Source organism: Archocentrus centrarchus, unplaced genomic scaffold (genome assembly GCF_007364275.1).
Source record: "Archocentrus centrarchus isolate MPI-CPG fArcCen1 unplaced genomic scaffold, fArcCen1 scaffold_45_ctg1, whole genome shotgun sequence".
In the NCBI taxonomy this organism is placed as follows: Eukaryota; Metazoa; Chordata; class Actinopteri; order Cichliformes; family Cichlidae; genus Archocentrus; species Archocentrus centrarchus.
The window spans coordinates 1,497,523-1,558,470 of record NW_022060271.1 but is presented as its reverse complement, the minus strand read 5'-3'; the positions used below and the strand labels follow the sequence as shown (position 1 = coordinate 1,558,470).

The 60,948-nt window shown below is 45.5% G+C and overlaps 4 protein-coding genes and 1 pseudogene across 8 annotated transcripts; 1 reads left to right on the top strand and 4 right to left on the bottom strand.

Annotated features, from left to right (window-relative positions):
* Positions 1–638: 638 nt before the first annotated feature.
* On the top strand, positions 639–4,389 carry LOC115777191 (C-type lectin domain family 10 member A-like; annotated as a pseudogene).
* A 1,422-nt stretch (positions 4,390–5,811) lies between these two features.
* On the bottom strand, positions 5,812–16,878 carry LOC115777188 (RPA-related protein RADX). Of its 5 annotated transcripts, none has more exons than XM_030725021.1 (19): positions 16,802–16,878; positions 15,932–16,043; positions 15,666–15,843; positions 15,479–15,588; positions 14,951–15,094; positions 14,589–14,755; positions 14,186–14,342; positions 13,765–13,873; positions 13,350–13,441; positions 13,126–13,251; positions 12,957–13,049; positions 12,692–12,865; positions 12,403–12,527; positions 10,868–11,118; positions 10,716–10,796; positions 10,516–10,559; positions 8,582–8,848; positions 8,355–8,504; positions 5,812–7,139 (listed from the first exon to the last, which is right to left on the bottom strand). In XM_030725021.1, exons 1-19 carry the CDS (start codon positions 16,862–16,864, stop codon positions 7,015–7,017), a joined length of 2,568 nt encoding a protein of 855 aa, XP_030580881.1. In that variant the 5' UTR covers positions 16,865–16,878; the 3' UTR covers positions 5,812–7,014. The 5 variants fall into 5 exon arrangements, 4 of the variants coding, with proteins under 4 accessions (XP_030580881.1, XP_030580883.1, XP_030580882.1 ...); XM_030725023.1 differs by having other exon boundaries at positions 10,752–10,796; XM_030725022.1 differs by having other exon boundaries at positions 10,716–10,793.
* An 846-nt stretch (positions 16,879–17,724) lies between these two features.
* ift46 (intraflagellar transport 46 homolog (Chlamydomonas)) lies at positions 17,725–21,523 on the bottom strand. Its single transcript, XM_030725026.1, has 6 exons — positions 21,429–21,523; positions 21,096–21,239; positions 20,074–20,375; positions 18,714–18,807; positions 18,505–18,636; positions 17,725–18,418 (listed from the first exon to the last, which is right to left on the bottom strand). Exons 2-6 carry the CDS (start codon positions 21,222–21,224, stop codon positions 18,065–18,067), a joined length of 1,011 nt encoding a protein of 336 aa, XP_030580886.1. The 5' UTR covers positions 21,225–21,239; positions 21,429–21,523; the 3' UTR covers positions 17,725–18,064.
* Positions 21,524–25,990: 4,467 nt separating this feature from the next.
* On the bottom strand, positions 25,991–29,489 carry LOC115777192 (zinc finger protein 239-like). Its single transcript, XM_030725028.1, has 2 exons — positions 29,409–29,489; positions 25,991–26,772 (listed from the first exon to the last, which is right to left on the bottom strand). The coding sequence occupies exons 1-2, from the start codon at positions 29,472–29,474 to the stop codon at positions 26,023–26,025; spliced, it is 816 nt and encodes a 271-aa protein (XP_030580888.1). The 5' UTR covers positions 29,475–29,489; the 3' UTR covers positions 25,991–26,022.
* Positions 29,490–47,456: 17,967 nt separating this feature from the next.
* On the bottom strand, positions 47,457–48,628 carry LOC115777190 (P2Y purinoceptor 14-like). Its single transcript, XM_030725027.1, has 3 exons — positions 48,524–48,628; positions 48,171–48,433; positions 47,457–48,093 (listed from the first exon to the last, which is right to left on the bottom strand). The coding sequence occupies exons 1-3, from the start codon at positions 48,626–48,628 to the stop codon at positions 47,457–47,459; spliced, it is 1,005 nt and encodes a 334-aa protein (XP_030580887.1).
* Positions 48,629–60,948: the final 12,320 nt, after the last annotated feature.

Genomic DNA, 60,948 nt, shown 5'->3' with positions numbered 1-60,948 from the left:
AGCTGCACTGAGGTCCAACAGGACAAGAACAGAGATGAGTCCACTGTCAGAGGCTCTAAGAAGATCATTGGTAACCTTCACTAATGCTGTTTCTGTACTGTGATGAATTCTGAAACCTGACTGAAACTCTTCAAATAAACTGTTCCTCTGCAGATGATCAGTGAGCTGTTTTACAACTACTCTTTCAAGAATCTTTGAGAGAAAAGGAAGGTTGGAGATTGGCCTATAATTATTTAATAATTAATTTATTGCCACTTACAAATATTTACATTTTCATCTTTCAGGGCTTTTTCATTTTTAAATTTTGTTTTGCTTTATTATATTTTGCTGCTTTGACCTACACACGTTTTTATAGTTTCGTCTTCTGTGTTCAACATATTGAGTTTGCATGTCATGAAATATGCTGTATAAATAAAATGGTCTTTTTGTTTAGTTTTTAGTCTCCATATTTACCTCCATGCTATTTTCAGATGTTTCCAAAGCCTCAGTTTGCCCTCCTTTCAGTCCAAGTTCAGTTTTTTGTAGTTGTTGATGTAGGTTATCTCAGTGTACACATCAGCACACTCTCTCACACACACACACACACACACACACACAGGTGGTGTTTTTCAGTGCAAAGTGCAGCTCGTGGCCAATGACCTGCAGCTGTTTGTTCTTTGGGAGCAGGACGAAGGGAGACGCGCCATTTCGCCCAGAGACAGACAGAGAGACCAGAATCGCCATGACGACTGAATACCATGACGATGTGGAGGAAGACAGCAGCACCTTCTGGAACAAAGGTACCTGTGTGTATGTACACCTGTCCGCCTGTGCCTGCTGTAAAATGGTAACCTCGTGCCTTTTCTGTCTTCCAGAGCCTCGTCCCACGGCTTTCTCCAGCGTCTCCAGGTTCAGACGCTGGCTGCTTCCCGCTCTGACAGTTACACTCCTCGTGATTCTGATCATAGCTCTGGGAGCCAGCAGTGAGTACACTCAGGAAACAACAGGGGCCTTAATGTCACTGCTTATCTAAAGGGACACATGTACAAATGTTCCCTCTGGTCTGTAGTGACGCTTATCCTCCTGGATCTTTCTAAGCGTGAGTAATTGTTATGTAGGAACTATTTTCTGTCTCTCGTCTACATCCACCAACCAGGACCCTGATAATTTTCCATCGGAGGGACTTTTCCTCTCAGGAACGTTGTTCTCACTGAGCTGACAGATACTATCAGACTGCTTTTCCTCTGCAGTGAAGACCAACACCATTCAAAGTAGTGTGTCAGAGTAAGATGCTAGGCTAATGCTCCCCCAGAAAACAGATATTAATCTAAAGAGTTTGACTTCAGCTTTTCCAGTATTAGATCATTGTTATCTGTTAATGAGTTACATAAGGTTTTCTAACCTCAGTAACTGCAGTAGTAACTGCATCAGTCAGAGACTCCAGCTGATTCAGGACGCCGCTGGCACCAAGAAATAGAGAGATTCTAAATTCACAGTGATCACTTTTAAAACATTGCTTCAAAGTACTGAAGGACTTATTAGCCCTTCTGGGCCTGGACTTTTACTGAGATGAGTGAATGCATCACTACTGGTTATCCCAAGGTCTCCAACCATCATCCAACCATACGTGTAGGCAGGCATCCAACCATACATGGATGCATCCATCGGTTCCTTTGGGAAAAAAGTGTATTTTCTTTATATTTTTGGTAAGTGGTTGCTGGAAGTTGGACCCTTGTCCTTTGAAAGAACTTTGGAAAACCTGGAGAACAACTGCTCAAGAACACTTTAACACCCCCCCCCCCCCCCCCAAAAACAAAAAAAAACAAACAAAAAAAAAAAACAAACAAAAAAAAAACCCAACTTGCCTTATGGAAGAACCATATAAAGAAATGAGGGCTAGCTTAAGACTTTTGCACAACACTGCACACTGCAACACTTTAATCAAAAGTGACTAAATCGACTAAAGAAGAAGAAAAATGTTTCAAAGTAAAATTGAGTTACTGGTGAGAACATAGACATGGCTCCTGGAGAAGCAAGATTAAATATTCCTTAAAAAACAAAATGACTGCGCGTGATTTTGTTTTTGCGTGTCTGTTTACAGACACGTCAACATGGAACCGGCTGTGGGCTGCAGAGAAAAGTGTTTCTAATCTGACTGAATCACTGAAGGACGCGCAGCAGCTCACCAAAGGTAGCTCAGCTGTACTCACACAGGGGTGTAAAATACCAGCTGATGGCTTTTTCTTCTTCTTCACTGGTTCATTTGCTCCTCTTCTGCTCCAGATGCAGCTAAAGAAGTTTTGTCACTGAAGTTTGCTGTGGAGAACAACAAGGACCAGCTGACATCAGGTGAAAACTCTGCAGAGCAACACTTCACGTTAACACAACTGATCGTAGCTGGTTTTTAACACTGGGTATACCTCTGTGTGTGTGTGTACTCCTTCAGTATCAGAGGCACTGAAGCAGCTTGCAGCTCTGGATACCATCCGCAGGACAGTCGCTGAGCTCAAATGTTCCCTTGAAAACTTGATCAACAATGGTACACATCTAATACACTGAGAAATTACCCTCTAATCTCATCTTAACTGAAAAAAATCATCACTTTATATAACATCCAGTTTGAAAACCTTCCAAAAGATGTTCCAATTCACTTGGTAAAAATGTGCTAAATGAGTACTTTTGTCTATACAGTGTATGCTGCTTATGTGAAAATCAAACTGAGTCCCACAACTGAAAGATTGTCTAGTATATTCTAGAAATTCCTCTTTTTCAGAAGGTCCTCGCTATCTGAAAATGTCTCTGATTCATAAAATGTGAAAGGCTGTCTGTGTGTGTGTCTCAGCCTCGACAGCACACGGCTGCTGTCCTCTGAACTGGAATTCTTTCAGCACCAGCTGCTACTTATTCAGCACTATAGCCTTATCGTGGCACGATGCCAGAGACTGGTGCAACGGACACGAATCCCACCTGGTCATCCTCCTCACCGACGAGGAGTGGGTGAGTCGCCCGTCCCTTTCCCACGTCAGTTTGCACTGAAGCTAAATCTCAGCACAATACAGTTTAAGCACGCTGTAAGCTGGAGACCACCTGCTCTGCACTGAATGCACAAACACAGACACGTGTGACTAAAGAGGAGACACGGGAAAGTTTGAATTTCCTGCCTGTCTGTGTTTCTGGAACAGAATTTCGTGACCCAGCGTTCCACGGGCAGCTTCTACTGGGTGGGCCTGACTGATGAGAGGAATGATCAGTGGGAGTGGGTCAACCAGACGCCCTACATCATGAACCGGAGGTAAGCTGTTACCTTAAAGAAACGCTGATATTCTTGCAAAAAAGGAAGAAAAAAAAAAGGGCTGTGTGCTTTGTTGCTAACAGCAAAAATGTTCCATATTAGAATAAGTGTATCAACCATTTCACACAGTCACACAGAGGCCGTTCATTAATCCATAAAATGGGTTTTCACAACTGTGTGACAGACCAGTGGCGTTCACCTCCATCATCACTGGTTTTAACGTACATCGAAGCACACTGGGTGACATCTTCACAACGTGCCGCCTCATCATCAGCTCCTCTTACTGCTGCCTTCTGGAAGGCTCCACAGGACCTTCATACTCCACACCTCCAGGCTTCCCAAAAGCCATCAATGAACTATGCAGTATTATGTACTTTATTTTACAATGCCTGACATAATTCTCTCATATCATATCCATGTGCTGTAACATGGAGACATCAAGATCAGTCTATTTATACAATGCCTGACTTGATACTTTGTCATCACTGAACAGAGGTGTGTGTGTTGTATGTGTGCAGGAATCAGTGTAACTACATGCTTGCACAATGGTGTGAGGATGTATAACTGTTGTGTGTACTGTTATCTTGTGTGATGTGCAGGTGTGGTAATGTAACAAGCCATTATTTGTATCGACTGACTCACCGTTGGAGCTGGCCTCAAGTGGACACTAGAGGAACTGCATCTTTATGTTATTTAATGCTGACTCCATTTGTCAGCAGGGAGGTTGCAGTTCACCTTGAGACTCATTTTATACGTTTGTTTTTTTGTAGGCGGTGGAAACCTGGGCAGCCTGACAGCTGGACCCATCACGGTCTTGGTCCCGGGGACGAAGACTGCGCTCACCTTCACCATGATGGACGCCTCAATGACCTGCACTGCTCCACCAAAATGCGCTTCATCTGTCAGAGGCACAGCACGCAGAGCTAAACAGCAGCAGTGCTCAGATTTACTGTCGGCTGACACCATCAAACTGTCTGATCCGAGCTATCAGAATGCTTCTTCTTTGCTGTGCTGAGCGAAGGTCGATTAGTTCTTGTTTCAAAATCCTGATGTACCTGATGCTCCTGAACTCTGCTGCTGTCCAAAAATCTAATAAACACATCACTGAGTTCATGAAACTATTCTTCATTAGCCTAAATTAAAAAGGGTTTGGGAGTTTATTCAATAAGTTCTTTAAAATGAGTTCCTGAGAAAGTTCTAAAATTCCTTAAAAAAGTTTGAGTTTAAATTTGTTAAAGTTCAGGTTTCTTAAATAAGGTCTCAAGTTCCTTAAAAATTCATTAACTCAAGCTACTTAAAAAGTCCTTAAAACAGTTTTCGTGTTCAAGTAACTTAAAAAGATAATGAGCTTCTCAAAAAAGTGTTTAAGTGCTTTAAAAAGTTTAAGAATCCATTAACTAAGTTTAACTCAAGCTCCTTAAAAAAAGTATTCAACATCACGTGCCATGAAATATTCAGTTTCTGGGAAAAAGTTCGAGTTTCTTAAAAAAGTTCTTAAGTTAATTTAAAAAAGTTCATAATCTCAAGTCACTCAGAAAAGTTCAAGAGTGCCTTAAAAATTTTTCAAGTACAATGAAATGTTACAGGCTTTCTTAAATAAGCTCATAAAGTGCTGTAAAAGGTTTTCAGGCTCCTTAAAAAAACTCAACTTCCTTAAAAGATTTTGAGTTCAAGACAGTTTCTTATTTAAGTTCAAGTGGCTCAAAAAAAGTTCTGAAAGTCCAAAAAGCTCAAATGGTAAATGGACTAGCTCTTATATAGTGCTTTTCTACTCAGTCAGAGCACTCAAAGCGCTTAAAGAGTTCAGAGCTCAAGAGTTCCTTAAATAAGTTTGAGTTGCTATAATTTTTTCATTTCCTTAAAAAACTCCTTAAAGTTCCTTAAAAAGGTCTCAAGTAACTTTAAAAAGTTCTGTGGTTTAAGCTACTTAGAAAGATTTTCTTAATTTTTAAAGTCCTTCAAGTTCAGCAGTTCCCTAAATAAGTTCCTATAAAGTGTTCCTTAAAAAATTCTTAATTTGCTTTCCCATTCATCCATTTTCTTCTGCTTTACCTTTGTTTGGGTGGAGGCTTATAGGGCGACCCTGGATACTCCCTGTCTATCACAGGCCTAACACAGAGAGACAGACACCCATTCACACCTGTGGGCAATTTAGAATCACCAGTTAACCTGACCCCACATCTGTGGACTGTGGGAGTTAACCAGAGTACCTGAAAGAAACCCAGGGAGAAGATTAAAATCACACAGGAAGGCCTCAGCCAGGTGGTGGATTCAAACCCAGGACCTTCTTATTGTGAGGCAGCAGTACTATTATCATTATTTTTTTTTTTTATTGAAATATGTTCTCAAGTTGATTTTGACTTCCTAAAACTCCAAGCTGTTTAAAAGGCTCAAGAATTTCTTGAATAAGCTCCTTGAGAAACTCGGTGGATGGAGCTCCTTAATAAACGTACTCCGTGTTGCCCAACTGGTGAAATGGTTTAAACATTCACAACTTCATGAAGGCAAAACACTGGTTTTTACTACCTCCTCCCTTTATTTCTTCTGCTATGAATGAATACAGCTGTTCATTGTGTCCCAGCTCGCCTCCATCAGATGTCCTCATGCGGTTAACCGACATTATGAGTAAAACCACAAAAGTGACCTTTTTGACAAGTAATCTGTGATTATAGGTTTGTAATTTCTAATTAATTTCAGTTTCAATACAGTTTTCAGCTGAGGTTTTTAATTATTATTATTATTATTATTATAATAAGGAATGTGTTTGTCAGGGCTACATTTAGGAATACCAGAATATTTATTACACTTTGAGAAGGCAGGTAACTCATAGATGCAGACGTCTCAAATCTGCGAAAATCAAATTGTGAAACAGAACTACACATGATGGTTATCCAGAGATGTAGATCTTCAGTGGGCCATCATGGCCTTGGAGATCACATCAGCGGGACAATGCAGCCATTAAAACATTCAGGTGAGAGGAAATTTTATTGGGACTTAAATACTTCTGCCTCAAGTATAAAAACCTTACCAAAGCACATTCAGTGAACAACGGCGAGCTTTCTGCAAACTACATATTAAATGTTAACATGCTGCGCATCACGGAAGACTAAAACAATCACAATTAAGTTAATGAGGACGGCACTTTCTGGCACTAAATATCGTTTAAAGTGTAAACGGTTCATTTTTAGGGCACAAAAACAAACAGTGAAATTTCACAGTAAAAAGCAGCAGCTGTGGGAAGCAAAGAAAATCAGCTCTTCTCTCTTTTTATAGCTTTAAGAAGCTTCAATAAGTTCAAGTTTAAAATATCAGAGGGAAGAATATATCTGAACAGTAGAGGGCGCTGGAGATCATTTTACACTGTAAATACAACACGGTCCAAACTGAACCAACACACACGTTAGTGTGTTCTTCACAATAAAAGCACAACCAGGTGTAGAAACAACCCTAAACAATAATACTTTGACCCTCCTGTGCACACTACTACTACACATACTACTAACATTACTCTAAGTTATGAGTACTATTACAAAGAGTTACTACAACTCCCAGCGTCCCACTGGCTCACTGTAAATAAAAACCCAGCAAAGAACAAACAGAAGTGCAATAAAAATGTCTAAATTTGTCAGTGGAGAGATTACAGTGTAGTTAAAATGAGTGTTAAAACTACAACTCCCAATAAAGTGTGTAATACTCATAAATACTACAGAATTTAAGTATGTAATCACAGCTCTGGTCAGGCATCAGCTGGTCAGCTGAAAGGCTCGGCTCAGGACCAGTTCGGTTAAGGCTCCGCCCAGGTGACACGCCTCCAGGACGCACACCAGCCTCTGATTGGTCAGCTGGGACGCCATGGCGATAAGGTCACCTGAGAGACAAAGAGAAGTAGATGTATTTTCTGTGTGTGGGAGAGTACGACTCTTTTATGCATAAGGGGGTCATTTCTGTTTATGAGGACACTTTTACACTGGTGGGACGCTCTGCTCTGAATAAGGAGGACGTTGTTTTATGAGGACACTTTTACACTGGTGGGACGCTCTGTGCTCTGAATAAGGAGGATGTTGTTTTATGAGGACACTTTTACACTGGTGGGACGCTCTGTGCTCTGAATAAGGAGGACGTTGTTTTATGAGGACACTTTTACACTGGTGGGACGCTCTGTGCTCTGAATAAGGAGGACGTTGTTTTATGAGGACACTTTTACACTGGTGGGACGCTCTGTGCTCTGAATAAGGAGGACGTTGTTTTATGAGGACACTTTTACACTGGTGGGACGCTCTGTGCTCTGAATAAGGAGGACGTTGTTTTATGAGGACACTTTTACACTGGTGGGACGCTCTGTGCTCTGAATAAGGAGGACGTTGTTTTATGAGGACACTTTTACACTGGTGGGACGCTCTGTGCTCTGAATAAGGAGGACGTTGTTTTATGAGGACACTTTTACACTGGTGGGACGCTCTGTGCTCTGAATAAGGAGGACGTTGTTTTATGAAGACACTTTTACACTGGTGGGACGCTCTGTGCTCTGAATAAGGAGGACGTTGCTTTATGAGGACACTTTTACACTGGTGGGACGCTCTGTGCTCTGAATAAGGAGGACGTTGTTTTATGAAGACACTTTTACACTGGTGGGACGCTCTGTGCTCTGAATAAGGAGGACGTTGTTTTATGAGGACACTTTTACACTGGTGGGACGCTCTGCTCTGAATAAGGAGGACGTTGTTTTATGAGGACACTTTTACACTGGTGGGACGCTCTGTGCTCTGAATAAGGAGGACGTTGTTTTATGAAGACACTTTTACACTGGTGGGACGCTCTGTGCTCTGAATAAGGAGGACGTTGTTTTATGAGGACACTTTTACACTGGTGGGACGCTCTGTGCTCTGAATAAGGAGGACGTTGTTTTATGAAGACACTTTTACACTGGTGGGACGCTCTGTGCTCTGAATAAGGAGGACGTTGCTTTATGAGGACATTCTACACTGAAGTGATTTGTGCACTGAGGACATTTATGCACAGGGAGGACGTTTCAGCTGGACTTTGCTTTACGAGGACATTTTTGGTGCATCAGGACATCACTGACCTGGTGAGGGTGGAGGTGTGTGTGAAGAGAAGGCTCCATGTGATAAGATGGAGGTCCAGGTGTTGGAGTGAGGAAGGAGGAGAGGAGAGGTGGAGGAAGACGAGGCATGAGGGAGGAAGATGGTGTCGATGAGCACTCCGTCTGACAGAGCTGAGGGACAGAGAGGTTCGTTTAGGTGAACATTTGACCACCGTTCACAGACTGTGACCACGGTTACCAGGGCTAACCTCGCAGTCTCAGGTTGTAGTAGTCCTCGAGGGTGGAGTCAAACCTCCCAGGCATCACGCTCCCACCCAGCGCCACCACAGCTGCCTGCTCCTCCCTGCGGGTGTGGTCGTAACGCATCGGCAACGTCTCCACAGCGACGGGCGGGAAGGTCGGTAAGGCGGGGGCCGTGACGAAAGACAAGGCGTCTTCATCGTCCTCGTCCTCATCATTGTTGTCATCAGCGTTTGTGTTTTCTAGGAACTCCATGGAGGCTTCAAAGAGAATCACTGCACACAGAAGAACATCATGCAACATCTGTGAGGAACATCTGAGAACCTTGGTGCCACATGAGGACCGGAGGTTCTCTGCCCGCTGACTATGACCCTGAGCTTCTCACATTTTAGTCACGTGTGAGGACCTTCAGCTGCTTTGGTTCTAATGAGGACTATTTTTTTCTGGTTCTTCTCTGAGTTAGGACCACATCGGTATTTCTTGTCCCCTCTGAGGACCACACGTGATGCACTTCGTGTTTCTTTATTGTCCTTCATGAGGATCATTTTTTTCCTGATCAGACGTGAGAACCTCGGTGTTTCTGGCTGTTTGTCACACTTTTATCTGTCCTGGACCCTGAATGTGGGCTCCACACACCTAATGTAGTTCTAACACACACCTTCTAATGTAGTTCTAACACACACCTTCTAACGTAGTTCTAACACACACCTTCTAATGTAGTTCTAACACACGCCTTCTAATGTAGTTCTAACACACACCTTCTAATGTAGTTCTAACACACGCCTTCTAATGTAGTTCTAACACACGCCTTCTAATGTAGTTCTAACACACCTTCTAATGTAGTTCTAACACACGCCTTCTAATGTAGTTCTAACACACGCCTTCTAATGTAGTTCTAACACACACCTTCTAATGTAGTTCTAACACACGCCTTCTAATGTAGTTCTAACACACACCTTCTAATGTAGTTCTAACACACACCTTCTAATGTAGTTCTAACACACACCTTCTAATGTAGTTCTAACACACGCCTTCTAATGTAGTTCTAACACCTTCTAACACACACCTTCTAACGTAGTTCTAACACACGCCTTCTAATGTAGTTCTAACACACACCTTCTAATGTAGTTCTAACACACACCTTCTAACGTAGTTCTAACACACGCCTTCTAATGTAGTTCTAACACACACCTTCTAATGTAGTTCTAACACACGCCTTCTAATGTAGTTCTAACACACGCCTTCTAATGTAGTTCTAACACACACCTTCTAACGTAGTTCTAACACACGCCTTCTAATGTAGTTCTAACACACACCTTCTAACGTAGTTCTAACACACGCCTTCTAACGTAGTTCTAACACACACCTTCTAATGTAGTTCTAACACACACCTTCTAACGTAGTTCTAACACACACCTTCTAATGTAGTTCTAACACACACCTTCTAACGTAGTTCTAACACACACCTTCTAATGTAGTTCTAACACACGCCTTCTAACGTAGTTCTAACACACGCCTTCTAATGTAGTTCTAACACACGCCTTCTAAGGTAGTTCTAACACACGCCTTCTAATGTAGTTCTAACACACACCTTCTAACGTAGTTCTAACACACGCCTTCTAATGTAGTTCTAACACACTCCTTCTAATGTAGTTCTAACACACGCCTTCTAATGTAGTTCTAACACACGCCTTCTAATGTAGTTCTAACACACGCCTTCTAATGTAGTTCTAACACACACCTTCTAACGTAGTTCTAACACACGCCTTCTAATGTAGTTCTAACACACACCTTCTAACGTAGTTCTAACACACGCCTTCTAACGTAGTTCTAACACACACCTTCTAACGTAGTTCTAACACACGCCTCCTTTAATGATATCTTTGGTCATGCAGAGAACCGCAGCAGCATGTACGTTATGAAAAGCAGAGGTTGGTCGTACCCGTCTTGTTATTCTGTTCGGGCTGCAGGGTGACCCGGGGACTCCTGAAGGGAAACAGGTCATCCTCTTTAGTTTACTCCAACATTCAGAGCTTATGTTACATGCAGAGCTCTGATTAGGCACACACACACTGATCCAGTACATGACTGACACAGTATACAAGTACATACAGTATATGACTGACAGAGTATATGACTGACTGATAGGGTATAGGCGCTGCTTCCCTCAGGACTGACCTCTTGGTCGGCGTTTCCGCCTGCAGCAGCTGCTTCCTCTTCCTGCTGAAACAAAGGCTGTGAGTGAATCGCAGTCAGAGTCGAGTCCAAAGCAAAGCTGGTTTTTAAAGTCTCACCCTGCTCTGTGCTCCGGAGTACGAGGCGTCGACTTACTGACCGCAGAGGACGGAGAGAAAGAGGGGGACGAGGAGGAGGAGGAGGAGAGGGGAGGCCTGAAAGAACGAGGGGTGGAAGGAAGCGGGAGGAGGGAGGAGGAGGAGAGGGAGGGGGAGGGAGAAGGGTAGGGGATGCGAGAAGAGGGCGAAGAGGATGAAGAGGAGGGGCAGAGAGACGAAGCTCGGTCTGTCCAGAACAAGCAGCGATCCTCCTGAGGGAGAGAAGAGGAGGTGTGAGAGCAGGAACAGGAGGAGGTGACGCCTCAAACGTTCACCACAGGTGGGATTATTGTGAGCGCAGCTGCAGCGAGCTCCAGGTGATCGGCTTCCTGAACCTCAGAGGAGGAAAGTGCAGCGTGAGTCTGACGTGTCCATGACTTGTGTTTGTCTTTTTCATGAAGTTAATGCAGGTGCCCTCAAACACCGTGCAGCAGTCTGACCTCATTTCAGCGGATTATTGCATGCTTCACTCACTGTGACCTGATGTGACCCAGGTCAGATGGGCTGCTGCCACTGAGCAGACTCAGCCACCAGCACAGTTCTACCGTTATGGAGATTCATGCGGTGCTCCTTCTCACTGACTCGTATTCATCACCAAACTGTGTGAGGTCTTCGGTTCCAAACCCTCCGTCTGTCCTCGGTGTGATTTGGAAAAAGACCGTAGCATTAGCCCCTCCTCCTCCATCAGCTGCAGATGGAGCTGATGGAGCTGTTCTCCTGGAGGCTGCCAGTGTTCAGCCTGAACATCACCACCTCTGAATACTGGCTCAAGACAATCACACTGATGTTTCGGGCTTTGATGGTGTCGAAGGTCACGAATTTAGGTTCTTTTTTTGTCTCATGTTTGGTCTTGTGTGTTATTTTGTGCATTTTTGTGTGTAACTGGTCTGCTGCTGAACATTGGGCAGGACACTCTTGGAAAAGCTTTTAATCTCAGGAGGAAGCATCGTGGTTAATTAAAGGTTAAATAAAGAGTGACTGCAGGCCCAAACACGTCTTCAGTGTTTGTGCTACTGCAGCTAGCTCCATCTAGTGGCCATTAAAGAGAACGCAGGTTACTTGTCAGACCTGTTGTGCATGAACTGACTTGGTTCCTCTGGACAGCACCCTACCATACACGGACATGTAGAGTCAGTGCACGCTTGTGCACATGTATACATGTAAATACATGTCTTCTAAAATATATCTTATTTTTTACTGCTATTTTTTACTGTAACCCATCTAGTGGCACTGGCACAGTGGGTAGGCGCTCGCCTTGCAGCCAGAAGGTTGCAGGTTCAAGCCCCTGTCCCTGTGCTGCGTTGTGTCCTTGGGCAAGACACTTAAACCACATTGCTTAAAGGTAGCGCCGGTCTCTGGCTGCGTGACTGCAGATGCTCGTCTCTGGAACAATCATTTCGTTGTGCGCACAATGACAATGAGTTGAATCTAACATCTAAAGTTTTTTGAAACTATAAATAAAAACATAAATGCGTGTGCGCAGGTTAAGCTGTCACCTCTCCTCTGCAGCTGTAAGTAACCATGGTGACTGTAGCCTGGATACAGAAGGTGTGTCGCTCCCTGTAACTGAGTCGCTCCACCTCCCTCTGAAGCTCCGCCCCTCGCAGGAAACCCAGCTCACCTGTGGAAACAGTGGATTCAGATGATCCTGCAATACGATGACACGCAGCTCCAACCGTCAGAGAAATGCACTTCACACACACACACACACACACACACACACACACACACACACACACACACACACACACACACACACACACACACACACACACACAGCATCACCTCTCCTGTCCTTCATGTATGTTTCCAAGGAGACGGGAGGAGGCGGGTAGATGAAGAAACCTCCAATCAGAGCCCTCCTCAGCACCTCTTCATCGTCCTGGCTCTTCAGCCACTGCAGGAACTGTCGCACTGGGCGGAGCTTCCGGTAACTCATCTCTGAGTGGTGGCCCAGTCCTACCAGTCGACCAATCGAGAGAGAGAACAGAGTTAAGACACACACAGATCACCACCAGGTGGAGTGGGAGGGAGAAATGCTGCATGTTACCTGTGCAGTACACCTGTGTGTATGTGGTATTCGTCAGGTAGCTGTGATCTGAAGACCTGATCGTCTTCAGCCGCGTGCACACAATCACAGACACTGCAGACAGGATCTGTCTGTGAGCTTTACCACAGACACACATGCCGATGCTCGTGTGTTAAAGTTACTGACTCACGTGGGTGGAGCCTAAGGTGGGTTTCAGGTTGAGATGTGGAGAAGAGCTTCACCATGATTGGCTGATCGCTCGTCCCGTCCTCTAATCGCAGCCAGCGATACTCCAGAAGCTCCGCCCCTCTGCTGTCTACACGTTCAAATAAAAAGTAAACAGGTAACGTTTTGTGTGCTTACGCAAAACTGAATGTAAATTAGAGTTATGCTATCACCGTGGTAACCCCTCACCCTTGCTCCTGATTCGCTCCGGTCGTCCCGAGAACGTCAGCAGGCCAATGACATCACACAGAGCATCGTTAGGACGGTCCAGGAGCTCCTTACTGACAAACAGAGTCAGTGTGTGCTTGTATTAGCTTTAAACCGTCAAACTTAGGACACCTCTGAACTACGGGGACATTTCTGGTTTACGAGGACGTGTTTGAAAGGTCAAATTTATTTTCAGGGTCAGGGCGAGGGCGAGACACTCAGCTGCAAGGCCCGAGGTTACTGACGGGAGCCAGGAATACATGACTTAAACCAGACGGGAACACAGAGATGCCGCTTTCCTGATTTGTGATCAAAGCCATTTCAAAACTTACTTTGATAAAGAAACCACAGCCTCTAAGGTCCTCACGAGCACTGAAGGACAAGTGTGAGCGCGTACCTGTTGTAGAAGCTGTAGGTGGGCGCGGGGGGCAGACAGTCAGGGGAAACAGAGGATTCTGGGAGAACAGAAATCCGTGCAGCAGGATTTCTGCTGTTCACACTGATCTCTGCACAGAAAGCAGAAGCAGAGGGAACCCTCAGAGCCGCAGGCCTCCGTGTATCTAACATTCAGCTACAGTAAACCTGCTTTTCTAACCTGTGGAAGGACAAAGGTGACAGAAAAGCTGAAATGATACATTAATTATAGACGTCGGTGAATGACAGGTGAGTGAAGCCACAGAGAGGCTGATGGGCACAAAGGCAGAGAATCACCAGGTAATGAGAACAAATGAAACCTGTTATATTAATGTAACATCAAATAAAAGTGTTTTTAGCCCACAGTACCAGCACTGACTAAAAGAAACCCCGTCACTGTGTACCTATGTCATCGAGCTCCGCCTGGTAATGCTGTTTAACTCGATAGCGTCTCAGGCTGATGATGTCACCAGGCTTGAGGCAGCGATACCAGCTGACACACACGCTGTTCCACAACACCACGCACACACTTCCTGTACGGTCGCGCACCTCCAGCACCGCCTGAACAGACACGGGAGAGAAAGGGCGTTCACAAAGCTTGGGGTTCCTCAGGGATCCATCTTGGGTCCTCTGTTATTGACATGATTCGTCCTATTATAATCCTCACAGCTGTTACTCTCTTTGTATTTGTTTAGCTGAACTGTGCAAATGTCTTTAAGTTTAAAACAATCTGACACCAAACATTTATCACAGAAACTCATGAATGAACAAGGACGAGCTGTTTATTTCACTTGCGTGCTCACTGACCTTATAAGGGCACTCACAGTTCCTGTCTGTTTTCCCATAATACATGAGGTGAGACTTGTTGATGATGCGAACAATCAGCTCGCGCTGGATGGTGCCCCGGGTAACGGCCCGGCGACCATACAGGAAAGACTCGCGCAGCTCCGATATGGTCACAGCAGGACGCCGTCCTGTCCACACACACAGTCAATCTGACCGTTAGAAACAAGGTCTCCAACAAGGAACCATCATGAAACCTAATTCAGAGATTATTCAGAAATAATTCAGAGTATTTTCTAAAACTGCTTTTGGCTTCTTGTCGGAGGAACCACAGTCAGGCTGACTTCAGGGCTAGCTTTCCATTAATTAATACTCTGACCGTCTACCTTCCTCTGGCTCTTCGTCCTCTTCCTGATCCGCCGCCTCCTGGTCAGCGAGCGCAGCTTCCCTCCACACCTCTCCACTGTAGTCCACATTGTTCCACAGAGGGAGAAACACGCTCCTGCTGGCTCTCAGAGGAACCAAAGGCCCTGCAGGACCAAACTCTACATCATCACTGTACATCAGCCAACATTCAGTGGCTTTAAAACTGCATGGGACATTTGAATTATTGTTAAACTTCATTTTTTAGGTTCAGTAACTGCAATAAATCATTGGTTCCCAATCGGTGTGACACAGTGGTGTGTCATTATTACTGTAAGTGCAGTGAAGCAGAAGAGCCTTTGATCGACCGCAGAACTGCAGATATTTCCACTGACTCAAATGATGAAGGCGCTGTTCTGCAGTGTTCAGTGTTTGAAAACCACTTTGTTAATGAATAATTATGCTAAATCATTTAAATACTGACCAAGATAATCAGGATAGAGTCACACTCCCCGTGTTCAGGTGAAAGTGAGAAGGTCGTACTCTCTTACCTTCAGGTTCTGAGGATCCAAACCAGGGCAGAGAGTCCCAGTCCACATCTGACCTCCTGACCCCTCCATCTTCATCCTCATCCTTGACCTCCACGCTCACCAGCCTGTAGCTGCAGGAGCATGGACAGGTCAAGAAAGGTCTGACAGCATCATTGTCTCACTCATCCTCTCACCTGTCCTCACTCACCTGTCTCTTTCTCCGGGGGCCGCAGGGCACGCGGTCATGGCAGTGCTGAAGGTGGCGTTCATCACTGCCAGCCCAGGCTGCAGGATATTCCTCTCCACCAGCCGGTTCAGACTGGGATCCAGAGTCACCCGGAGCCGGCACTCTCCATCAGTCAGCGTGGCGTCGTACAAGTCGTCACCTGGAGACATCAAACTGGTAAAAACCCCAAAGAAGTACAGCCATCAGATGGAAATGAACCAAACGTTAAAATTCAAACTGAGACTGACCTTTGAGGACGGCCTGGGGGAAGTAGACCGGGAAGCCCTGGTCTCTGCTGTAACGCTGCAGGTCCACCACATACAGGAACTCCCTGCAGACGACCGCAGAGGACGGAGACGCCTGCAAGACAAACACAAGGGTCAAAAACAACAAAATAAGACAAAAAAATGAATGCAGGTTAATTTTACAAAGACAAGACAAACAGATCACTAACTCGAAAGGACAGAAATAAAATGAATCCACTGTTCATATAAAATAGAGCCAAAGTTTGTAATAACGAGTGGATTCATGTTAAAAATGATACTGTATCAATCATCTGGTTACAGCTCACTGAAGGCAGAGCTAGCTCACCTGCTGCCAAGTCCAATTTAAAAAATATGCTAATTAAAGGTTTTTGTATTTCAAGGCTTAAAGTTAACAGACCTAAAACAACACTGGCCGTTTTCTAAACACATGAGGTTTTAACGTGACTTCGGCATAACTTCCATTCACCTGACGGCCTTCTATTAATTAGAAATGTAGTTTTCAGGCCGCTAAAATCAGACCTGCTCATTTAGGCTAAAAGTTCATAGATATATAAAAGAGTTTGGGCATGTTTTTAAAACGTTACTATCTAATGGTTAATTCGGCATGCCTTTAATAAACTTAGCGGATCTCTTTAATGTGTCATGTCTCCGTGTTTAATGTCCTTCAGCAGAACTAACGCGTCTTCCTGACTGACTGAGCTCCACAAAACTGCGGATCTTTGAACGGAGTCTGCTGGACGTTCAGGCGGCGGCAAAAAGGCGCCATAACGGCGGTTTAAGCAGCTGCGGGAAGCGATCGATCGATCAGAGTGATCAGGGTCATCCCGGCGGCGGTAAGCTGATGGACCAGACCTTGTTGGGACCGGATCGGGACCGCGTCAGGGTCCTGTGGAAGACGCAGCCCGCGCCCGCCATGTTGGAGAGGAAGCCCAAACAATAACAGTGCGGTGCATTGTGGGAAGAAGAGAGGAGACGATTTTTTTTTTTTAATATTTATCACTTTAATTATTAATAACACAAAAGTCAGCATTTTGAAAATTGTGTTAAAAAGCTTCAGTTCCTAGATTTAAATGAATTAAACATTTTACAGCAGATTTAAGCTGAGATTAAAACCTCACAAAGTTCCCAGTCAGAGCACTAAAGCAGCATTTCTAAGGTTAAAGAAGCTCCTACACAGCTGCATGAACTCCAGCTTTAACAGCTGGCTAGCACACAGGTGGAGAGTTCAGCAGGTGGAGCAGGAGACTAAACACCTGAAGAACACTACACACAGACTCGGTTTCAGCCTGTTAACTTTATATTTGAAGCTTTCTAACTTTGACTCCATAAAGCTTCCTTCACATTATGACGTCACCACCTCTGTGTAACAGATGGTTTTGTCAGAAGTCTGTGGACACCTCTGCAGATGTTCTTCAGGGATTTTCAGATGTGAAGATCACTGCGTTCAGTGGACAAAAACAAACACCCACAGCATCCAGTGAGGTGTATCTGAGCGTGTTATCTCTGCATCCACCCTCGACCTCATGTTCACACAGGCTGAGCAGCCCACTCTGCCTGTGGGCCGGGGGAGTAAATGTGTCTGTGTCACCCTGCAGTGGCTGCTGGGAGTTCTCCCAGCCTCAGCTCAGAGCCATCCCTGAGCTATCATCTCTGAATGCTCAGACTGCCTAACATTACATATTTACTGACACCTGACGTGACACTGATATTTAAAGATACATTTCACACAGCAGGAGGAGGATGATCAGAGCCAAACATGGAGGCACAAGTTTAACTTCCAGCAGAAAAAGAAGCTTTTATTGGTATTCTGGGGCAAACTTGAAGAGTTTGAGTCAGACTCTGTAGTTTCTCTGTCCCTGTGAGCACTGAAAGCAAACTTAGTTTAGATAAAGCTTCAAGATGGGAGCTGAGTGAACCCACCTGGAAGACAGACTTTTATTTTGGAGAGCAAACAGAGGGAGTGAAGAACAGGACCAGAACGACAGTTTCTCAGGTATAAAACAAGTTTTAACCTCTAACAGGAGTCAGACACGAGCAGAACATCAGGCACATCTGGAGCCAGTTTTCACTTCTTCAGCAGACTTCAGTGACTCTGCCAGACGTCGTGCTTCCTGTCTACGCTCTGCGTATGAAGTGCTGCGAGTCTCTGAACCCCAGGTAGAGGCTGAAGAGCAGGTGCAGCGACTGGATGCGGTTGTTGTAGACGGGGATGTCGAGCAGGCCGCAGATGATGTCGACGTACTGCGGGAGGTCGCAGTTGAGGCGGGCGGACGGCAGCTGCAGGCGACCCAGCTGCTCCTCCAGCTCGGCCGGCCACTCCTGCATCAGGCTGTCGATGTCGGGCATCGGGCGGCCGTACTGGACGCTGGCCGGAGGCTTGGAGCGGTGCAGGGCGCTGATGCTCTCCACCCAGCTGTCCAACACCCGCGGGCTGCTCTGAGGATTGGCTACACTCGTCACCTTCTTCAGCTGCAGGAGGGAAAAGACAACAGATCACTCCCTGATGGTAACACTGATTCATATGTGTGTGTGTGTGTGTACAGGTGTGTGTGCACCTCAGTGGCTCCGTGCTGCTTGGTCTCCTCCGACAGCCACAGCGACAGCACTGTGGGGTCCGACTGCTTCACGCTGGGCTCGTCCAGAACCAGCAGCCCCAGGTTGTCCGCTTTGCCGTCGGGCCTCGGCACCTGTGGGGTGACACCGTGAGGTCACTCTTAGGTCAGAGGTCATGGTTTCTGTGCTATCAGTATGGGTGTGTTTGAACCTTGAGGAAGGCGTCGATGTCTCCCACCGCAGGGATGAAGTCCGGGATGAACGGCTTCAGGTTGTGGTCCAGCTCGATGGACTCGGGGGTGTAGCTGTGGGACAGAGGACAGAGGGTCGGGGGGGGGGGGGGGGGGGGGGGGGCTTTACTGGAGGGTCTTTAAACTTCTCTAATCAGAAGATGATCATGTGACTCCCACAAAGCCTTTCCTCCTTTATGCCAGGACTTTATTAAAGGAACATTATGCATATTAAAAATGAAACTGCAAGAAACGACAGCTGTGCTGGACTGACCAGGTCAGCCATGAGTAACTTATCAGGGCGGGTTTCTGTGAGCTGCCAGGTGTGATAAAACAGAGATGCACCGAGTTGTTGGCCACTCAGCGGCATCAGACGATTTCCAGCGACCGCCCGGTCAGCCTCCTATATGACCCACTACGAGCCGGTCCACTTCACACACTTGCACCCAGCAGTGCAGGCAGACAGTCACGTGCACACTCGAGACCACACCCACCTACTCACATTTTTGAGTAATTTCTCATGTACATCTACAGCTGAATGTTAATGAAAATGTCTGTGTGACATTTGGGACACGGAGCTTTGACTCTGAAGTGCCTTTTTTTTATACCCTTTGGGAAGAAAATGTATCGAGATCTATATCGTATATTGAACTTCAGCTGAAACATATCGATATTACTTTTGGTCCATATTGCCCAGCCCTAGTGCATCTGTAACTGTATTTAGTGTGTGTGTTTGTGTATTTCATAGAGAACCTGGCAGCAGACAGAAACCTTCCAGATTAACAGTATGAAGTGCTTTGAGACGCCTGCTGTGATTTGAGGGTCATGCAAATGGAGGGAGCTTTCCCAGAGAAACGGGCACCGGGAGACGGTCTTAAAATGCTGGAAAAAGTGTGGAAAATGGGAGCGTCGGCACGTCTGAGTTTGGCATTAAAAGTGAAAAAGAGAGCGCTGCAGTTTCCTAGTTTCCATGTTTATGGGCCCGCTCTGGAAGCAGACTCCCTGCTGCAACAGGGCAGCTCTGACTCCATTCATGCTCACAGAGGTTCTGCACTGAGGCTGGGCTCTTCTCATGGAGGACGCCTTTGATGAAGGGTTTTTATTTATAATAGGACAAAAAGACATTTTTTTTCCTCATCCCTGTCAGTTTTCCTTCACCTGTTTCCTGTTTTTCTGTTTGCTGACACAAGCGCTCCAATCTGCTGCACAGCCGCTCAAAGCCATAAATAAAATCCAGCGTTTTGGTGGGCGGTCTCCAAAGAAAGCCTTCAGCCTCAGCTGCAGTGTAAACTACCACCTATCACCAGGTTCCCGGCCGTATACGGACAGATCCCCGCTCACCGTGTGATGTACTGGAACAGCTCTTTGATATCCGTGCTGACGGGCAGGTTGGCGTAGTCGGCAGGATTGTACAGGCCTTCCGGCGCCTTGTGGGACTTTCCGTCCTCCTCGGATTCATCCTCTTCAGAGTCATCATCGTCGTCATCATCATCGTCATCCTCGTCCTCTTCTTCATCCTCCTCGTCCTCCGCCTGCCTGCCCGCGGGTTCCCTGGGCCTCCCACGGTCCTCATCGAACTCGTCGCTGCTGCTGTGGGCCGACATCAGGCTGCGAACCCTCCTGCTGCTCCTCCTCAGCTCCGCCTAAAGGTGAGGAAGCAAAAGTGGATCGTGTGAACTGAGCCCAGGTGGGGGCGCTGCAGCCAGGCTGACAAAGAGTCAGAGCTCTGTAGAGCCCAGTATTCCTTACACTTTAACTAGTAGTGACTTCATGGATTTCTTTACAAATAACATTTTAGACATTAGAGAAAAAATTATTGATAACCATCATGGGCAGTGTGGTCATAACCAAGAGATTAGAGCATGCCACAGATATTAAAGGTACTGCACTGCAGTGGCTCAAAGCTCCTTTGATCAGCCGGCTCAGCAGTGTCACCAAGTGCTGCTCATACGGCTGACTGCTGGGTTTCCTCTGTATTATTGTAGGGTCTTTACCCACAATACAAAGCGCCTTCAGGCGACTGTTTGTTGTGATTTGGTGCTATATAAATAAAAGTGAACTGAACTGAACTGAGCATGCTGGGAGTTTCATCATGGAGAATAAATCCAGAGTGCAGTGTTCAAAGTTATGATTAAAAAAAAAAGCTCCTGGCTGTTTAAAATGATTCAAAAACGATGCTCGCAGATTAACATCACTAGTTTTAGGTTTTTTTTACATTTGAAAGGTCAGGTTTGATTACCACAGGTCTCCCAGATCATCTGGAGACCTTTCCCATGAGTTTAAGATGTGAAGAAACACCAGCAGGCACCACGATCACCGGTCAAACCGGAGCTCTGTGCCCGGAGCGGGCCTGCGGACGGTACCTGGGTCTGGCTGCGGGGAGTCGGGCTGTACACGCTCGGTATATCCTCGGCGTCCGCCACCTCCAGGCTCTCGTCGTATGGCTGATTCCTCAGCAGCTGGCCTCCTCTCTCCCGGTCACTCCGCTCCATGGGAGCCCGGCGGATCTGCGGACACATTCAGACCTCCATCAGAGCCAGTTTACGGTAGCATTAGCCACCTAGCAGCTAACAAGAAGCGGCACACGGGCGAGTTTAAGCGGAGCAGCCCGCCTCAGACTGCACACACTCGGCCTGCAGAGACTCTGACCTGCCGCAGAGCCGCACTGAAGCCCGCACGTGTGTTAAATGTCTCACCTTTCCTCTGACTTCAACCAAACTCGCTTATCGGCGTCCAGCTGGCCTTTGTGGACTTTTACGTATCCTGGCAACGGGACACGCGGGGCATCATGGGTAGTGTAGTCAGAATGGGAGGAGCTGCATTTTATTATTTTATTAAACTTTGAGTTAAAGATTTACAATAGTTATTCTGTAAACAATATTAACATTACAAAATATACATATACAGCCAAGTCGATAAACACACACACACACACACACACACACACACACACATATATATATATAAAATTGTAAAAGAGTAATAATATGTCATGCTCTCTGAATACAACTTCTGTACTAAAGTATGTTTTCAGATCTACCTGGAAATCTTTCCAAAACAGAGTCACATGCACACAGTGAACAAATACATGTTCTAGTTTCTACCATGTAGTTACAAAAAGAACATTTGTCTGCTGTTCCTGATCTGGGACTGAGAGACTTCCTGATGAAGGTGTTGTTGAACTTTTTGTCCAAGATGAAGACGCCTTCATGTGTGACATTAAAGTTATTAAAAGTAACAGAGTCACACAGATCTGTACTGCATCCTGACAGAGATATGATGCCAGATGACAGAGCATTTATTACCATACTGTGCTCCTTTTGGGAGACAGGAACGCTGTATTTCTGTACAAAATTCCCATTAGAATATAAAAGCCCTTCAGGATTAAACAGCTGTTTCTGAACCAATTTTCAAAGAATAATGATTTTGTTCTGTGTGTGATGTTGACATTGTTCCATATAAAAGCGCAGCAGCAGCAGCATCTGCTTCTTTTCCCATTTCCTTACGACAGTAAGATGGGTGAGGCAGCCTAGGTGGACTCGGGGACAGAGGGAGGACATTTGCTGAATACAACAAGGGTGGAGCAGGAGGAGGAGACCGAGAGGAGGGAGGATCAGTGTGTGGGCCAAGAGCAGCTTATCCAGGGATACAATCAGTCGTGCAGCGGTGAGGAAAGCAGGGTGGAGGGCAGGAACACCAGCCTGTGGAGCATCTGTCACTGAGTGATGCTGAGCAGCAGACGGGGCTGTGTGTCATCAATATTTAATGGGCAGGATGATGATGATGATGATGATGATTTCCTCCAGCTTTATGACATCATCATCTGACCTGGGTCACCTCTCCATGCTGTAAGCCTCCTGTGAAGAATCAGGGTCTGATTTTAGGAATAAAATCATATCTCTTTGCTGTAGCTGAACGGAGGCTCTGCACAAAAAAATTAATGACTGAAACTAACAAATAAACATAAAAATAAATATATAAACTTACCAAAACTTTAAAAAGGGGGGAAAAAAATCACTCTGTTGTTAAAAATCATCATTGTGAGGAATATGCATCACATTCCTGAAATGTGATGTGATGCATGAAAACATCTTTATTATTTGCACACACCACGTCCTGAAAGGGAGCACTGAGCATGCTCAGTAAAGCTCGTTTAGTCCCACTCAGTCACAGTTTGGGTTCTTTGTGAGCAGCGCACCGTTACAGCTGTTACATGGAGGACCTGTAGAGGTCATAGTCACACTTCTGTCTGGAGAACATGACTGAAATCCACTCTAAATAACAGAGTACACACAAACAAGGCTGTCCCAGCTGTTTCTGTGGCTCCAGCCTCTCCAAGTGGAGCTATCTGAGTTTTATTGGATGGTTTCTGTGTACCTGAGAGGGAAAGGCTCCTGTGGTCCTTGGAGATAAAGAGCTCCTTACATTTGTGTCTGTTATTTTAATCCTGTCTGCTTCATGGTAAGTTTAGCTGTGAGTTATTCTCTCTGTCAGGTGCATTTTAGCCTCATTACATTTGGGAGAAAACATTCTGGACACATATCTAACTCACTGCAAACTTCCTTACACTGTAATTATGTTCTGACCTCATTTTGACTCAGTTATCTTGAGTTCAAGCGTTTCCAGGACAGCCGAGAGATATAATCTCTCCAGCGTGTCCTGGGTCTGCCCCGGGGCCTCCTCCTGGTGCCCAGAACACCTCACCCAAGAGGCATCCTAATCAGATGCTTGAACCACCTCAACTGGTTCCTCTGGATGTGGAGGAGCAGCAGCTCTACTCTGAGCACCTCCCAAATGACTGCGTTCTTCACCTTATCTGTAAGAGAGGCCAGCCACCCTTCAGAGGAAGCTCATTTCTGTTGTTTGTGATCTCATTCTTTTGGTCACTACCCAAAGTTTGTGATCATAGGTGAGGGTAGGGAGGCAGGTAGAGCGGTAAATCAACAGCTTAGAATAGAATAGAATGCCTTTATTGTCATTATACAGGATGTACAATGAGATTGGAGGGCCACTCCTGTTCAGTGCCATGTAACAGAAAATCAAACTCTCTAAAATGAAAATAAAAATATTATAAAAATATTATAATCTAGTATAATCAATATGATCAAGAGATATACAGAAAATAAACAATGTGTAAAATATACAAAAAATAGAATGTATAAAAATATATACATACATACCTACATTGGTGCATCTGTACATTGTAAGAAAGTAAATGCGTGTATATATATAATAATGGAGATGATGAATATTGCACTAGTGAATGAATACTGGATATTACACAATATAGGAATGTTAGATATTGTTCAGTATGAATAATATAATATTGCACAGAGATGTGGGTGTTGCACAGTTACGGTGGGTGAGTGTGTGAGTTCAGGGTGGTGACTGCTCTGGCGAAGAAACTGTTCTTGAGTCTGTTTGTTCTTCTGCTCCCTCTTCACCACAGACCAGTGCAGCATCATCATCACTGCAGACACAGGCCCGATCCGTCTGTCGATCTTCCCAAATCACCTGCTAAAGGTTTCAGTGGTGTTCACAGGAGGAAGAGTTTTCTTTGAAGACTCCACGTTAAACTGCGGCAGCATCTTCATTACTGCTCTGTTATCAGTCCTGTTCACTGAGAAAACGCTTGGGCACCCTGAAAGTAGGGGGGGGGGAGCATGCTGGGAAATATCACTTGTACTTCCTGACCTCGCTCTGTTCTTTGTGCTGTTTGGTGCACAGGAAGGAGTCCACCACCAGGGCAGAGCCTGAAAGGTCTGATGGGACAGTCTTTGTGTCTATGAAGGACTGTCAGCACTGTTACTGCATGAGAGTCATTAGAAGAGGCTCATAAACATCCCACTGACCTTTGGCTGCAGCTGCTGATCAGAAACTGCAACGCTGCTATTGATATGATTGATTACTGCTCTGCTTTATTTGTATTCACAGCATAGGCAGCGCTGACATACTGACTGCACTCAGCAGCACCAGGCTGATGTTACCGACCTGAGGCAGCACACTGAAGCGTTGGACGACCCTGATGAAGGTCTTCTGCTGACCGAATCACACAACTCTTCAAGTGTGGCTGGAGCTCCGCCCTCCTCACCTTGCTCTCAGTGCACCTGCCGAGAAAGTGAAGTTCTGCCAACGATGCTGCTGTTTCAGGAGTGTTTTGGCCACCTGGACGTTCATTTTTACCACAGGAGCCAGTTTGAATGTCAGAATCAAACCTTTATTTATTCATCGTATTCCAGGTGGGAATACAAAACATGAGCATCCACAGATTTAAAAATAACTCACACTTACTGTAAACGAGACTGAAACAGTTAACACCAATAAAAACTCAACAGTAAGAAATAAAAAGACTAAAAGACACAGAAATAAGAGAAAAAAAAAAAGATTAAAACCATAAGTGCAGTAAAAATGATCAGAACAAGCTAAAGCCAAAACATCCCAGAGCCTGATGTTATATTATCAATAAATCAGAGATCTTTATCTGTTGAAAAGATCCTAATGACTCAAATGAAGATGAGTCAGTCTGAACTCTTCATGATGATGAATTAAGACTGGTTTATATCAGTCTCAATTCTTAATGCTTTTGTTTCCACAGGGTTGATGGTTTGTGTTTAGTGTTTGAGTTTCTCATGCTTTCCTGGTTTTATGCAAGTATGTATACTAAAATTTAAGATGAAACTCATTTGAAAAACACTAGAACTTTAAAAAAAAAAAAAAAATTGAAGTAAATTTAATAAAATGTTATAAAATTAAAAGCTGCATTTCAGCCAGTGGAGTTGGGTTAGGGTTAGATTTTGGAGCTACTTCAGTCTTCTCCCTAATTCACCACAGTGTGTGGATTCATGTCCTTCCTGACACAACGCACGGGGATTTGTGCGTCCACAAAATACTCTTGAAAGTGTCTGAATGGAAACAGCTTCATTCTTAGCTCGACTGTTTCGAAAAACATTCTGTAAGAAACTGGTTTTAATGACACTTGAATGGGCCAGTATCATGAACGCCTCTTGCTGAGGTTGCATTTCAAGCCCAAGTCTGCTCGGGTCGGAGCGATGTAAATTTCAGAGTGAGCGGGAAAGTCCGTGCAGCTGTCCACATCCTTGTTCTTGTCTGGAGAATTTATGCTAAAATGCATCAACTACACATGCGCTCCGGGCAGCGGACTTCAGAGCAATCTAACAGGAATGAGTCCTTAGCTGTCAGCAGTCTAATCAAGACTCAAGTCTGCCTGTCCTCAGGCACTTAACTTTACCAAGGGGGGGGGTTAAAAGAAAAAAAAAAAAAAGAAAACTTCTATACATCCGGTTGCTTTCCACTCTCAGCTCTAATTTTCATTGCTCTCTTTAACTGTTTCTCTCGCCACCTGTGACCAAGGTTGTGATTATAGAGAAGACTTCGGTCAGTGAACAGCTCCCCACAGCGTTTGCAGGGGTACCCAGTGTGGGAACGCAGATGGCCTTTTAGGTTTGACTGACAAACAAATGTTTTCCCACACGTTTCACACCAGAATGGCCTCTCCCCTGTGTGACTCCGTAGGTGAAGTTGCAGACTGCTATGCTGTGAGAAACATTTTTTGCACTTGTCACACCAGTATGGTTTCTCTCCAGTGTGGCTACGCCGGTGGGATTTCATGCTGTTCAGCTGTGCAAAGGTTTTGCCACACAGGTCACAGCTGTATGGTTTCTCTCCGGTATGAAGTCGCTGATGGGCTCTTAGCGTGCCTGACTCTGTAAACCGTTTCCCACATTCTTCACAAGCATAGGGTTTCTCTCCAGTGTGAATTCGGAGGTGATTTTTCAGTGTGTTTGAAAGGGCAAAGGCTGCTCCACACTGGTCACAGCTGTAGGGTTTCTCTCCGGTGTGGATGCGCTGGTGGATTTCTAGAGCAGCTGAAGTATTGAAAGCTGCGCCGCACTGTTCACAGCTGTGCGGTTTCTCTCCTGTGTGAATTCTGTGGTGAAGCTTTAAGTTGTGTTTTGATTTGAAGGTCTTGCTGCAGTCCTGGCACCGGTGAAGCCCAAGTCCAGTCTTTTCCTTCGGTTTCTGTATACATGAGAGATGGTGTTAGATTCCAGAGAGAAACCATAAAATAAGCATTTGTGTTGCTTTACGTTGCTCTGCATTTACCAAATCTCACATTAGCAGTAGAACAAACACTGAATGACGGAAAACAGAAAACATCAGAATAGAATAAAATCTTTTTCATTTTACCCTCAAGTTGCACAACGAGATTAAAAGTGCAGTCCTTCCAGGTGCCTCAAGAAACAATAATAAAAAGTGTACTAGTTGTTGAGGATTATTTTTTACTCAATGAATAAAATAAATGTTTAAAACGTAAACTCCAGAAAATTAACAGCCATGCTGGTGATATTCGTTAAGCTCTGCACCGTTCCTTTCATCCATGGCTTTCTATACGAAAAAACATAGATATTCTTGTCCACAGTTACAGTGTCAGTGCAGAACTTGATGTAGTCCAGAACAGCTGAGGTGTACTGCTCCAGGTCCTGGTGCTTGAAGACGTCCCAGTCAGTTGTCTCAAAGCAGTCCTGCAGCTGTTGAGAGGCACCTTCAGGCCAGGTCTGAACAGTCTTGGTATTTATTCTTTTCTCTCTCAGTTTTATCAAAATTTCACCTCATTTCAGAACTTTGATTTCCTTTTTGTTCCTAATCGTAATCACTCAGCTGGCTCTCTCACTGAATGTAGTTAGTTGTGTGACAGGGCACTTTCTGATACATAAAGCATGCTCTGCCAGTTAAAAAGCAAAGTAAAAACAAATCAAGAAATCCATAAATTACTGCCTGACCACATGCCTACGTGAGCCAACCACAGCTGCTCCCCCAGCATGAAGTTTCCTGGACTGGTCTGAATGTGTAGCTATGGTAAGAGACAGATATACAACTCAGTTCAAATGTCTGGCACAGCACAAGGAAATACACTTCCAAGTGGATCATGATCCACTCTTTGGAAATACTTGGATTTGGTGAGTGATGTTAAGAACAAGTGGAATCTAAAGAGGGCTGCAGAGTCACGTCAGCACCGCAAAGCGACATAAATAACTGAAAAACACAAACTGCGGTGTAATTAATGCATGAAGGAAAGAAAACAATGCAGTGCTTTCTAACGTGAATCAGCCAAACATCAACTCAGACGTCCATAAAAGCGAGGCTGTGGATCCTGTCAGTGCCTCCATCCAGCACACTGAAATCACCAAGAAACAAGCTGGACATGCAGCGTAGTTTCATTTGGGAGAAAATGCTGTGTAAATAAAACCAGACTGATCGATATTTGCGTAAAATTAACAGAGGATGTGAATACGTGTCTGACAGCTGAGGTTCTTCTTTGGTGCCACAGAACAAAAACCTTCATTTAAAGAGTCCTGAGGGGGAGCTGAACCTTCAGCCTGCTTCTGCTCCCAGAACAAGTAATGAAAGTTACAGCCCGGCTGCAGCTCTGCGCAGAGACGCTGAAGGAGGAAGCACGCTGCCCTGGCCTCTGTACTCCTGCTGGGAACACCCCCCTACTGGGAACAGCAGGGGGGTGTTCCCAGTAGGGGGGTGTTATCAGCCTCCCACCTGATAAGGTGGGAAGCTGGAAATGACTTCTTTCCTGCACTATTCTGCATATTTTACTTAAATTTTACTTATTGCTTATGTATAGTGTATATACACGTTTTTTTAAATAACAAGGTGGTTGTAATAGAAATTTCACTGAACGTACAGTGACAATAAAGCAATCTTGTCTTATCTTATGGTTCCTTTACATGTTTTTGAGTATGATATTTAAATTAAAAGAAAAACATTTGAAATATATCAGTCTGTGTGTAATGAATGAATGAATATATAAGTTTCACTTTTTGAATGGAAGTACTGAAATAAATCAGATTTTTCATCTGTTGTGATCTATTTAAGCAGGTTTTTGGTGTTGGGACTAGAAAGGGAACATTTTGAGCCAATCGCTCCTAATGCACATAGTAATAAAATACTAATAATACGCCACATAATATTAATAAATGGGACAGCCTGTCACATTGGCCTGGGTGACCCAAACCCTGGAAGACTGGAGAACCCCCTAGATTACTGGGAAGGAAAGAAGAGTGTACATCCCACCTCCTTTAAACTGGGGGCTGCTTTTCTCAGTACCTCAGCTTCATCTGTGAAAGGGGGTTTTTGAACCCAACACAATCACGTCACCACTCTTTCCCCAATTTGTTTCCACTTTCCCCTTTGACCCCACCACTGAATCATTAAGACAGACACCATATTAGTTTAGCTTTTATGTATCAGCATCACGAACATCATTTATTCTGCTGGAAGCTTCACACACCGCCACAGCCACTCTGAGCATAATCACTCTGCCTGTTTCACACTGACTGTCCACCTGATGGCGCAGTAGAGCACATGAAGCACTGTGAAGCTTCGGCCAGTGGGATCACTGAATGGAAAGCTTCATCTCACAGCACTAGTAGTGCGTTAGGACACACTGACCTCTGGAGTCAGGATCTATCAATGATATTTGGCTGAAACACAGAGAGCAGGGATCGCTGTGAGGAAACCCGTTAACCCGGTTTGTTCTTAACGGTGGAAACTCACACACCGCATTTAATAAACGCACACGTTCTTTTCCGCATCCAAACCGAGAGCCCGCTTCCTGTAAGCCGGCGGCTCCGCGGCTCACTGACCTGCGCTCCGGTGGGGGCCGAGGAGGCTCCAGCTGCCCGCCGCTCCGAGTCTCGGTTGTTCTCCATTAGTCCGCTCCTCCAGCTGAAGGCCAGCAGCTGTGCGCTCGCTCTGGAGCAGGACACCAGCTGGAGCTTAAATAGCTCCTGCGCGCTCTCGCGAACTCGTCAAAAAGCGCGCGCCTTTCTGACTGGCTGGCTGGATAGACCGCCCCCCTTCCCGCACAGCTGATAATGACGCTGATCTCGCGATATTTGCTCACCTCCAAAAACGGCACGTCACCCGAGAGTCATTAGATACAACCTGCCGAAAAGTCATCATCATCATTATCATCCATCCATCCATCTTCTAACATCATATTCAGGGTTAGGGGGCTGCAGCCTCTCTCAGCTGACACCAGGAGGACAGAGATAGTGGATTCAAACCCAGGACCTGTGGGTGTGAGGCAGCAGGGCTGACCACTGTACCTCATCATAGTTCATATTCCGTATTTTATAAAACACCACTCATAGCTCACTCTTCATGATGCATCATTCTTTTTGTAATTCACAATTGATATTTTTGATATTGATAATATTTCATGCATCAAACAGAAATGGGTCTGATAGATAGATGAGGAGCACAGTGAGCCATTAAACTATGAATGTAAAATTATACACATACAACGGTGATGAAAACAACATGAAGAAAATATAAAATATAAAAATGTAGTTCAAGAAGAGTAACAGGCTGATAGAAGGATGGGGGGCACATACTGAGCCCCAAGTTGCTCTCGGATGTAACTGTGTCTGATGTAACTGTGGGAACATGAATGTTAGATAATAATGTAGAAGGAGGTGCTTGTAATGGGTGAATGTGCTTTGAGTGCTCATTATCAAAGTGCTAATTCAGGAACGAGTCCATCTACTTTCCCGCCTGAGGTGATAAATAAATACTTTGTGTTTTGGTACGTGTTTACGTACCGCCATCAGCTGATGGCGGTACTGTGTGACATCATACATGTGACTGTCACCCCGAGGCTTTCATCACCATCACTGGTGATTTTAACCATGTCAGTGTGGACTCCACTCTGCCAGCCTTCCAGCAGGATGTGGACTGCAGAACAGGGACAGTGGAGCTCTGGACCTCCTGCATTCAAACAGAAGAAACTGGGTTCTTGCTCAGAAACACATCATGTTTCCTTTTTGCTGCCACTTACCCCCCGGACTATAGTGATATCATTCATATGAACGCCCCTGCTCAGCTGGACTCAGTTTATCATGGGGCATCAAGATTCATAACTGGGTGTAAACCCCTAACACACCACTGTCCCTTATATTTACTGGTTAACTGGTCCTCACTGACCTCATGCAGGATGGTTCATTGGTTTCATGTTATCTATAAATCTGTTTCATATTTATCAAACTACATGCTATGTAAACAAAGTAGTCTCAGTCTGCGTTCTCAGAGACTTTTTACCTTCATTCAAAAGCTTTCTCCTTTTCTGCTCCATCTTCATGAACACACTGCAGAAGGAGCTGCAGCGCTCACAAATGATCTCACTGACTTTAAAATACATAGAAACAGTTTTGTTACATCATCACTGGGACCTTGTTCTGGTTTTATGTAAACATTTGGTATTTTACTTACCATTTATTGTATTATTTTATTGTTGTAAATTTATTATGTTTTGGAAACAGGTCTCTCTTTCAAATGAGACACTGAGTCTCACTGGGACCCAGGATGCTTACAAAGCCACTGTCCTCCCCCCACTAGGTAGATCACACCATAACCTGGTCCCGTTAACACCTCAGTACGTCCCTGTGGTTCAAAGACTTCCTGCTGCCACCAAGTCTGTGAGGAGGTGGAGTCAGGAGGCCAGCGAGGCCCTGCAGAACTGCTTTGACACCACAGACTGGGACGTGCTCTGTAAGCCATATGGGGACAATATCAACTGCATCACAGACTGCATAAACTTCTGTGAGGACACCATCATCCCAACCAGAACTGTGCGCTGTTTTCCCAACAACAACAAGCCTGGATCAGCAGTGACCTGAAGCCCCTACTGAATGAAAAGAAGAGGGTCTTCAGGTCTGGGAACAGGGACGAGCTGAGAAGGATACAGCGTGAACTGAAGGCGGGGCTGAGAAGGTGTAAAGATGCATACAGGGATAAGGTGGAGACCAAACTCCAGCTGAATAACATCAAAGAAGTGTGGAGGGGGGGGCGAAGCTGATCACAGGCCTCAATCCAAGAGATCAGCAGCAGCAGGGGGAGGGGGCCAGCCTGGACACGGCCAATGAGATGAATCAGTTTTTCAACAGATTCAGCACCAGACCCCCCGATCTGGGAATTTGAAGGCAAAGTCAACACCTCAAACTTGTTGTTGTGCTCCTCAAACATTCCCGATCCTGTTTTGCTCTGTGGCAGGGAGCATCACCAGGTGGCACGTGTGAAAGTAACATCCACATGGATGGATGGACCAAAGGTTTCCCAGCAGAACAGAGCCCAAAACAGGACATGGCTTCTCATAGTGCATCATGGTGTGAGGTGTTCCCCAGGTAAGCGACACACACCCACCTGTCCATCCACCTGGTGTCAAAGCAAACATGATTCATCTGACCAGGCCGCCTTCTTCCATTGCTGCATGGTCCAGTTGATTTAGTGGGTGGAATGGGTAACCATGGGCACCCTCACTGGTCTGCAGCTATGCAGCCTCATGTGCAGTAAGCCTTTGCTCCCCACGTGCAGCATGAGACTTGGCCAGCGTGGTTCTTCCTGTGGACCACTGCTGACCGAGAACCTCCACAGGAGCTGCAGTTTTGGAGGTGCTCTGACCCAAAGACATCATTGACCTTTGACCTCTTCGTCCTCTCATGTGTTTGAGTTTGCCCAAACAATCTACTCGAGATCCGTAGACTTGAATAAGGCACTGGACTGCATGAAAGTGGCTAACAGCAAGAAAGCCTGTGTGAGAGTGAACCTCAGGGAGTTCATTCATTCAAAACGGATGAAAACGTGATCTCCAGCTGTCTCTGAGGTGAAGCAGCACCAGTGCTGTGGTTCCTCCTCTGAACCTTATCAGCAGTTTGCATCAGCAGCTCAGCCGTCTGTGGAGGTGCTGAGGGGGAGACACACGAGCAGACTTAAAGGCGACCGCTGCATCCTCTGTCCTACTTTCTCTTCAAGACTCAGATGTGTTGTTTACAGATTCATTTCAGTACTGGAGCAGTCAGCTCTTTAGTGGGCTCCGTAACAGCAGAAGACACCACCGTGCATCACAACAGGAAGTGACTGCGTGTGAGAGAGGACCAACACTGCGTGGGCACCGCGTGGCAACAGACCGTAAGAGACGTGCAGAGGAACATGTTTTAGAAACTGACTTCTGTAGTTTTACTGACAGCGACTGGATACGAGGCACCTGTATTATTTCAGCTCAGTTATTAACCCTTTATAAACAAACAGCAAATGCAGGAGACATGAGTCCTTCATCAGACATTAAAACAAGACCCACAACCAAGAAACAATACAATAAAATACAATAAAAAAATTTCATTTGCTCAAGACAGCTCCTTCCTTCCTTCCTTCCTTCCTTCCTTCCTTCCTTCCTTCCTTCCTTCCTTCCTTCCCCCCACAGAACACAAATCCCCATCAGTTCACTTCCTCCAACTCTGAAAAGCTAAACTCAGAGTGAAAGCTCCACACCACAGGGTGTCAGAAAGTGTGTGTGTGTGTGTGTTTGTGTGTGTGTGTGTGTGTGTGTGGTTACAGTTGAGAGTCAATCACAGACAAACTGAGAATACTCTAGAAGAGTGTGAAGTTTACTGTCTGATGGCTCTCAGTGATGACTCGAGCGTTGCTGCTTTTCTGCAGTGCAGAGTTTTGTGCGTGTTTAGTTTCCTGTTTTGACTCCTTTGTGAGTCTCAGTTGAGGTGATTCTGAGTCTGTGATCTTCAAGGTTTTGCTTTCTGATGAGTACCATCTCTCAGTTCAGTCTTCTTCTGTATTTATTTCCTGTTTTACTTTGGTTGGGTTTCTTTCTTCTTCTGACTCCAGACTACAATCAGTGTTCTGGTGGTAAAAGTACACAGCAATGCAGGCACAGCACATACAAATATAAATGCTGACCTTGGTTTGTTGCACAGGCCACATCATAAGATCTACATACATTACAAACGTGGGATGATACGTAAGATGGCGCCGGTGTGTGTGGCTGCTCATCTGTCATTCTCATGTTTGTTTGTGTTTATATTGTTTTTAACCTGTCATTTATGGAACTGAGTCTCTGCTGGTGTATGATCGCCGAACACTACTGGACCTCCAACCTTCGGTCCAGGACATGGTGATATTTGGTGTTGGTGGACAGCAATCCTTGCCCCCGTTTCTGTCGGAGATTCCGAGTCATCTGTGGCGGGTTCCTGCGCTGCCTTCCCGGCGGAGACGTCATCGTCGTCGCGGAAGAAGAAGCGGCCGGCTGGTGAAGCTGAAATTTTACCTGACGCACTCTTCTGCTTCTACCCGATCGGTGCATGGATCGTTTCTAGGATCTCGTGTGCCTCGGCGTTTCCTGGATCCCGTTGATGCCTGTTTGGTGCCCATTGTCGGCTTTGAAGCCCTTCGGCCCCGCCGCCCATGCCCTCTCCGGCTCAACATGCGCCGACAATGTCTCCGAAACCTGAGACCGCTGTGCCGGGTTTCCCGACTTGTTGGAGCCCATGCTCCAGTTCCTGTCAGGATTGGCCTGGTAAATGCCAGGTCGCTGGCGAATAAAACTTTTATTCTTCGGGACTTTTTTAGTTCCCGTAACCTGGATCTTCTGTTTGTGACTGAGACGTGGCTGAGTGTTGGCGAGTCCAGTGCTCTGTCTGAGCTTTTACCAGAGGATTGTTGTTATTTTAACTCACCGCGGGCTTCAGGGAGGGGCGGAGGCACAGCGACTGTTTACAAACAGGACTACAAATGTAAGCAGTGCTTTCTACAGTCGTCATTCTCCAGCTTTGAGTTTACCTCGTTTGAGATGAGGCACATTAACCCGGTTTTCTGCGCTGTGGTTTACCGGCCCCCCAAATACAACAAAAACTTCATAAATGACTTCTCTGATTTTCTAGCAGGGATTATACCTAATTATGAATATGTTCTTATTGTTGGAGATTTTAATATACATGTGTGTTGTCCTGATAAGCCACTGGTAAAGGACTTTTTAAGCCTTCTCGACTCTTTTAACCTGGTACAGGCCGTACCCGGCCCTACACATGAGCACGGACACACACTGGACCTGGTTCTTTCCTGCGGTCTGCCTGTGACTAACCTGGAAATCTGTGACTCTGTATTCTCGGATCATCTGCCTGTGTTATTCACTGCTAGTTTGACACGTACTGCAGTTAAAACTCGCGCTCCTGTTCGGCGCTGTCGGGTTATTAACCCGTCCACTGCCGCTCAGTTTTCTACTGCTTTTTTTCACCTCTGTGGTTCGTTTGACTTTCTCTCCTCTGATACAGAAGAGCTTATTTCTTGGTTCTACTCTTCCTGTCAAACCATCCTGGACTCGGTGGCTCCATTAAAAACCAGGCAGCCAGAGACGGAGACTATGCTGTAGTCACGCGAGACTTTGTGAATCTCGGCAGTATCGTTAATGGCGGCGTGACTCTATCAGCAAACATTTGCGTGATTAGCCTTTTTTTTTTCTCGCCAATTTATAACTAGACAGGCTTAAAACTAAAAAAATATAGGTAGTTTCTTAGCCTAACTTAAATTATTTTCAACAATCTGGAGGACGGTGGAGAGGACCTGGATAGTTTTGCTGCGGTACATCGACGGGTGTTTTGAGCGAGTCGTCATGGGGAAAACAGACAAGACGCCGACTCCCTCCACCAGCAAAGCAACGCCGTCCACAAAAAGAAGCCGCCCAGAAGATTCCCCAGAGGCAACTTCGCCACCCACCACCAATATTGTGGACATTCTGGAGTCCATTAATAACAAATTGTCCAGCTTTGACGCCCGCTTGGCCCTGGTTGAAATCCTTCACAAGGAGTTTCAGGCCCTGCGGGAGTCAGTCGAGTTCAGCCAGCATCAGGTGGAAACACTGGCTGCTGAAAACGCTGTCCTCAGAGAGTCGGTGAATTCCCTCACCGAGGAAACGACCCGGCTCTCAGAAGAAAATAAGAAAATTAAAGAATCGATTATCGAGCTTCAGGCCCGCAGCATGAGAGAAAATCTTGTGTTTTCAGGTATCCCGGAGAAGGCAGAGGAGGACCCGGAGGCTACAGTGAAGGAATTTATCCAAACTCACCTGAAGCTCCCGGAGGACGCCGTGAAGACCATCGCCTTCCATAGAGTCCACCGCCTGGGAGGGAAGCGACCCGGAGCACGCAGACCCAGACCGATCGTGGCCAAATTCGAACACTTCAAAGAAAAAGAGCTGGTGAAGAGCCGCGGCCGGGAGCTGAGAGGGACGGACTTCAGCGTCAACGACCAGTTTCCAAAGGAGATTCTGGAGCGACGCAAGGCCCTATTCCCCATCCGGAAGAAGCTCATGCAGGAAGGCTCCCGGGCTGTCATCGCCGTGGACAAACTGTATGTAAACGGACAGCTTTACCGAGACAAAAACACCACGCCATGGCTCAGCTGATCGATCAGGTGATCTGTGTCCATATTAACGTTCTTTCTGAGTTTTTTTTTCAACTATCTAAACAGTACCATTAAATAGTCTAAATCTGTCTAAGTAGTACCATTAACGCCGACGAGGCAGCATAGTACCGTGATCGTTTGTTTGGTTGTTTGTTCTGTTTTGTTTTCCCCTCATCTAATTTCATTCTTATGTCACTTAGTTCACTTTTTACACGTCTTTTTTCTTTCTGCACTCAGCAATATGTTTACGTCACTTACAATGCTACAGTTTACTACACTAACATACAGCGCAGATGCACACACACCAACATACAGCGCACATACACACGCACACATCAATATAAAGGGCACACGCCAACATACAGAACATATGTACACACACACACACATCCTTAGTGAGCACACAACAGTCCATCAGTTAGTTTAAATATGAGCACACTCAGATTTGTCTCATGGAATGTGCACGGGGCTGGTTCGAGGGAAAAGAGACTAAAAATTTTTAATCGGTTAAAAGACTTAAAAGCAGATGTTGTTTTTCTACAGGAGACACATGTGTCCAAAACATCTGTGCTCACTCTTTCCTCTCCACAGTTCCCTCACACGTACTCAGCCTGCTATAACTCCAAACAAAGAGGTGTAGCTATATTGATTAACAAGAAGATAAACTTTAACATTAGCAACAGTACAATAGACCCTGAAGGTAGATTTATAATACTTAATTTATCTATACAGAATACAGATTTATGTATTGCTAGTATATATGGACCAAATGTTGATGACCCCTCCTTCTTTCATGCTTTGTTCACTTCACTCTCAGATCACTCTGACACCACACTTGTAATAGGAGGAGACTTCAACCTGGTACTTAATGCAGATATTGACAGGCTCAGTACAGCAGCGAGTCAGAGGAACTGGCAGTCTGCAGACATTCTTAAACAGTACATGAAGGATTTTGGACTTTGCGATGCTTGGCGTTCACATCACCCTACTTTGAGAGATTATAGTTATTTCTCACAAGTACACAAATCTCATTCCCGCTTAGATTACTTTTTAGTTAGCAGCTCCATAATGATGGATATCACAGACACTCAGATTCACCCTATCACTATTAGCGATCATGCACCGGTGTCTATGTCTCTGACACAGAAAAGAGTCACACCACCAATCAGGAACTGGAGATTTAATACATCATTACTTAAAGAAGAAGATTTTATTAATTATTTCAAAAAGGAATGGTCAGCATACTTAGAATATAATGATATTCCAGGAATATCACCATGTGTTCTTTGGGAAGCAGGAAAGGCAGTAATGCGGGGCAAAATAATATCTTACTGCTCGCATAGGAAAAATAAAGAAAAAGCACTTGTGTTAGAATTAGAACAAAAAATTAAATCTTTAGAAACTGCTTATGCCGCTTCACCACAAGAACATACAATTATCAGCCTGAGGAAACTGAAACTGGAGCTAAATGAAATAATTGATAAAAGGACACAATTTATGTTGCAGAGGCTGCGTTTGGAAAACTTTGAGCATGGAAATAAATCTGGAAAATTCCTGGCCAAGCAATTAAAACTGAATAAAGAAAAAACAGCTATTTTTTCTATTAAAGACTCGACTGGTATTATTACTCATGACCCACAACAAATAAATAACTCTTTCAGAGACTTCTATGAAGCCTTATATTCACCACAGATTAACCCATCTGATACTGAAATTGAAGAATTTCTTAATAATATAAATCTACCAAAACTAAATGACAGCCAGGCTGCAGCTCTGGATTTACCTCTTTCATTGTCTGAACTTAGTGAAGCCCTACAGCATCTCCCAAATAATAAAGCCCCAGGCCCAGATGGTTTTCCAGCCGAGTTTTATAAAGAATTTTGGTCTGAGCTAGCTCCCATTTTTTTCAGAATGGTAACTCAGATTCAGAATGACCACATCTTATCTCCAACCTTAAACTCTGCTAACATTAGCCTGCTTCTTAAACCAGGCAAAGACCCCACACTCCCATCCAGCTACAGGCCAATCTCTCTCATTAATGTAGATCTTAAAATAATTTGCAAAGCCCTTGCCAAAAGATTAGAAAGTATTACTCCATTTATTGTACATCCAGATCAAACAGGCTTTATCAAGGGTCGGCACTCAGCCAATAATACACGTCGACTGATAAATATAATAGACTATTGTTCTATTAACAAATTAGAGACGACAATCGTGTCTTTAGATGCAGAGAAAGCATTTGATCGGGTAAATTGGAAATTCTTACTAGCAGTTCTGCAAAAATTTGGATTCGGTTCATCCTTTATAAACTGGATCAGAACACTACACAGCTCTCCGAATGCGCGAGTTAGGACAAATGATCTCATTTCACAAAGTTTCAGTCTGCAGAGGGGCACTAGGCAGGGCTGCCCACTCTCTCCCTCTCTTTTTGTAATTTTCATTGAGCCGCTAGCAGCAGCAATCCGTCAAAATGCAAATATTAAAGGGATTCAAACTGAAAATATGGACCATAAACTTAGCCTTTATGCTGATGATGTATTACTTTTCCTTGGGAATTCACAAGGCTCTCTTTTGAAGACTATCACACTGATAGATAAGTTCTCATCTATATCTGATTACTCTATCAATTGGAGTAAATCAACAGTTTTGCCTCTGAATTGTAATTTCCAGAGAACCTCTAGGACCCCACTAAAGTCAGGAAATATTAGATATTTAGGCATAAATTTTTCCGCCAGGCTCTCAGACTTGGTACGATTAAATCATATCCCCTTATTAAAAACAATAGAGGATGATCTCACACGTTGGAACAGTTTACCTATATCACTTATGGGGAGAGTTGCTGCCATTAAAATGATGGTTTTACCAAAAATTAATTATCTATTTTCATTGATCCCTAATAAACCTTCTATTCCTTGGTTCAAGTCACTAGATTCAAACATCTCAAAATTTTTATGGAAAAACAAACCGTCAAGAATAAGCTTAAAAACTTTACAAAAGCCAAAACACAGTGGAGGTCTAGAATTACCAAACTTTTATTACTATTTCTTAAGCAGTAGATTGCAGTATATTTCAAAGTGGATCAAATCCAACTCATTAGACAACCCATGGCTGGATCTAGAACAGGCGTTTTGTGGAAAAATAAAAATCTCAGATTTACCTTTCATTAGTTCCAGTATTAAACATCATAACTGCTATAAAGTCCTTAGTATAAATACCTCTCTGACAGCCTGGTGGGAATTTTTAAAAATAACTAAGTCTTCACTCATCCCCTGTAAACTAACACCCATTTGGAACAATCCAGATATTTGTCAGAAAAAGAAAATGCTGAATTTTCCGTTATGGCGTGATAAGGGTATAAATAACTTAGAACATATTATCCAAGATGGAAATTTTATCACGTTCCAAGAACTTATATCAAAATATAGAATTGGCAACGGTAGATTTCTGGAATATCAACAAGTTAAGTCCGTCCTACAGGGAAGATTTAACCTTAATCAATTGAATCTAGAAATGCCTACTTGGGTAACAGAATTTCTTAACCTCTGTACCCCAAAATTGTTATCAAAATTATATAAATTATTAATAAAAACTGATGATTCAGTTTCCCTCCCAATTACAAAATGGGAGCGTGATCTTTCTGTCAACCTGGATCAAAATTTATGGACAGAAATATGTTTAAATATCTTCAAAATGACTAAAAGACCCCAAATACAACTTGTACAATATAAGATTCTCCATAGAACATACTACACTGGACAAAGGATGTTCCAAATGGGCCTTACACACTCAAACATATGCACCCACTGTACAAGCAATTCAGAGGATAATCATCTACACGCTCTGTGGTCTTGTGTACCAGTTCAGAGATTTTGGCAGAGGATTTGTGAAGATCTATCCACATGGTTTAGCTGTCATATCCCAACTTCCCCCAGACTATGCATCTTAGGTGATGTCAGTGAATTAATTATGGAGTTAAATATATCACACATAGTTCTTACTGCCTTGTGCATCGCTAAGAAGATGATCCTCATGAACTGGAAGACAAAAAATAAACTATGTATTACTCAGTACAGAAATTTATTAGTAGATCATGTTAGTTTAGAGAGAATGTCTGCTTCTTCTAAAAACAAATTGGAGGAATTTGACTCTCTTTGGTTCCCACTGCTCAGCTCCATTACTTAGTGGGGGTGGTGGGCTGCGGGCTCTGCTCCTGATGTGCTTTGTGGGGGGGTGGGGGGGGACTCCGGGGGCCTGGGTAGCTGGTAGCCTCCTGGGGCTGGGGTCCTGGGGCGACCTTCTGGTGATGTCTGTGTGCCTGTCCTGGTTGATGGTGGTGGGGGCTTGGATGGTGCTGCCTTCGGTCCTGGGGTGTGGGCGGGGTGCTTGGGGGGGTGGTGCCGGCCCTCGGTCGGTTGGCTGGTCTTCCCTGTGTGGCTTGGGGGCTGGGGTCTGGGGCCCCGGCACTGGGGCCGCGCCGGCTACCGGTGGGCCCCCCCTGGCGCGGGGGGGGCCTCTGCTGTCCCGGCCGCGCCGCCGGGTGGGGTGGGTTGGCCTGACGTCGGGATGTCCGGTCTACGCTTTTGGGGCCCTGGGGTGCCTGCATTGCAGGGGGGTGGGGTGGGGGATGGGGCCGCGGTGGGGTGGTTGGGGGGGACTGGGCCCTGCATTTCCATGCCCAGGCCAGTATGTCCTGTCGCCTGTTTATGTCTATTGTTGAGTGAATGGGCATCTAGGAGGAGCGGGCCGCCCTCTGCGGTGGGGGCGAGGGCGCCAACCTCGGGTGCTGCAGTGCTCCGGGATGCTGTCACCGCGGCCCCGGGCTCACCTCCCCCTGCCCTGTGCTGGGGTGTGGGAGGTCGGGGTGCCTATTGAGCCAGCGGCCAGCTGGCTCTCTTCTTCCAGGATTTTTCCTGGTCATATGCCCCCCCCCCCCCTCCCCCTCCCCATACACAAACACACACACACACACACACAGAATACACATCACTCACAGATGTAGGATGGAGAGGCCACGTGGAGAGCTGCACCACCACTTGCCTCTCCGTTTTAATTGCACTTTAGTCATTATAACTCACAACACATACACACTTACACCCTGATACACATAGGACCTTTGGGGCAGGCATGTTACTCAGAGGTTGATGAGATGGGCCGCTGAGGTGGCCCCACTCGGATCCTCGTCACTGTCTGTCTCCAAATTTTATTTGCACTTTAGACATGGAGGGTTTTGGGGGGGCAGTGTGGGCAAGCGCTGACGACCAACAGTTGGCGCTTGTGGCATAACTGTCCCCTCAATTTTAACTGCACCCTATACACCTCATTCACTCACAAACATTAACACATAGACCTACAAGTTGGGGAGGAGGAGGGGTGGATGGGTCATCTTACACCCCGATTTCTTGCGTCTCGCCCGGGGTAGGGGTCGGGTGGTTCCTTGGGGACCGGGCTGGTGGCGTCCTGGGGTCGCTGTTGGCCCTGGGGTGGTTTCCACTTGCCCCGCCTTCAGAGGGTGGGTAGCTATGGATGAATGTGTGTCTTTGTGTATTTGTCACCGTCTCCGTGAGTATGGGTGGGTGAGTGAATGTGTATGTATGGCATATCTGTGTGTGGGTAAGTATGTATGGGCATGTATGAGTATCTGTGTATAAATGTGTACACGGGTGTCTGGGTGTGTTTGTATGTATGGCTGGACCTGGGTCTGGGCCTTGTGCCTTGCCTCCTGGCCGCTCCTTGCTGGTTGCCTCCTCCCCCCTACCCCCCTGGGATGGGGGTGCCTCGGGGTTCCTGGGTGGGGCTGGGTGTTCTGGCGTGGGTACTGGCCTGCCCCTCTTGGGGGTGCGGTGCGGGGCTGCGTTGGCTTCTTCGGCGTGGGGGGGGGCTCTGTGGAGGGTCGGGCGGTCCTTGGGTGCCGTGGGCCCGGGAGCCCTGCCGCCGGCCAGTGCAGGGGGCTGGCCGCTGGGGGGGGGCTGGCTTCTCATCGCCTTGGGTTCCCTGGAGCCCTCGCTCCTCGACTGGGGGGGCTCCGTCTGAGACCACCCTCTCCCGTCTGCTGGGGTAGGTGTGCGGTTGTCTTTGGACTGAGTGGCCGGGGGTCTTCCTGGCCCTTGGTGGGCTGCTGGTGGCCTGGGGTTCTGGGGGCTTTCCATACCTGCCTCTGGCTTCTGATGGGTGGAGCTGCAGCGTTTTGCCCTCATTGGTAAGGACGTTCCATGACACAGACACAAACATGACACAGACACAAACGCCCACTCAATCACAACTCAACAAAATTGTTGGTGTGCGTAACATGCTTTGTTAGTTTTGTTTTTCACACACAAATTTATTTTTGCAAGTATTGATAGTATTTTTTTTATAAGTTAAAGTGATGAAGTATCTGATTAATAGACTTGTGCTCTTTCCCCTTTTTTTTTTTTTGCGCCCTTTCTCTCTCCCTTTTTCTTCTCTTTATTTTCCTCTTCTTCAGCCTGTCAGCTCTGGCTGTTACATAGTATGTGGAAAAATAACTCAGATAAATAAAATAAAGGGTTAAAACAACAACAAGAAGAGCCTATTGAGAACCTATAGAGCTCATCTTGAAATAGCAAATATGTTTGGCACAACAACGCATTCAGATCACAGTTCTGCTTGCAAGATCTACCAGACATGACAGGCTAAAAAAAAAAAAAAAAAAAAAAAAAAAAAAAAAAAAAAAAAAAAAAAAAAAAAAAAAAACCAGGCAGCCAAAGACTAAACCTGAGCCGTGGTTTAATGACAGAACTCGTGCTGTGAGGAGGGAATGTCGCCGAGCTGAACGAAGGTGGAAAAAAGATAAACTGCAGGTGACTCTTCAAATTTTAAAAGACTGCTGGCGTCACTACCAGAGCACGGTTAAAGAGGCAAAAAGGGAATACTTTGCAAAAATTATTTCCTCCAACAGCCATAACCCACGTCTTTTGTTTAACACTATTAACTCTGTGCTTAATGCTCCACAGAATGCCTGTTTGGAAGCTTCTCCTGATACGTGCAATAATTTTCTGCGTTTTTTTATTGAAAAGGTTGCTAGTACCAGGGCTCTCATCACAGCTCCTGGTTCTGACCCCTCTGTTTCAGTCCCTTGCTCTGCTGTTTTCACTCAGTTTGAGTCTGTGACTCTCTCACTTTTAGAGGATGTGGTCGGCCATATTAAGCCATCAGGTTCCCCCCATGATCCTGTCCCTCCACGATTTTTTAAAGAAATTTTATCTAGTATAGGGCAGCCTGTTCTTACCATTATAAATAGCAGTCTGTCCTCAGGTGTGGTCCCTGCTATTTTTAAACATGCAGTAGTCCAGCCACTGCTTAAGAAACCTGGTCTTGATCCTGCTGTGCTGGCTAATTATCGGCCTATTTCCAAGCTGCCTTTTCTTTCTAAGGTTTTAGAAAAAATTGTATACTGTCAGCTGAAACAGTTTTTAGATGAGAATAGCACCCTGGAGGTTTTTCAGTCAGGTTTTAAAACCCTTCATAGCACAGAATCTGCTTTATTAAGGGTTTTTAATGACATCCTTCTTGCATGTGATTCTGGGAACCATGTTGTTCTGGTTTTACTTGACCTAACTGCTGCCTTTGATACAGTAGATCACAACATTGTAATATCTCGTTTACACCACTTAGTAGGCATTGGTGGCACTGTTCTTAAATGGTTCAGTTCTTACCTGGCACAGAGAACTTTTTCTGTGAGCATTCTTGATGCTGAATCATCTGCTGCTTCTCTGCCATGTGGTGTACCGCAGGGCTCAATTCTGGGCCCACTGCTTTTCTCACTGTATTTACTGCCTCTGGGTTCTATCCTCAGAAAACATGGAATCTCATTTCATTGTTATGCTGACGATTGTCAAATTTATTTGCCCTTGAAGAAGAAGGATATCCATTCCATAAAACATCTCCTGGCATGTCTAGGTGATATTAAAGCTTGGTTGGCCTTGAACTTTTTAAATTTTAATGAAAAGAAAACAGAGGTAATGGTGTTTGGACCCAGTGGCTCCTGTGAGTCCTCCTCTGTTGACCTGGGACCCTTGGAGGTATATTTTAAACCCATTATTACTGATCTTGGTTTTAAGGTGGACAGTGATTTTAAATTGGACAGCCAAATCAGAGCTGTGGTTAAGTCCAGTTTTTATCATTTGAAGCAATTGGCATCAGTAAAAGCATTTCTATCTAGGCAGCATTTTGAAACAGTGATCCATGCTTTTATTTTATCTCGACTGGATTACTGTAATTCACTTTATTTTGGAGTCAGTCAGTCGCTACTCTCACGTCTGCAGCTGGTTCAAAATGCTGCTGCACGACTTTTGATGGGAACTCAAAAGAGAGAGCACATGACCTCTGTCCTGGCCTCACTTCACTGGTTGCCTGTACATTTTAGGATTCATTTTAAGATTCTTATGTTTGTTTTTAAATCTTTGCACAATCTTGCCCCGCCTTACCTCTCTGAGCTTCTTCACCCCTACATACCTTGCCGGTCTCTCAGGTCAGCAGACCAGCTGCTCTTGGAGGTACCAAGATCAAGAAGGAAGCTCAGAGGGGACAGGGCTTTCTCTGTTGTTGGTCCTAAGTTATGGAATGACTTGCCTTTGCAGGTTAGAGCAGCCCCTTCACTGTCCACTTTTAAAGTTCGTCTTAAGACCCATCTTTTTTCCTTGGCTTTTAACTCCAGCGGGATCTAGTTTTAAACTGTTTTTTTTTTTTGTTTTTTTTTTAACCTGAAAGAGTTATTAAATTGTTATTTATTTGTGTTTTAATGTACAGCACTTTGTGTCAGCTGTGGTTGTTTTAAAGTGCTTTATAAATAAAGATGGTATGGTATTAAACATCAGTCAAACTCTTATCCAGGTCAGGGGGCAGCAGAGAAGCAGAGTGTGAATCAAACACTCCTGCTGCTGTGCCTTCAACCACATTCAGAAGTCTGATGATGGGACCTCCCCAAAGATACTTAACCTCCTGGCACCATGGGCCTCTGCCCACTACAGAGAAACTAACAGGATAGAACTTCAATAGAACTTCAATAGACAAAAAACCCCAAACAAAGCAAAACAGGAGAGCAATTAAACAAAGTAAAATCATTTTATCTGTGGTTCATCGTACAGCAGTCCAACCCTACTTCATTACTGACCCCCCCCTCACCATCAAGCACTGGGCAGCAAAACATGGGGTCACCAAGGAATGAGAAACAGGCCAGAATATGAAGCAAGTTCAACATAACCAGCTTTCTTTATGTTAGCGGGCTCGAGAAAACCTCAGGAATCATGCTGTCACGTTCAACTACAGGTGCTGTTTACGTCTAACGTGGCAGCTAAAGTGGAATTAATGTCATTGGTGGAATATTCTAAACAGGCTACAAAAACCTGACTAATAAAACCACAGAATAAATACAGCATAGAGGAAAATGACTTTATCCAGGTTTTGTGGTCTTTTATTGGAAGAAGGACTCTGCAGAATAAGTACTTTTACTTTTGATACTTAAGTAAAATTGGATAATGATACTTAGAGTACATATAGCCTGTTTGAGCTCTGAGTTAATGTGGTAATTGCATCACTTCCTGTTGTAATGTTTGTGGAGTCTTCAGCTTTTACTGAGCATCTGTCAGCTGCTGTTTCTACTGTCAAAGTGAATAAATAACAACACATTTCTTTGTTTATTTAATAAACAACACATTTCTTTGTTTATTTAATAAACAACACATTTTGTTAAAGAAAGTCAGACGTGGCCTTTGAGCCTTTTTCAGTGTCTGACGGTCTCAGTGCTTCCCTGGTTTACAGAGCGAGGAGCTGCTGATTCAGAGAAGCACAAACACACTCTCTGTGTGAAGATGTTTCACTTTAGAGGCAGCTGGACTCTCATCATTTTCTGATCCATCCATCAATGAACAGCCTCTCTGAGGTTCGCTCTGACACAGGCTTTCTTACTGTTTCATTCCCCCACTGTCACCACGTTCTGCTCAAAGGCAGCCACCCTAAAGTCCTGACCCCACTATGGAACGTGTCCTGAGATGACTTATGTCATGCATTTGTACTAACAGGAGACAGCACTTTGGCTTGTTGTTTATTTATTGATTTATTAGTGATTTGGATGTGAAAAGTGATTTTTGTTTTATTTTGAGTGACAGCAGCAGGAGAGCTCTTTACAGTGTGAGGAGGTACCAAAGATTTGGACCAACACCAACACCCATGTTTGTCTAACAACTTCCTGCGATGCAAAATAAAACGGTGGAATCAGACATTTGTAGTTTGGCAAAGAGAAAAACAATGAAGGAGAAAAATAAACTGCACACCTGAGATTTTTCCATTATAAGCAGAAGCCCTTAAGATGTTTTGTATGTACTCACTCGCAGTGTTGCCAACCCTTTAGTGAGGAAAGTACCTACTGGCTGTCATCACCTAATTTGGATGTAATTGTAATCGTGGGTGTAGTGATGATCCACCTGAAGATCATCAGAGGCCCTCTGCTTGACCCCCTTTGGTTTGTGTACCGGGCGTAGTGGTCGGTGGATAGCACGGTCAACATGGGAGTACACTTCATCCATCAACACCTCAAACCCCAGGGATGTATGCATGGACCTTCTTTGTGGACTTCAGCTCTGGGTTCAATACTATGATCTCAGAAAACCTCCACCAGAACACACTGCCAGCCTCCACCAGTTAGTGGATCTTCATCATTGACAGGAGGCAGCAGGTGAGCCTGGGGAGCATCACCTCCAACATCTGGTCCATCAGCACCGGCGGCCCCCAAGGGTGTATTTTTTCCCTGCTGTTGGTGCTTCCCTCTGGCAGGTGCTAACGAGTTCTGTACGTCAAAACTACCAGACAAAAACTGTTTCTTCCCCCACGCTGTCTCCCTGATCTCCTCGTGACCCGTGTGCCCACCTCATGCTAAGATTGTACTTTTCACCTTATGTCTATATATTTATTCTAAACTTTGTGTATATAACAAACAAGACAAAATTCCCAAAGCCAAATTCCTAGTATGTTCACACATACATGGGGAATAAAGCTGATTCTCTTACTAACTTCCTGTAATTGCTTGTTAGGGGCTCATGGCAGCACCCGCTGCTCACTGAGGACTGTAACTGTAGACTGAATGGTGCTTTGCAGCCTCCAAAAGGCTCCAGTAACACCAGAAAAATCACTGGATTTGTCACTAGTTGCTCTTTGGACAAAGCCACTAGAACGGTCTGAAACCTCACTGAGTAAGCTGGCAACACTGTTCATGTAACATGAACTCTAAAACCTCCTGCTGGAAAGTAAAAAGGTTCCTTTTGAGTGGAACAGTTTTTCAGATACATTAACACCATGCTGTTTCACTTTATTCTTGCTAAATCAGACACTGCACTGAAAGTTGAAAGCTAGAGGCTCGTACTGATCTCTGAGCTCCATTTCAAATGTTGGCCTTTTCCTCACAGCTCACTTGTTGGTCTTGATGTCACAGTTCATTCCTGCTTCTCGCTGCTCTCACAATCTTCATTTGTCTGCTGGATGTGGGCCCTCCTGGATGCTGCCCTCAGGTTCACATGGTCACGAAAAGTCTTACAGAAGAAAAAGTAAACAAAAGGGTCGAGACAGACGTTAAAAACGGACATTACTGCGGTTGCATCCAACAAATAGTAGAACACCTGACGCACAGATCTGCTGCCCCACAAATGAACCGAGGGAAGCCGAACCAGGTAATAGGGGATGAAGCACACACAGAAGATGCTGACAAGCATCATTATGTTCCTGCGAGACTTCACAAGCTTCTCAGAGCCAGAGGAGGTCAGCTGCCTCTGCTGTGCCTGCAACACCCTGCGGGAGGTGCTGTAGTAGAAGAAGATCAGGGATACAAGGACCAACAGGAAGATGATGGCAGAGCAGGCCTGAAAGATTTTGTAGAGCAGTCTAACCGGTGTACTAAAGAGGGGATCACAGCAACCGGGGTCAGAGGTCAGAGGTTGCTGAGTGATGAAAAACAGGATTGTATAGGTGATTTTTGGGGCCAGGACAGTAACCCAGGTGACCATGGAGATGATGCGTGCGGCTCGTACTGTCTGGAGGAAGTGAGTTCCTGAATGATGGACAATCTTCAGATACCTGGAGAGAGAGAAAGGGAGCAGTCTGGATTTAACCCTGTCAATAACAGCAGTGTGAAATCATTTAAAGCTCCTCACCTGTTGGCAGCGATGTAACACATGAACAGGATACTGGCTTGCATATTGAGGAAGAAGGAAGAAATTCCAAAGCTGCAGTAGAGCTGCCGAAGGATGACAGAGCTGGTGGCATACTTGGTGATGCGGAGGGGCAGACAGAGGCAGAGCAGGAAGTCAGCAGCGGTCAGGTTCTTCAGGTAGACCATCAAGCTGCTTGATGGCTGCTGCTGCTGAGCTCCACAGAAGTGAAACTTCAGGATGAAGCCATTGAGGAGTAAACCCACCTGAAGGGGACACAGAGAGGATGGAGAGAACAGGATTACACTGGGAAACTTAAACCAACTTCTAACACAGTCTGAAGATCTGAAACTTACCAGGAACACCAGACTGTAGACCACCATGAAGAAAGGACTGACTGATGGAACAACCAGATCACAGGTCTGGTTGAAAGATGAAGTCACATTTGTTGAGTCAGCCATGTTTCTGGAGGTGAAAAATAAGTCCACGTCACAGAGGTCCCTCTTTGAAACAATCTGTGTATTAATATGATCTTCATCTTCAAAAGGATGCTCCAGTTTACGTTTTAGTTTGTTGTGATGGATGCAATTTGTGATGCACCCATATAGCCTTGTAGCCTTGAAGGCAAAGTTTTTAGCCTTAAATGCAAATACTGACACCAATGGTGATGTCATCTTGTTTGTGATTTTCTGTCTGTTGTAATAAAGAACTGCAGGAGTCCATCCTCAGAGTAACAAATGCAGGAAATCTGACCCAGTGTTTTAATCTCTCTCAGTCTTGTTCTGAAATAGGACACAAGAGCTGTAGTCAGCCTGAAGATGGTGACCGACCAGAGATTTACTCTGGGTGGTCTTACCTTGGCCCCCGGTAACACTGTGAGAAACCTGTGAGTGATTTATTATCAGGATATGTCCTTTAACATACACATGAATCAATTATCTACTCCTGTCAACTTTCAAAGTTCCTGCATTTGTTACTTTGAGGATGGACTCCAGCAGTTCTTTATTTTCAGGCTGTTCTAAATGCTCCCTGAAAAGCATTCGACTAATCAAAGAGCAAACCAGAATACATCTTAGTACACAGTTTAATGCTGTTACCTGTAACAGCATTTCTGAAGATCTTAAAAGATCTGAATGACCTTGCTCAGAACATTAGAGCAGAGCTTTGAGGTCAGCTGCTCAGGGTGAGTGTTGATTTTCTAAAATTAGGTCCACCTTTTTATTTAAGTCTTTGAGGACTGGAAAAAACACCACCTTATCATAATGGAGGGGCTTGTGTGTCCTAGTGAGCCCAGGAGCTATGTTACAATGGACACCTGTCTCCAGCAGGGTCTCCCAAGATAAACTGACCCTGGGTGAGGACCCAGACTGAGTGTGATTCAGAATGAGCTCTATGAACAGATCATCAGTTCAACATTTCAAGCTCAGCCAGGTTACCGGGGCCTCACTCTGTCAGTAGCTTATGTGGAGCGGTCAGTCGGTCACAGGCCAAAGGAGCCACATGCAGCAGGCCAGCCATCATGTGGATCCACCACCTGCAGGAGGGGCAATGGTGGTTTGATGCAATGTGGATCAGGTACCATTCACAAGTGGAGGCCTTGGCAGACTGATCCCTGGTTGGTGACACTGGTTCTTCATGAGACACTGAATGCCACCTCTCTGGAGGGGCTGGAGCCTGACCTAGTGTGTGAGGCCAACAGATACCAGCTACATATGGTGGTGTTTGCCATGTGAGGATAAAAACTCCACCTGTTCATGTTGTATCCCTCTGCAGTTTTCAGTGAGCAGGAAAAGCTGCCTCAGGTTTTATGTCCCCTCTATCTAATGGTATCACTCGATCAGAGCAGATAAGAAAACACACGGTACCCACACTGCTACCCTGAAGTACTGTACTTCCTGTTTCTCTTCACTCATATACAAGGCCAACAAATCAGTACAAACAACCTTCCAGAATCACAAATTTGAGATTGAGATGATGTTGAGGTGTGGTCTGCATATAAGAAAAGATAAGATAAAACTTTAATGATCCCACGACGGGGAAATTTGTGCATTACAGCAGCTCAATACAGAGAACAAATGAAAAGGATGAGTAAGAACAAATAACTAAACTAAAAACTAAAATTCAATAGAATAAAATAAAATAGCAAAAAACTATACACATATACATAAGCACTATATACATATGTGTCAATTAAAAAGAATATATCTGGGTAACATTTTGTCACCAGTCTATTCATACTTTTGGGGTCTCTTCAAATGTCTGCACACTTGATACAAACCCAGTCAGGCACACTGTGGTCAGCGGTATATCAGACTGTTAATACTTTTGCATAAGCATATTCAATGCTAACCACTGATCTAAGTAAAGACTTTGGTCACTAGTATGGCAGGCTATTTAGGCCAATAATGAAATCAGAGACATATAATTATTGACTAGATTTGATAAATAAGTTTCTGATTGATCTATCTGGAAGATTTATAGACGAGACTCACCTGTGTTTAATGTGTCCCTCTGCAGTTTCTGGAGAGCAGGAAAAGCTGCTTCAGGTGTTATGTCCTCTCTAACGATATCACTGTAGAGCACAGTACATCAGAAAACACACAGTAACCGCACTGCTACCCTGTGGTATTCATTGTACTTCCTGTTCTTGTTCACTGATAAATAAGGAAAACAAAATGCCAAAACACACACATGTTGCTTACAGAATTGCAGATTTGCCAATACATAGTGTCTAGTGTACATGTGAGCCAAATATAAAGAATATATCTGGGTAAAAGTTTTGTCACCAGTATGTCAGTATATTCATATTTTTGAGATCTTTTCATTGTCTACTCAACTGATGCAAACCTGAAACATGCTGCTGACATTGTGGTCAACAGCTACAAGTACCTTGGAATCCCACAGGCAAATGGGAACCATGAAGAGGCCGCTAGGAAAGCTGCAACCTCCAAGTACCTGCAGAGAGTGATGCAAGTCCTGAAGAGTCAGCTGAATGGGAAGAACACTGCCGTAAGCTGGCCAAAGGAGGAGCTAGAAGCCACTGACATCAAGACAAGAAAACTCGTTACCATGCATGGAGGGTTTCACCCAAAATCCAGCAGCCTGAGACTGAAAATTAAGGTGGCCGAGGAGTAGAGCGTGTCAGGACCAGGATGCAACAGCAAAGATCCATGGGTATATCAGAAAGATGGCAACAACTGTTCATGTGCTTCATGAATACCTCAGGCAGCAGAAACAAGAAAGAAGAGGAGCAAGAACAGAAACCATCACCGAAGAGCAAGATAGAAGAATAAGCAGACAGAAGAAGTGGCTGACATAGAGAAATCCTACCAATGGCTGGACAAGGCTGGACTGACAGACAGCACAGAGACACTAATCATGGCAGCACAGGAACAAGCTCTAAGTACGAGATCAATAGAGGCTGGGGTCTACCACACCAGGCAGGACCCCAGGTGCAGGCTGTGCAGAGATGCTCCTGAGACAATCCAGCACATAACAGCAGGGTGCAAGATGCTAGCAGGCAGGACATACATGGAACGCCATAACCAAGTGGCCGGCATAGTATACAGGAACATCTGTGCAGAGTATGACCTGATGTCAAAATGAAACTCTTTCCTGAAGGTGGTCGAGAATGACCGAGCTAAGATCCTGTGGAACTTCTAGATACAGATGGACAAACTGGTGATGGCTAACCAACCAGACAGTTGTACTAGTAGTAGTAATGCTGGTGGTGGACAAGCAAAGGAAGAAAGCCAGAGTGATAGATGTAGCAATACCAAGCAATAGAAACATCAGGAAGAACATGAGGAACACGAGAAGCTTGAGAGAGGAGCTGGAGAGGATGAGGAAGATGAAGGTAACAGTGGTCCCCGTGGTAACACTCGTTCAGTGACCCCCAAACTGGGAGAGTGGCTCCAGCAGATTCCAGGAACAACATCCGAGATCTCTGTCCAGAAGAGCGCAGTCCTGGGATCAGCTAAGATACTGCAGGACCCTCAAGCTCCCAGGTTTCTGGTAGAGGACCCGAGCTTGGAGAATAAAGTCTGCTCGCAGGGTGAGTGGGAAAATCTTATATATACACACACACACAAAAGTTGTGTCATAGTTGTCTTCACCATCTCCTTACTAATCCTGTGTACTCACCGATCCACTGGGTGCCCTCCATCCATCTGTCCTCCTCCCTCTTTTTCTACATTCATCAGCTCCTCAGAGTACTCCCTCTCAGCACACTGTCTTCACTCACTAGTACATTTCCATCTCTACCCTTAATCACCCTGACCTGCTGCACATCCTTTCCAGCTCATCATCTTAGAACGCACTATAAGCCATTTGCTTTGCCTTTGCCGCCTCTCTTTGCATACATCTAGCCTCCCATGATTCCTGAAGGCTCTGCAGGCATTATTTTAAAAGATGGCCTTCTTTCAGCCTGGGAGCATCCCGCTCCGCACACCTCAGGTTACACCAAGCTAGAGGTAACAAACAAGCCATAACGCCAAAGCCTGACACACACCAGTAACTGTGATGTCACTTTTGCTGTGTGTTTCCCTTTGAGAAGTTGATAATGATGAGCACATAACAGGTGCAAAGGTCAGATAGAATAGATGTCAGTTATAGCCAGAACGTGGACTTTGATCATTCTGCTGATTAGATACTTTTACTAATTTAATTTTGGAACCTTTATTTGTGATGGAGGACGATAAAATGCTCCTGTTGATACTTTTACTCGAGTAACAGAAGTTTTCCCACTGCTGGTGTAACTTTGAATGTTCAGTGTGTCTCTGTGCACACACCGTTATTAGCACTGCAAAGAGAAATCTCAGTGTTGCTTAGCATCAGCACAGAGAACAGGAGGAAGTAGCCGCTGTGGTTTTGAATGCACAACAAACAAACACATAAAACACAGAGATGTGTTACTGTTGTTAAAGGACACTCTGAGATACAGAAAACACTCATGGCTCATTTCAATGTACTTCAACTGTGAATTCATGCAAAGCTCTAATGCTGTCCTGTCTATTTAAATGATAAAGGCAGTTAAAGTGTTTCTATTTTCTTGTTTTATACAAACATTGACCATCCAGTGATGGCTGATCTAATGTGTGAGTGCTCTGAAAACTGTCACGGCTAGGGTGTGTGTGGCAGGCAGGATAAGACCCCAGGAAGCAGACTCAGATGAAGGTTCAAAATAAAGGTGGATTTATTGTCAAAAACTAATAACAAAAACCAGGACGCAGGAACACACACAGCGCAGGAAAACTGACGAAGGAACATCAATGACGCGACAAAGAACAAACGGAAACTGAGGGCTAAAATACACAATGGGTAATCAGGGCAAGAGGAAACAGCAGGGCACAGCAGGTGAGGCAAATGAAACTAATAACACAGGGGAAACTAAACACAAAGCACAGGGAAAACCAGACTGTCAAAATAAAACAGGAAGTGACTAACCAAGGTACATGCAGATTCAACATGGGGAACTGGCATACAGACTCAGGACAGAGACGCAGACTAGACACCAGGAAAACATACGGAAACAAGATAACACAAACTGGGAACTGAAACTCAGGAAAATCAAAACTTAACACAAAACGCTGGGCAAACGGCCCAGGACATGACAAAAACTTTAAATTAAACTAAACTCTGCGTGTGTCAGTTTGAAGTGTGAATCTGGTTTGGAGGAAGCGGGCTGAGTTCAGGGTTAGAAAAAGCACTAAAGAGGGAAGTGATATTGGTGTTGGTCACTGATGACTGTGATGGCAGAGGTCTACACAGGATTAAATCTCACAACTGAATCTCAAACTGGTTGGTTTGTTGCAAAGTTAGAATTATTTTTATGAGACAGGAACTTTAGTGAAGTTTAAAATACACATTTTTACATATTTAGCTTGTAACTGTAATGGTTCCATAGTCTAATATTAAAATTGTGCAGCTGCTTTATTTTTGTGATGGTTTGCTGTAAAACGTGATGGAATTATTTAGACAGACTCTCCCACAAACTCCCTGTAACCTGATGAGTCAGTCATACAGGTGTCACACACTCAGGGCTCTGAAACAGGTGAACCCCAGAAGCAGCAGGTCCAGACGCTGTCTCACCCAGAGTCCTAAAGGCCTGTGCAGAACACCTGGCAGGTGTGTACACAGGTACGTTCTAGCACAGGCTACAGTCCCAAATCCTCCACCACCATTCCCATACCTGAGAAACCAGATGCATCCACCCCGGACACTTCAGACCAGTGGTGCTCACACCAGTTGCCCTGACATGTCTGGAAAAGCTGGTGTTCAAACTCCATGGTGCCAGAAACTGTGGACCCTCTTCAGTAGTAAGTAGTGGTTGTCATGGTCGAGGGTCCGTTGGACCCTGTGTGTTTTTGGTTTGGCTTTAATTTGTCTGTTCTGGGATTTTTCTTTTGTTGTGGGGGTTTGGTTATGTTTGATTTTCTAGTTCCTTGTGTTTCCCGGTCTTCAGTGTCCGGTCTGCGTCTCTGTTCCCTTGAGTCACTTCCTGTTTTATTCTGACAGTCTCGTGTTCCTTGTGCTTTGTGTTTAGTTTTGCTTCCCCTTTGTCATTAGGTTCATTTGGTTCACCTGTCGTCCCCTGTTGTTTTCACTTGCCCTAATTTCCTTGTGTGTATTTAAGCCCTCAGTTGTCCTCTGTTTATTGTTGCGGTGTTCTCCTTGTTGCCCTCATTGTACCTCTCTTAGCTGTGCGTGCGTGCTTGCGTGCGTGCGTGCGTGCGTGCGTGCGCGCGTGTGTGCGTGTGTGTGTGTGTGCGCGTGTGTGTGTGCATGTGTGTGTGTGTGTTCAGGTTTAGTATTTTGTTTTTCTATTCCCAGGCGTCGTGAGTGTTCTTTGCCTAGGTTTGCCTAGATTTCAGGGTTTCTTTGTGCTTCATGTTAATTTACAAATAAAGCAGTTTTAGTTAACTCTGCATTGCGTCCTGCATTTGGGTCCTTCCCTCACCACACAGCCCCCCACTGTGACAGTACACCGCAACCAGACATGGACCCTCTGCCATCAGGGAGATTGTGTGTGGGTGGGTATTTCTCCTCCCCATCTCAATGGAAGACGCCGCTCACACCACCCCCACAACCTGCTCTTCACCCGCCACATTCTTGGCTCAAATGTGGGACATGGACGAGGAGCCTACCACCACCACGCTTCCTGTTCACACAGGCAGGAGGAAGCGTGGCTCTCGGCGGCAAAATCATCAGCCTTCGCCTGCCGCAACAGTGGACTCTGTTCAACCACAGATCACCCCTGTTTTCCCTGCCGGACCATCGGTTAACCAGCTTCCTGTGAGTAAACATGTCCCTTTGTCTTTGCGGGACAATAAGGGCTATTCGTGTTTTATGTCTGAGCAGGGAGAACATTATTGGTTTATGGACAGTGTGGAGATACTTGACTCTCTTTTGTTGGTGGAAGCCTACGAGTCCAAAAAAGATCATCAGATGTCTAGTGGCTTTGCACAACCGGACTGTACTTTTTCTGCATCCAAGCTAGATAATAGTAAAGACCTTTTGTGTTCTTCTGCTGAGACTGCTTTTTCTTGTGAGACTTCTGCAACACATACTACAAGATTTGAGTTATCCAAGACTGTTCCTAACAATACAACTACTGAGAGAACTGAGTTATTTGAGCCAGCTAATAATGACAGTTTGCACTCATCTGATGGATTAAAACAGGATATTTCTGATTGTTTTTGAGCTGTGTGAACAATGGATTAAATTGCCTCATGCTGGAACCCGAAAAGCCATTGTGCACTGTTTACACAGTTTAGTGTCAGGTTTTCCCTGGCTTCTGGACTCTCTGCCCATGTCAATCCAGGACTTTATTATGGAGATAACAAACCCTGTTGCACCTTAACCCATCTTTGAGACTGTCACAAAAAAATCGGACAGTGAAGAAGCTGTGCTTTTAGAAACTGTGGACTCCTTAGAGACTGTGCGCAGTGCTCCTGCTAGACTCTCAGAACCCACACCCATTCCTGCTCCATGGGTGAGAGTAGCCAAGGGCAGGCTCTCTCTGGCACCGTCCCTGCCACTTGGGTGAGGAGCACCCAGAACTTCAGTCAGTGCTCCAGAGTCTTCAGCTTTGCCCCCAGCTCCAGAGTCTTCAGCTTCATCTTCAGAGACTCCATCTTCGCCTTCAGAGACTCCAGCTTTGCCCCCAGTTAATCCTTTAGCCCCCACTCCCTTAATTCCAGCCTCCTCAGCTTTGGTCAGCACTCCAGCCCCAGCTCTAGTAGCTTTAGCTCCCTCTACCCCAGCTCCTGCTTCCCTAGCTCCCTCAAGCAGCCCTTTAGCTCCCTCAGGTTCAGCTTCAGTCCCCTTAGTTCCCCCAGGTTCAGCTTCAGTGCTCTTATTTCCCCCAGCTCCCTCAGTCCCCTCTGCCCCTTCAGTCCCCTCTGGTCCTTCGGCCCCTTCAGACCCCTTAGTTCCCTCGACCTCTGCTCCCTGAGTTTCAGTCCCTTCGGCCCCTTTAGCTTCGGTCCCTTCAGTCCCCTCTGCTCTGGTCCCTTCGGTCCCCTTAGTCGCCTCAGTTTCAGTTTCCTCCTTAACTTCAGTCAGTTCAGCCCCTTTGGTCCCCATAGTATCAGTCCCCTCAACTCGCGCTCCCTCAGTCCCTTTGGCCCCTCTGATCCCTTTAGCTCCCTCAGTTAGTTCTTTAGCCCCTTTAGCTCCTTCGGTAGCTTCAGTCCCCTCAATTCCCCCAGGGGCCTCAGCTTCAGAGCCCCCAGTCTCCCTCAGCCTTTTAGTGCCTTCTGTTCCCCCAGCTCCCTCTGTAGCTTCAGTCCCCTCAACCCCAGTGCCTTTAGCCTCTCAGCTCCCTTCAGCCCCTGCTTCAATTCCCTCCATAGCTGCAGTCGATTCAGTCCCTTTAGTTCCCACAGTCCCATTAGCTGCGGTCCCTTCAATCATCCCAGCTCCTTTGGTCCCTTCAGGCCCCTCATTGTTCTGTGTCGGTCCACTCCACCTTGGTCCCTTTAGCTCCCTCTGCTTTGGTCCCCTCTGTTTCGGTCCCTTTAGTTCCCTCAGCCTTGGTCCTCTCAGCCACCTCAGTGCCACCTCTGCCTGAACCTGCCTTTAAGCTGCCCATACAGCAGCCCCAGTCATTGGAGGATACGGCTGTGTGCCCTGCTCAGCAGCATGACTTTTTCGAGAATCCTGGCTCTTTTGAGAATCCTGGCTCTTTTGAGTAATCTGGCCCTTTCGAGTAGCCTGTGAATCAGCAGCCCCAGTCTTCAGAGGACACGGCTGTGCGCCATGCTGCACATGGTGGGCCTTTGAAGTACCCTGAGCCTTTTGAAGTATCCTGAGCCTTGTGAGTGTCCTGAGCCTGCTTCGCCTCATCCCCACCGGGACAGCAGTCGGCCTCCTGTTTTACCTCATTGCCGCTGCCGCTGCGGTCGGCCTCCAGACGTGTTGGGTTGTGCCATGGACTTTTTTCGGTCTTCTGAGCTGCCTCATTCTTTGTGTTTTCTCTCTTTTTTTTTTTTCTCTTGGACTGTTTTTTCCAGCTATGTGACACCGTTTTGTGTTTTGGACTGTGTTACTCTTGTGTTTCAGGCCTTTTTTTTGTTTTGTCTCAGTGGTTTAATTACAGCCACCTTGAAGGCCTGTGGTACATAGCCAACTAATAAAGACAGATTAATTATTTTAAAGATAGAAGCATCAATATTTGGAAAGATTTCTTTGAACAGTCTAGTAGGAATGGGATCTAACAAACATGTTGCTGGTTTGGAGGAAGTAACTATTGAAGTTAACTCTGAAAGATCACCTGGAGCCAAAGAGTCTAAACAACTACCAGCAGTGCTGAAAGCAGCCGAACATGAAGATAAATCTTTGAGATGGTTATGAATAATTTTTTCTCTAATGTCTAAAATTTTATTTGTAAAGAAATCCATGAAGTCACTACTAGTTAAAGTGAAAGGCATACTCAGCTCTACAGAGCTCTGACTCTTTGTCAGCCTGGCTACAGTGCTGAAAACAAACCTGGGGTTGTTCTTATTTTCTTCAATTAATGATGAATAGTAAGATGTCCTAGCTTTACGGAGGGCTTTTTTTATAGAGCAACAAACTCTTTTTCCAGGCTAAATGAGCATCTTCTAATTTAGTGAGACGCCATTCCCTCTCCAGCTTACGGGTTATCTGCTTTAAGCTGTGCGTTTGTGAATTATACCACGGAGTCAGGCACTTCTGATTTGAAGCTTTCCTTTTCAGAGGAGCCACAGTATCCAAAGTCGTACGCAGTGAGTGTTGTGTGTTGTGGCAAGAAAGGATCTGATCACAGTGCTGTTAACTTGGTTCCATTTAAAGATGAATGTTAGTTGCAAGCTCACATAGCGGTAGCCAGTGGCAACCAAGGGCAGGATAAAAACAACAAAGTAACCCCACGTTCATGCGCAAAACCCAGAACTACGGCACCTGAGATAGCTCAGTATTACTCTGTGCACACTGCACAGTTAATATTCTACATCCCCTTTCCTTAGCTAATCTCCATCATCATAAAACATTAGGCAGTCAAATTACATTATCTCAACAGAAGTATGGTAACCATATTTTGTACTCTCTGGACCTATACTGAACAACATGAATCATAACCATGACCTTAAATGCATGTAGTAGAATAACAATAACTAAGATGAAATTTCAACAAAACTAGTAACAACCCATCCATCCATCCATCCATCCATCCATCCATCCATCCATCCATCCATCCATCCATCCATCCATCCATCCATCCATTCTATTCCGCTTATCCGGGGCCGGGTCGCGGGGGCAGGAGCCTAAGCAAAGAAGCCCAGGCTTCCCTCTCCCCAGCCACGTCCTCCAGCTCATCCGGAGGGACCCAAAGGCGTTCCCAGGCCAGCTGAGAGATATAATCTCTCCAGCGTGTCCTGGGTCTATCACGGGGCCTCCTCCCAGTGGGTTATGCCCGGAACACCTCACCTAAGAGGCGGCCAGGAGGAATCCTAATCAGATGCCCGAGCCACCTCAACTGGCTCCTTTCGATGTGGAGGAGCAGCGGCTCTACTCTGAGCCCCTCCCGGATGGCCGCACTCCTCACCTTATCTCTAAGGGAGAGGCCAGCCACCCTTCGAAGGAAACTCATTTCTGCCGCTTGTATTCGTGATCTTATTCTTTCGGTCACTACCCAAAGCTCGTGACCATAGGTGAGAGTAGGATTGTAAATCGACCGGTAAATCGAGAGCTTCGCTTTTACACTAAGCTCCCTCTTCACCACGACAGACTGGTGCAGCATCCGCATCACTGCAGAAGCAGCCCCGATCCGTCTGTCGATCTCCCGCTCCCTTCTCCCATCACTCGTGAACAAGACCCCGAGATACTTGAACTCCTCCACTTGGGGCAAGAGCTCGTTCCTGAGCCGGAGATGGCACTCCACCCTTTTCCGGCTGAGGACCATGGCCTCAGACTTAGAGGTGCTGATTCTCATGCCGGCCGCTTCACACTTGGCTGCGAACTGTTCCACTGCGAGCTGGAGGCCACCCCCCGATGAAGCCAACAGAACCGCATCATCTGCAAAAAGCAGAGATGAGACTCTGAGGCCACCAAGGAAGAAGCCTTCTGCCACCTGGCTATGCCTAGAAATTCTGTCCATAAAAATTATGAACAGAATCGGTGACAAAGGGCAGCCCTGATGGAGTCCAACACCCGCAGGAAACGAATCTGACTTATTACAGGCTATACAGACCAAGCTCTCACTGCGGTTGTACAGAGATTGACAGGCCAGACACCCCATACTCATGCAGGACCTCCCAAAGGACACCCCGAGGGACACATCGAATACCTTCTCCAAGTCCACAAAGCACATGTAGACTGGTTGGGCAAACTCCCACACACACTCGAATATCCTTGAGAGGATAAAGTGCTGGTCCAGCGTTCCGCGACCAGGACGAAAACCGCATTGTTCCTCCTGAATCTGAGGTTCGACTAACGGACGGACCCTCCTTTCCAGCACCCTGGCATAGACTTTTCCGGGGAGGCTGAGGAGTGTGATCCCCCAAAAATGGAGCACATCCTCCGGTCTCCCTTCTTAAAGATGGGGACCACCACCCCGGTCTGCCAATCCAATGGCACTGCCCCAGATCTCCACATGATGTTGCAGAGGCGTGTCAACCAAGACAGCCCTACAACATCCAGAGCCTTCAGGAACTCAGGGCAAATCTCATCCACCCCAGGGGCTCTGCCACCAAGGAGTTGTTTAACTACCTCAGTGACCTCACCCCCAGTGATGTTCAAGTCATCTCCCTCATCCCCAGACTCTGCTTCCACTACAGAAGGCGTGTCTGTGGGATTCAGGAGGTCCTTGAAGTATTCCTTCCACCGTCCCACTATAGCCTCAGTTGAAGTCAGCAGCACCCGACCCGCACTATAAACCGTGTGAGTGGAGCACTGCTTTCCCCTCCTGAGTCGCCTGACGGTTTGCCAGAATCGCTTTGATGCCGTCCAAAAGTCTTTTTCCATAGCCTCACCGAACTCCTCCCACACCTGAGTTTTTGCTTTGGCCATTGCCCGAGCTGCATTCCGCTTGGCCTGCCGATACCTGTTAGCCTCCTCCGGAGTCCCACAGGCTAACCAAGCCCGATAGGACTCTTTCTTCAGCTTGATGGCTCCCTTCACCTCCGGTGACCACCATCTGGTTGAGGCGTTACCACCACAACAGGCACCAACCACCTTGCAGCCACAGCTCTGAGCAGCAGCCTCAACAATGGAGGTGCAAATCATGATCCATTCGGACTCAATGTCCTCAGCCTCCCTCGGA

Coding starts and splice junctions, on each gene's coding strand:
- LOC115777188 (XM_030725021.1), bottom strand. CDS start 16,864: ATGGCGGGCGCGGGCTGCGTCTTCCACAGGACCCTGACGCGGTCCCGA. Junction 12,528..12,691: donor ATACATGAAGGACAGGAGAG/GTGATGCTGTGT, acceptor CTGTTTCCACAG/GTGAGCTGGGTTTCCTGCGA. Junction 7,140..8,354: donor CACACCTCCACCCTCACCAG/GTCAGTGATGTC, acceptor TTTGTCTCTCAG/GTGACCTTATCGCCATGGCG.
- ift46 (XM_030725026.1), bottom strand. CDS start 21,224: ATGGAGCGGAGTGACCGGGAGAGAGGAGGCCAGCTGCTGAGGAATCAG. Junction 20,376..21,095: donor CTCCCCGCAGCCAGACCCAG/GTACCGTCCGCA, acceptor CCTCACCTTTAG/GCGGAGCTGAGGAGGAGCAG. Junction 18,637..18,713: donor ACATCGACGCCTTCCTCAAG/GTTCAAACACAC, acceptor GTCACCCCACAG/GTGCCGAGGCCCGACGGCAA.
- LOC115777192 (XM_030725028.1), bottom strand. CDS start 29,474: ATGGAGAACAACCGAGACTCGGAGCGGCGGGCAGCTGGAGCCTCCTCG. Junction 26,773..29,408: donor CGGCCCCCACCGGAGCGCAG/GTCAGTGAGCCG, acceptor TCATGTATACAG/AAACCGAAGGAAAAGACTGG.
- LOC115777190 (XM_030725027.1), bottom strand. CDS start 48,628: ATGGCTGACTCAACAAATGTGACTTCATCTTTCAACCAGACCTGTGAT. Junction 48,434..48,523: donor TCTACAGTCTGGTGTTCCTG/GTAAGTTTCAGA, acceptor TGTCCCCTTCAG/GTGGGTTTACTCCTCAATGG. Junction 48,094..48,170: donor TGTTACATCGCTGCCAACAG/GTGAGGAGCTTT, acceptor CTCTCTCTCCAG/GTATCTGAAGATTGTCCATC.